Below are 69,434 nucleotides of genomic sequence, written 5' to 3'. Positions count from 1 at the left end.
AGCTTTATTGACCCATCTTTATCTCTTAGTGGTATTTATTTTACAGCTCACTGATTGGCTGTTATTAGATTTTTCTCTTGCAGCAAATATTCATTTTTTAAACTATGCATTCTCCTCTAACTCTCAGAAAAAAGAGTATGTGTGTATTTCCCAAAATGTCAAACTATTGCTTGAACAGAAAATATTGGTAAGAGAGGGAGGTCCTCTGCAAGATTTAAATCAAGAAAGTCACAGCTGAATGCACATGTCAAACAACTCACATACAGTGATTCTATAAGGGTGAATATATTATCTATATATTATTTCTGTTGTTGTTGCTGTATCTCCATCCATCCATGAATGGATAGAGGTCTATTTACCTTGCTAGAATAAAAAAAAAAAAACCTTGATGATCTATTTTCAGCAAATGATAAAAGACATCCACAGTCTGCTGTTCCATAGTTGTTTCTCTGTGTATTTGCTGTTGCATAAATGCTATGTATCAAGCTGGGTAAATTGCCTCCCTTGGCTGGATAGAAATACAAACACATGGTCACACTGAGATGGCACTGGTACTTCATGCAGAGAGGCAACACACACATCTATGCAAACATACAGGAAGTATGTGCACAAAGACATACAGAGGTAAACATACATGCTGTGCAGTATCTAATTTCACACTTCCCTGCTAATTTCTATTGACTGACACAATCCAATGGTCTCTCACTGATCGCAGCTGATGAGATGTGATGCTATAGAACATGCGCCACTAGCAGAGTTTGGGTAAACAAAAGGCCACAGTGTAATACACACCACGTGTGTGTGTGTGTGTGTGTGTGTGTGTGTGTGTGTGTGTGTGTGTGTGTGCGCACTCCTCTGTATTTATACAGTGTGTGGCTGCTTTTGTGAGAATATGTGCCTACTTCTAGACGACATTTCCACATCTGTATTATTTGAGGTGCTGTAAGTCAGTGTAGTAGTCCCTTTGCTGTTTATGTGACTGTGCTCCTCTGTCATCCTACATTACCCATAATTACCCACACGAAAGAGACAGCACATATCCCCTGGGACAGATGCACACACACATACAGCACGCAAACAAAGTAACAAAGAGACGTGTCTATGAACATGCAGACAGTGTATCCTCTTAATTACCTCCTCTTCAGCGGCTTCGTATGTACAGCAGAAAAACACAAATTGATATAGCTGGCGGCCATCCCACTGCAGGCATTACCATTTGGTTTACTGGTTGGTATGCTTATCTCAAATTTGTCATCAAAGAAATGATATATGATGTGGCATGCTGGCTTTTAAATATGCTAGCATAGTCAGCAGACACTGTGTGGGGCAGAATTTTAGAACGCAATTTGCATTAATTTAATCTCAAGCCACTTTCTAGGCTGTCTTCACCATAATGTATACAATTAATGAGATGTAGTTCACAGACAGAGAGACAAAAGGAAACACAAGTGATCCGTTAAAGTGATGGCTTTTTGGCTTTCATGCATTCAGCAGTACAGTAACATTAGGGATAGAGCCACAAAACCTGCATATGTGATACAGAGGATTAAAGACTGTTAGAATAAACTGTAAAACTGAAACGCAAAATGCATCCATTAAAGCGTAACACAAATCCTACCTTTGGGTAACTTGTCTGAGACACGTAGAGTCTCCTGACATTCTCTGACCTCAGTTATTCTTGGCTGTTTGATTTGGTCCCCAGTCTGCATTTTGCAGCAGGGTTGTCGGAAGATGCCTTTGACTAGTTTTTATTTTTCAGGATTTTATTTTCTCCATGCTCACAAAACACCATATATGAGCTGGTTGGATCTCCTGTAAGCTAAACTGGGCTTCCTAAAAATTTTGAAGGCAGACTAACGAACTTAATGTACCAACATTAAAACTGAGAACAACCCACAAAGCAACACTCTCTGTCAGAGCCAGTATTGAGATATTGATGGTGTGAATATACAATTGTCTGGTCTTATTTGGGCCTGTGTGGTAACCTGCATGGAGAGGAAGCAGATTCTGAATTTCAGAAATTACAAAAGTAATGTAGTTTGTCACTCTTCAGAATCCAATCATCCACTTGAAAAGGATATATGTTGATCATGGTACAGCATTTAGCTTCACTTCCTAGTCTCTCATAGTTGGTTTTCATCATATATGCAAAAATGTCAAATGTAAGAATCTTGCCTTTAATGGCAATATTACTGCTTTTTTTTCTTCTTTTTTTTTTAACTCTTGATGAATACCATGGGCTTCTTTAAGAATACTATGCTATAAAATTGGCAGTGCATGATTCTTTCTTTTCCTCTGAGTGTGTTGAAGCAAATGATTGTTTAGCTGCAGCTTGAGAGCACCTCTTCTGTGCTCTGTAAATGTTTGCAATAGATTGCTGTGCAACTAACAAATGCCAGAAAGTCATATCTCTGGCACCTGTTTATTTACCCCACAGTGTTTAGGCACACAATTTCATAGTGGGATCCTAAAATCGTTTTTATCGCATGTGTGTGATAGGTTTAAAACCATAAAAATTAAGATCCAGCAGTTCGTGCAGCAGCTGATAAGTGGGACAGTTGGCATCATGCAAATGTGGTGTTGAGTTTGTGCCAGTTGAGAAAACGTTTACTTTAAATCAGGACAGGTCACTGGCTGTAGAAGAATGTGTGCAGTTTTTGAATGTTGTGTCAGAGAATAGTTTATTTTTCAATGATTTGATCTTCAGTAGTAATGGGTAAACAGGCTTTTCACAAACTTTTTTTGAATTTCAGATCAGTGATAGTAAACGTCTGATGGCAGCAGCTCATTTCAACCAATCAAATTGCCACACAGTGCCCACCATTTTGTCATCCTTTGATGTGAGGTTCAAAGGGTTGCAAAGCTGTCAGCAGTTGTCTTCCGATACATCACCCGCAATAAACTGATCTGAAAGCGAGGCAGACCTCTTGACGCTCTCGCTCGTTCCGCTTCTCTTACGCAAGACCAAACAGCAAGAGATCTCAGCCGCCGCAGACAGCAAGTGGAGTTTTCAGGGCCTGTTGGAGGGGAAACGTGGACTCTTTCAGGCTGCAAAATACAGCGCAACCAGGCAGCTCAAGGTCCAACACACACATACACACACAACAAACGCACACATGCCAATGGAGGGAGATGGCAGAAGATGGATGGTCAGGTCAGGGTGATATGACTGCAGAGTGGTGAGTGAAGATAAGCAAAAGACAGATGAGTTTCCCCTCTACCAGCCGACTGATGAGCGGGGGTCTTGGTGAGGGGAGAGGGTAAAAGGTACGTAGCAAGGAAAAAAAGGAGGCAGTGGTGAAATATCATTAATTAATGGCTGCCTGGGAGGCTAGGATAGGTAGGAGCTCTGGGAGACTTGAAAAGAAATTCATATTAGCTAAGCATTTGTTTGGTAGCTTGAGCATAGCTTACTGTGATGCCACAAATTAGAAGTTGTGAAAATATTTGCAACACTAATTACAGATACTCCATTTATAACTCTAATTCCAGCTTAGTGCAACCATTCATATTGCTTATGGAGTTCTGCACTGTTCGGCATCATATCCTCCCCCATTTACACCATCAAAATCCGTCCAACCGGTGCTGTCACCTGCTGATCTGTGCAACCATCTGCCATGACTGTGCTGCATGTTCCATTACACTGCCTTTGTGAAATACATTCACCTCATATTATTACTCATCTTGTCACTCACTAATAGTCTCCTCATCACTCACAATTTTTCTCTTCATCAACTATGATTCTGGGTTTTTCCCTACACAACTGATGAAGGAAGAAAAGGCACCAGTCTTCTCTTTAAGGTTTTGTATATAATTAATGCATCCAAGCTGTTCTGCAGCAACTGCATCGAACTGTAGTCTTTGAATTCTTCTTTTTTCTTCCATACTCTTAGAGTTCACCGTTCAGTGAAACGATTGTGCACACAGGACACACACGCTCTTTCCCTCACAACTTTGACTGACTGAAACTTCCTTTTCACAGGCAGGTGGCACATCTGTTTTTAACTCAACTCCACTCCTGCAGAATACTGAAAACATATGCAGAGGCAGCAGCTCTTTCCTGAATGTGTTGCTTATGGCCCCACAGCAGTCAGTACATCACCTTCGAGGCTCTATACAGTACATATTTTAGAGGCACTCATCATTGCCGGAGACATGAGCTGCATTTTTTAATCCAACTGTCAAATCATCAGAATTCCATTTCTAATATATTCTTGTTGGTAAAGATGGGTTTTGAGCTAACACAGGCACTGACTTCAGTTGGGGTGTTGTCATTGTGCTGGGAAGCCAACCAAGCACTTTTTTTCTCTGCAAGTTGCTAATGGAAGTTAAATTCCAAAGTCAGCAAAAGAGAAAAAAAATGTTTAGAAAAAGGTCTGTTTACTGTGTACCCTTAACACCCAACACACAAAGAAAAAGTATTTCAAAGTTTGTTAGATACAGAGTTTAACTTTTTTTAACTTCTCTTTGTGTCAACAATCATTTGAAAAGTCAGCAAATGAATATCCAAACTAAAAAGTAGATTAATAAAAAGTATATTACACGTGGTTCTATTACTTAATCTGTCTTGGGAGTGCAACCACAATGTGTCCATTCATGTTTTGAACATTACAAAGGGACACAAGACATGACATGACTGATTAATTATGTTAATTTATTCTAAATTTGTTGCATCACTCCTTTGAAAGGGCACATGCTCAGCATAGATTGAATTACATTTTTACAGATGCAGCACTCTAATCCATCTTTTATGTCCCAGTAATTTGTAGAAGGTACAGAGCACCACCTTAAAAGGAAAACAAATGAACTTTTCACTCACTAGTAACAGTATGGAAGACTAGGTTTTAAAGCAGCAGCAATGAACCTGATGAGTCAGGCCGATTAGAGCCATGAACCAAAATAGTAAAGTTGTGTGATTTAAAACCAAAACACTGATCTTCAAAACACTAATATTATTGTGCAGAGGAACTGCAGAGTTGGGTTTGTAAGTATCAGCCATTCTTTTCACATTAAGCACTCATTTAATTCATTGTTCATTTAAAAATACTGCAGCTTTGAATAAAAGGCAATATTAATACAAGTAAAAGTATTTGTAGCACGTTCTAAAAGGGGCAGTATCTAGATTATTGTGTTGTGTATATCTTCTAAATCGCTTGTTTTCAGACACCTTGTCCAGCAGCCACAATATTGCATGCCAAACTAGTGTAAAGGCAGGGCTTCGAGTGCTCAACATTCCTTGTGGTTACATACCCCTGTGAAGGTTATTACTTTATTGATTACCAGAGTATTTAACCACTACCAGTCTCCTGGAGCCCAAACTCCATTGATTTTCCTGGCCGCTTTTAGACAAAGGTGATGAATTTTATTGAACCTGTTCACGTGGCGGAACTTCAGTTTCCAGATTTTAAGGTAAATGATAGTTTTAATCTTTTGCTTCTCTCTCTAACCCCCTGCAGCCCCCTCCCCTCCCCACCTCTCCCCCTCTCTCCTCTTTTGATCACTTTTTGTTGCCATTTGACCGCTGCTATCACACTGAGCCTTGGGGACAAAGTGCCTCTGCATCGAAAATGTCCTTTATGAGGTGATTGTACTGCAACATCCTGCTCCTCTGAAGACTCCACTGGCAATCCCTGCACTGTGTTTATCCCCTTTATTTCACTTCACTTTTTCTTCTATCTTACAGTAAAGTTAATTTCAAGCTGCTCTGGTTTCTGAAATCTTTTTACGCCATGGAGAAAAGAAAACAAGGTCTTCTTGTGACTCGAGGGTGGGCCCTTCTCTAGCTTTCCCCTCAATAGGGCCTCAGATGGCACACTAAGCAGAGCCTCAAAAAGTGGACACCAACACAAGATAGGAAATAATAATAGCAAAACAACAAACAACAGTGCTTAAAGCATGGCTGGTGAATCAAACTAATTAGCAGCCTAGCGCCTGGGATCTTTAGTTAGTCATCTGAGAAGCCCATTAAAAGCTCCCCTTGTCCTCTCTCTCTTTTCTCTTGCTTTCTTGCTCACACAGTAAATTTATTTCAAAAGAAACCTCTTGCACATTATATTATCCAATCTTAACCCATTTAACCTAATTTTTGGCCTCCCTGTTTTTACAGTGCTATTCAGGTCATTGGGATGTTTAATCACAATTTTACAGTATGTCTTGGCGTTTAATGGTAATGTCTTCTTTAACACTATCACTGACAATGCAAAGAGCATAATCATTGAACAGTGTAATGGGGCTTTATTGACTCCTAATTTGCACTGAGATGTTTCATGGTTATCCAATGGGGCATTGTTCATTTTCCTTGTCATTAGAACTTATTTATTTTATTTTATTGTATTGAATTGACTTTAGTGTGTAAGATGGATAGATAGACAAGAATATGGAAAGATGAGTTAATGGTAGGTCTTAAAGATCGGTAGGTAAATAGGTGGATTGATGGATAAATGATGGATGGATGATACTTGGATGGATATATGCATGGATGCATTGACATATTGATGAACTGATACTGAATTGTTAAATTGAAGGATTAATGAAAAGATACCAGATGGATGGATGGATGGATAACTGAATGAATACTTGGCTAGATGAATGGATGGATGGTTTCCTAGATGAATGAATACGTGGAAGGATAGATGGAGGGCTGCGGATGGATGGGTACATTGATGGGTAGATGCATGGAACCCGTGATGGCTAGATAGATGGGTAGTTGGATGAATGGATATTTAGATGCATGGATGTTACATGGATGGGAGGTCAGGTGGATGGATGGATGGAGGGGTACTTGGATAGACAGATTACATTGAATAAATTGATATTTGGATGAATGGATACTTGAAAAGGTGAATGGATGGATAATTGGATGCGAACATGGAGGGATCAATAATTGGAATGATGAATGGACGGACGATGAATGGATTCCTAGATGGATAGATAGCCATGGATAGATGGATGAATTGATGAATACCTGAATGACGGATAGATTAGGGACAGTAAATGTGAACAGAAGTGACAATTTGTTAGCAAAAAATTCTCAGTGGCTTGGACAAATATATACTGTGTATACTGTATTGGTACATTGTGTCTCCCTCTGTCACTGTTTCATGAGCAGCTCTTGTTGTCTGTCGGGGCACACACTAATTGGGGCATTATGGCTATTTCTGTTGAAGGAATGTTTGTATTTCAAGAAAAGGCCAAGCCAAAAAATTTCAGTTCCACACGTAGACACACCAAGCATGTGCCCGACCCTATGCTAGAGCAACCCTAGCCAAAATCAATGTAACAAAGGACATTTCTATCCCAATCATAGCCAAGCCTGTTCTCTCTGTTTACTGTATGGGCTGATTCTCAAGAAAACACACACACAATAAACACCACCTCTGAGTTGTCGCATCAATGCAATGAAGGCACAGATGTCTTAGGGCTAATGCCATGCACATATTTATTTTTACTTTACTTATTTTGATGCATTAAATAGCAGAACAAGCGTGAGTGCGGGATAATGGTTTGGTATTTATTAAGTGCATCTCTGCAAGTCTGAAAGATCCCTGCTGAGAGTGAGTGCTGCTAAATTGAGACCCAGAATTCAAAGGAGCTTTATCTAGATAAAGGCCCCATCTGATTCACACAATCAGAGTAGCTGCAGTTCTACGGCTGTCAGTCAAGTCCAAACTTAAACCAACTTTTCTCTGCAGTCACTTTTGGTCATGTGTTTGGCTGCCAGTGATGGAGGAGGTGAGAACATCTGTTCTGTTAGCGCCCCCCCCCCCCCCCCCTTTGCCTCTGAACTTGCAATTCTCGAGGACGCAGCAGTAAGCCAGTGGAATCGCTGGGTGTCCACCATCTGTGTGTGTGACCTGCCAAATGCCATGTCATCATCATCACCATCATTCAAACCTGCATCAATCTCTGTGTGAATCTGTGTGTTTTTGCGCGTATGCCTTGGAATAGCACATAGCTTCTTGTGAATGGTTACTTGATGTGCATGATTGAACATCAAGTCTGTTGTGTGTCTGAAGTTAATAATCCTCATGAGGAAATGTGTCCTCTGCTTATTGACCCAGCCAGGGACCAGCTTTTTTTCTGAGGGTAGTGTCAAGAGCAGTGGCAGGAGTATTACCTTATACCAAATATACTGGGAATTGTGTTTGTGTCCTCTGTCTGGTCATTGTCTTACTACTGAAATAAAATTATGGAAATATTGTGATTGTAGTATAATATTGAAAAAGTGGATGCATCCTGTCTAATGTTTCAATATTTAACCAAGAACATTATTGCTCCCTAACCTTATCTAGGTGCTTTAAGTTACATTGTATGGAGGAAACATGAAATTGTTTTGCAATTGAACATTATAGGTGCTTTCAATATACTGTACATATTTGGTTGTGTTGAATTAAAACAAGTTAATCAGGCAGTGTTTGCGGATTAGTTGTATATGAACAGAATGGTTTATATACAACATCATATATGACAGGATTGATGTACATGTATGGGTGTTTGCAAGTCTACATGAGTCCCTGCATGCATCTACGGGGCCTTGTGTGTGAAGACATTTCGCCTGCTTGTGTGTGTCTGTGTGTATGAGGAAGCCTGTGTTTGTGTGTATCACACCTGACCACCATTCATCTGCCCATCTGTTGTGGAGGCTCTAACAGGATCGGGCTGTGTCTTCTGTCAGATGGTAGATCTGATGCAGAGCTGCAGGCTTTTCAGCCCCAGCATTTTACCTCTGAGTGGAGTCAAAAAAACAAAAAATACTGGACACTCAGGTTTCTTCTTCACTGTGTGGATGCATCGCATGTGGGAAGCTGAATAAATCAAGTAGTACATAATGCTGAAGGGTATATCTGTTCTACACTGACTTTTCTATGTTTGGAATAAAATTAAATACCTTACTTTCTAAGAAAAGCCTGAAGTTCATATATATTTATATACAGTATATTAAATAAACATCTTATATAATCTTGCTTGATATTCTTTATTGCTTAATCATTTTCTAAGCCAGTGGCATAATCAGGCTGAGTGCATGTTTAAAACAGCAAATGTCAAGCTTTACTGAACTGTGTGTGGGCTGAATCAATATTGTGTTATATCAGTGGGCAATTAGTCCAAAAACAGATTTTATTTACATAAAGCTATCATTGACAGGAATGTTATGAAGTTGCCTAATCTCAGTATTTTATTGAGATTACCTTCAGCAAATTCCCCAAAATGATATTTAATATTCAGTTGGCAAAGCCATGTATGCACTAGAGGAATTATGACTTTTATCCATCGGGAGCAATGGATGAAGTAGCGTGATGCTAATATTGGGGATTTTTCTCCATTCCAACTCACTTGATGGTCAATTAAATTTAGACTACTCGACAAGTAAGAAAACAATCAGTCAAAATTTAGCACAATCAGTATCACAGGAAAATGATGTCAATGATGTATTGATTTGCCAAGTGTGGCTAATGTGCTAGCAGCAGCCTTCTTACCTCTCAGGTTAACATCCACATGCCTGTGCTGAATGTGGTTTTCTCATTGCTCCGATCAAGTGATTGTTTGCAGGTTACAACCTACATACAACCTTATTTTCATTTTCTAGATCAAAATCAGAAATGTCATATGAACCACTTTCCACCTTGCTTGTTTACAAAATTTGGCCATTAGTGTTGCAACATCTATTGTACATTAACTGACTGGTATTTCTGGTGCCGAAAAGTGAGGGTAGTGATGTTTGCAAATGGGTCAACAAAATGTCGACTATGACACAGTTTTCTTTCTGGCTCCTACACACAGTCAGCGTTAACTTCTTTTAACCACGACCATGACTGAGAATGAATGAAAAATACAGTCTAACCCAAACTGATGAATCCTTAACCTGAACCATTTCTTTGTGCCTAAATCTCAACTCTGGCATTGTCAGAACAATTTTAGTTTTGCAAGTGATTTGTAACAGCACTGACAAATGACATTGTCTTGCTGATAAAGGCATGAGAACAGAAAGCATTTACTATATGTTTCATTCAGGGGAAAGTTATAGATGATGTGTTTTATCATTTAATTTTGAAGATTCGTTTGTTTTATTTGTGCTAGAATTTGAAAGACTCAGATCTTGCCTTAAAACAAAAAAGCAATGCCAAGAAAGTTGCAAGAATCAGTATATTATTGTGACAGGATAAATCCAAATATACCAAATAAATAATACCAAATAAAGATATAAGAGAAACCATTGCTTACAAAATACTGCTACTAACTCTAAAAAAAAAAAAAAAAAGCCAGCTTGAAAGATATATGCTGAGCTTTTTTTTCATTCTAATTTCCATTTTTAATTGACATTGTTATATGTTATTACTAAATTTCAAGTGAGTTACAGTAGAGCACAGTCTGCCAGGCAGCATAGGCAGTATTCAAAATTTATCTTCAAACAACTCGATCACCTCAATCTATGGACTCCCCGGTGATGAGGGACCTGGCCTTCTGGCAGAGTTATTCTATTATAGAGCAGCTCATGAAAAAAACAACTTCCTCTCTGCTCATCCCCAAAATAAGATTTCGATTGATTAAATGCCACTGTTGGAAGGGAACATCATCAGATTTGACCAAAGTCTCTCAGCATGTTGCCACTGCTTCAGATGGGTGGAGTTCTGAGAAAGTCTGCAAGTGGGAAGATAAATGGATGGAGAGGGAGAGACGGAGGGAGAGGAGGAGGAGGATGAATGTATAGTGGAATGGAGAAAGATGGAAAAGAGGAGGCATAGGACAATGGAAGGGAAAGAGCAAAGCAGCAAGGTGATGGATTGTGGGGAGGACGGTGTGGCGATGGAGGGGTGTAGAAAGAAAAAGTGAGACTGAGAGAATTCTGCCTGATCTGCAGCATAATCATCCAATGTGTCTCCATCTGGCTTGGCAAAGACATCATTAAGGAAACCCGAGGTCATCTGGGTTCATAGAGCCACCGAGGCTCAGCCACACTCCCTTCCCTCCTGCCACTCAATTTGTATAATTTACCTCTGTTCGGAGTCTCTTTTGAAAAGAGCCTGTTTGACCCCTAATGTGGAGGAGTCAAAAAGTTGCGTCTAAATGAAATGGATGGCCGAGAGACTGTCTGCGAGTGTGTGGCCAGTCAATAGCCTTGCAGGGAGATGCTGATGATGATTCTAGGGGATGGCTGCACTTTGGAGGCGTTGTTTAGGTATGCAGAAGGAGCAAGAGAGGGAGCCAGAGAAAGAGACGAAAGAGGTGGTGATGGGAAAAAAATGAAAAGCTGAAGTGTGCCCTTCCCTGAGGTGATTTGTACAAGTGACCCCAGATTGAGGGGATGCTCAGTGGCATGCACGCTCCTCCGACTCCTCTGGAAGAAGTTGTACATTCTGTTTATGTTTCATACTCCGTCATGATGAGCCTGCACTCTAAGGGATGGAGAGATGGGGGAACAGAGGGGGTGAGAGTGTATGGTGCAGTGGAGGAGTGATTACCCGGTGTAGAGCTGAGGGATGAGAGCCAGACAGGTATTTTATTTTGTCAATTGGAGTGTGCAAATGGAAATGTCAGAGCGGCCGGAAAACTAATGAATCTGATAGGAGAGATGCCACCTCTCTTGCCGAATGCCTGATCAATTGCCATTGTCTTTTTTGTGCGCTGATGTTTTTTGTTGGTATTTTTTGATTGTTCTCTCTGCCTTGCCTGGCTGTTTGTAGTTAAGAGTTTGGTGGTGAACTTTGAGTCAAGGAAATAAAGGAATCGATCCAAGATGAGAATCAATCCTTTCATCTGTTACTTACAAGTCTGGGCCTGTGAAAAGTGATTTTGGATAAGAGTTCTCTAACTCAGTTAGCAAAGTAAACTTAAACAAAGGAGGCAGTGCCATCCCCTGAACAATTTGTTTGCCTGTGCCACAGTTGAAAACATCAGTTTAGGCTCGCTTATTTCCATTTAGTCACAGATACACACTGAGACTGAAACTCCCTAATGGCAATAACAGAAAACAAGTTTTCTCATTTCAGTTAAGCAAGTAACTTCCATAACCTTGGAGCATTTTTGTGCATCACTGACACAAAGTGACAGATATGTGCAGCTGAAATTTAGACTGACAATGATCCAGTGTGTCAGGGCTTTGTGCTTGTTCAGTCACAATTTCTGGTTACTTGATGAGAGACTGCAAGTGCTGCATTGGATGAAAAGAAAACCTTGCATTTGCACTATTCTATTTTGACAAGCAGGCTAATTTCCGCCCAGGGTCATCAATATTTCTGACACTTCAGTGGTAGCATAAATATAGAATGAATGTCCCTTTGTTGTGCTTGGGGAGCGGCATGTCTCGAAGCATCAACAAAAATCACTTGGATCTGTTTGTTAGCTTGTTCAGTCAGTCGACGAGACTGTCGCCGGTCCCTCCGGAGTCTGCTTTCAATATCATGCATCATAAACAATATCCAATTTGGACTATTGAACTATGAAAATACACTGTGTGAGCGGGGGAGGGAGATGACAAGAAATCAACCAGCTGTATGAGCGATGAGAAAAAGGAGTGGTTTGGGGTAAAACAATTCAGATTTATGTTGCTATATCATTTTTTTCATCAGAAGTAGGAAAGAACAACATGATGGTTTGATCTAAAGAAAATAAAGACCTATCAATAGAATCAGTGTGCCATTATATCTTACCTTTAAAAACAGGGGTATCCATTCCTTTGACTGCCTAACAGAATCCCACACTAATGTGGCTTTGGTTGAGTTATATTAGTGTATCTCTATCTGTTTCCTGACTGCTGTGGGCTTAAGACCTCTTTGTTCTAAGCGCAGTCCCATTCCTTTGATTGAATCCCCCTCATTACCTCAGTTCCCTTTTGATTCTGATCAGGCTCAACAACCCCTCTCACATTTTCTCACCTTGCTAATCCTTTGCCAGAGTCGTGAACGATGGCACTTGCTCAATCTTTGCACCCTCTGTTTGAAGCCAGCAGGGACAACTCAGCAACAAGCGCCTTCCAGCTCTAAATTGAAAGCCAATCTAGACAGAAATAGTATTTTCTTAGAATCGAGACCCAGCGAAGAGCCTTTCCCACTAATGGCCTGCAGGACTAAGAGTGAGGAGCCAGGCCTTCGTTATCACCCATGTTCTTTTAGACGTACTTCAGAGGAATGAGGAAAGCTTTCTCTTTTGACAGAATTGAGACAGGGCTTACAAATGGCAGTAATCTCTACAGCGAGTCACACAGAGAGTACATAAAGGCCTTTTTGTCATGTTCATGTATTTTTGAGTCTTTCTGGCACTTTTTTCTTTACTGATCTCAACATATTCAGTTGTTGGGCCTCAGAAAGCTGTGTGGTAGCTTTTCATACCCCAGTGAGAGAAAAATGTTTTAACATGGCCTCAAGAGAGGAATAATTTGTTATTGGGACAATAATGAATGTGGTGGTATTCCACAGTCTGCTACTAATTCCAGCATTAACATAATACAATTTAATAGGTCACTCAATTTCTTTTATTTCATAGATGAACAGCTTTCAGTCAGTGGTAACATCATTCTGGATGCGTACATTATGGAAGAGAGCAGATTGCCAGACTGTTAACTACCCCGCTCCCTTCATTTCAATTGCAAATAATTTAGATAGATAATTTATGTAAAACACAATTATCATCAATATGAAACGGTCATTCAATTTTGCTGTGATCTAATCTAAACTAGTGGATTTGTCTTATCTAGAGATGAGAGGAAACAGAAGAGGAGAGAAAAACACAAACATCAACACAGAGAAAGGACAGAGAGAGAAGCGGGAATCTATCAAAAAGATAATGAAGATCAAACACAGGGCCTGGTTTATTGTTATTCCAGTTTCCAGGGAAGCGTGTAATGAACTGAAGGAATATGGGTGTTTTTTGTATAACCTTACTGTGAGCCACATGCTGCTCCACAGTCTATAGAATCACACAGAGCTGCCATACACATGTAACCGCGGGGCTGGGAGGATGATTGATAGTAGAGCGCAGCTATTTGTGTGTTCATTTTGGGAGCAAGTTTAAAATATCAGTGTAAACAACCCTGACAGACAGCAGGGAGCCGCATACAAAGAAGTCTTTCCTTTCCATCCAATAATTTGATTAGCATTGAGGCCTGAGTAAGAGACAAAAGTGATGAGTGTTGTGTGTTTGCAATGCAATCACTGTGTTCAGGCATGAACAGTAATTGTGAAACATCGGCGTGTGAGAAGTACAGCACATTGCCAGCATCGCAGGTGTTCCTCCACTGAATGGCCCTCATGAGCCTCGACCCCCATCCAATAAAATCCACCCCTCCCTCCATCCGACTCTGCCATCATTACATCAAAGAATAAGGCCACCCGTTATGATGAAAGAGAAAATCAGAGCCATTTTATTTGGGACAGGCCCCTTTGCTGCTGTATTCCTGTAGTACACAAATTCTCTGGAGCTTAGAGGAAGATTGACACTAAAATGCATTTCAGAAAACTGACCACGTTAGATTAAGAAGAGATAACGAATACAAACACAAATATAATTGTACATGGAGGAGTGAAGAATGTAATGTTAAGATGTTTTCACCTTAGTTATGTCATTATGTTTAACTATCTCATAGCAGGAGCTATCTTTAACTCTAAATTACAAATTACGATTAAACATTTTAAGTCACACACTTAATACACACTTACAATGCACTGAATTTTAAAAGACTTTAAATCTAGTTTTCAGTTTGGTCAGGTTTCATTTCATAGTTAGAATATGTTTAATGTTGTACATCAGCCTAACTATTGCACAGCTGCAATGAAAACAGGCTGTATGTATCCACGTTACCATGGTACCAGCCCAGAGTTGAGTGTTGATTGTTTTAACGGCTTACTCATATTGCCTTCATTTGAAAAGCACACTGTTATCCCAGATAACTTAATCCAGGATTAACAAATCAAACCTTTAACAGCAGCAAGAGGAACCAAACTAGATAAATGAGAATTTACAAGATCATTTTAGGTGACTAATATCATGTTAGCCTGGATTAGTCAAGCCATATTTGAGGAATGATGCCCAAGCCATTCAATCTAATACAGTAGGACGTTATGTGCTTTTTTTCCATTTTTAACTTGATTTTCCTCCTCATTTTTGTATTAATTTCTGCCAGTCTGTGTTGACACTTCACTTACTAGTCAACAAACACTAAATCATTTAGATGTGCCAGCAATCTTAAAGCAACTGTAGATGTTTTGCATCTGAGGATCACTGATGTCTTTTTTCCCATGTCATGTTGTTGTGTACTTTACCTCAACTATTTTGTTGTTTTGTTGTTGTTTTCTCTGTTTCTTTGTCTTGTATCTTTCTGTATCTTTAACCAAACGATCTTGATAAATGACAACTACACTTTCTAACATTTTAAAATAACAATTGCACATCACCTCCTCTTTTTGTTGTTTTGAATTAGACATAAACTCCTTTAGATTATATTCTCTCATCATTTTCCATTTTCTCCTCTCACATGCTCCCCTGGTTATATGAAAAATTGTGACAGTTGGCGCAGATGCTCTATCAATTTGGCCAGTGCATAATTACCAGTGAGTAAATTAGCATTTATGCATGTGTTTGCAAATATTAGTTTTATAGGCATTCATTATTTAAATCAAAAATGTCCAGGAGACAGGTCTACTTTACCTCAAAGCTCCATTGAACAAGTATTACCTAACTCTTCTTGAAACCTTCCATCATCCTAATGAAGAGAAAAGTCTGCAGCTGGTATTTTTACAGATGGATCTGAGTGAAGCATTAGGTGAACGAGGCTGCAGTAAAAAGGTGGTACTTACATAGAGACTGTAACTATAGGTGCCTCTTCCACCATTTCACAACAGGACTTTAATGTTTAGTGATGATTAATGCGGGCTGCCATGAATATCGATGGTCTCATAGCGCTAATGAATCTGATGGGAGCGACAGTGCATGTGTGCCATGAGGCTGGCAATGCTTTGTTAAACCTAAGAAAAGAAGGTTCCTGCATGTCCTTACATGTTTGCCTGTTAGGAACGTGCTTCCCTGTTTTTTCCCAATCCCAATCCATCATTAATGTGAGTACATGCATGTGAATAACTCATCAGTCCCTGCATCGATCCAATCCCAGCACAGGCTGCACCCACACTTCATAGAGGAAACTGCAGTGAGACAAAGGGAGGCAGCAATCAATCAGTAGCGCAGGAAACCAATCATCTGTTTGACAATGGGTCTTCCAATTAGCAGAAAAGCCCTCTGTGGAGTCATATGGTTCCCACATTCAATCCAGGTTGATTTTTCACTGTGACCTACACAAGACTTATGGTTGTGTATTTGTCAATATGTTGGGTTGCTTATGCTGAGAAACCTTTAATTTGCATGGCTCTGAATCAGTGAGCTCCCTCTTTATATGTGGAATTTCAGTAATGTCATGCAAAATAATATAAATATATATATATATATATATATATATATATATATATATATATATATATATATATATATATATATATATATATATATATATATATATATATATATATATAGCAAGCTGTGTTTTGGTAGGGCACTTTGCCTGTATCTAACTGGAGTTGGACACGTGAATGTGTGTGCAACGCTAACTATGTACTGTATAGACTGGAAGAAAATAAATTTTTTAGCTGTGCATGTTGGGAGTGATGGTTATGGAAATGGAGACAGGAAGAGGCCAGACAGAGCAGAAATGCGCACACACAAATGGCTTTTGACTGGTTGCTCTTTGATGAGCCATACCAAATCTGCTGTGACATTCTGTCTCTACTTTTCAGGAAATACACAGCAATGCATGTTCAGAATTGCAGTGCACTGGCTCACTGATGATACATGAAAAATTCACCTGTCATTGGCACTAACATCTGCTCCAAGTGATGACACACAAAACAATTAACACTGCTGCAGCAAAACCGTTGCTTTAATTAATACAGGGTCCAAGGGGCAAATACATTTTTATTCTGTCATGAAAGAAATCAGTGCTTTGTTATTGCAGTCCATAGGTCATCCAGTTGTTTTTCCAATAACTGGCTATAAAGGCCTCTTAAACGCAAGCAGTGGCATTAAACATAGTGCCAGCAGCAGGATTGTAAATGCATGTTGACATTTCACTTTTCATTGGAATGTGGCTGCCTGTAGCTACACTGGCTGACCTACGTGGAAGTTTGTAACTTTAATAGGATGATAATTCATATACATATAAAAGTGCCTATAGCAGCTTCAACATTGTTTGCTTTCTCCAGCGCTTGCAGTACTATAGGAATTTTTTATGTTGTCTCAGATAGAGGGTAAATTAAATATTTAATTGTAGCTTTCAAAAAGAAAAAGAGAAACATTTATTATGAAATCAGGCTGTTGTCTGAATCAAACTGTTATGAATATGAGGTACTTGGAGAACTATTAAATACATTGTGTTTAAATAGTACCTTTGTTCACGCTCTAGGAAATTGTAGTAGTGTTCCCACATGTGCACTGTTATAATAGCAGCTCTGAATCAACTCAGTAATATTATAAACTTTAAACAGGCTCACAGATTCACATCTCCAGCTTTATATTTTTTCACATTTATTCCATCTAATAATGTAAAAAGGAAATCACCTGCCAGCCACCGACTGAATGATTGCCTTGTGTTTAAATAAATAAATAGACTACTGAAGTTGCACCTACCACTGTTGGATTGCAGCATCAAATCTCAAGCCGCCTGACAATGATCCTTACAAAATTAAATGAATATGTAACCAGTAGGAACACCCATCTATAAGCCTCCACTGAGCACGCTTTAATATCTGCCTCACGGCAGATGGCTTTTCTGAACAGAACAAGGTGGTTTTAATATTTGAAGTAGTTAAAATATTTGAAATATTTGACGATTCAGCGAGAAACACTGTGGATTAAATGGTGACAGCTCACTGGCTCTTTTCATATGGGATTTAAGTTAAATCCAGAAAGTTTTTGTCTAATGTAGGTTGCTTTGATTGTTCAAATTTAGACAAAAAAAGGTCATCTGCTTGCAAGTGGAGGGAAAGTGTCAATGGCGACTGGAGAGAGAGAGAATAAGCACGAGAAAAGAGAGATTGTGGAAATGCATGAGATAGGGGCAGACAGCAGGAGAGATGAGTTTCCAGATAACATTCATCTTATTCACTCAACTATGTAATCAAATCATGAGTTGTAAAAAAAAATAATAAGAACAACAATAAGGCTAATATCCATGAGCTGCTTTAATTTCAAAGAACATGTTTGGTCAGTCAACTCATTTAGTGGCTTCTTTGGCTGTCATGTTGTGTTTCTCCAAGCACGCAGACTGAGAGAGACTGAAGCTGCTACACCTCTGGGTATGAAAAGTGTGTGTGTGTGTGTGTAGTGTGCGTGCCCTTGACCATGTTCATATGTTTTTGTCTTCTATTCATAACTCTTTGTGTCAATCAATAACCTTGAATTCATGTTTGCATGTACCTTTGCATGTTTTTCTATAAATGTAAATACATTTTAGCTCTGCCAGTTTGCCTGTTTGTGCATCTGTGCTCATGCCTGTTTTTGCAAAGAGACAGACTCAGTCTGACCTGAGCACTACCTGAGGAGCACACCATGTCATATTTTAACTCCTTTGTCTTTGACAGATGCCTTTGCTCTAAAAGCCTCTGTCCATGGTGCTGAAGGCTGGCCTGATGTATGAGTGTTAGGCTCTGTTTGATAAATCCGCCATGTCACTCCGCCTCTGACAACCATTCATCATGCTTGGCTTTCTCATGTGAAATGTTCTGTGTGCTGGGTAATTCAGTAAGACAAATAAAATGTGAGTCCTAAAGCTTAGACTCAGCTCTATCCAACCCTGCATTGACTTTTCAGTACTGTACTTTATCTCTCTGTCGTGGGGACGTTGTGTCCCTGTCTAAACAAGAGCAGCAGCAGCTGTAGCTGTAGCAAAGTGACTATATTCAGACCAGCCGAAGGACGAACATGTTCTTAATGAGGCGGCTAATGAGTTCTGTTCTTTTGTTGCTGTTTTTTTTTTTTTTTTTTTTCTGGGTTAGGACGACCATCTAACCATTCAGCTAAAGTCTGACTTTTCCCCTATGGACTGACTCCAAAGACAGTTTTTGGTTCTGTACTACTTGGTCATTATCAATATTTAGTTTTACAACTGTCACAGATAAGTCAATAGAAACTTCACATTAACCCATGGCGGAATGATGAAGAAAACAAATATGAACCAGATGTATTATGACTAATATGAGAAGAAAGCAAAAGAGAGAAAGTAGGCAAATGTTTGTAAAAGAAACAATGACATTTATTTTTTTTTCTTAGCACTTTTCTTAATTAGTCTGTTGTGCCCATTGATCACATATAATACAGTTAATATAAAAATGGCTTTTTAACTTTACACCCAAAGCAACAACGAAATGTTTTCTTAAAATATGTATGCTAAAAATACTGAGAAAGTATTTCCACTAAAATTACTGGAGAATAGCTTGTGATTTTGCAATGATGACATGGCCATGTTTTGCTGTGGCTGACGTGTTTCTTCTGTTTCTTCTCTGTTTACCTCATGTAGTTCTTGTTGTAGGCACTTACCAGGGCATAACAGACTGGTTCTAGAGGCAATAACACATCAGTCACCTCAGTTTTTTTTTATCAACCTGTTATATCTCCTTTAGTCCAACATAGTCACATTTTTCCCAGTCACCATTGCAATGAGAACTACACAGCATAAACAGCCATTTGGAAAATGTCCTCTCTAGATGCCCATTTTGTAGCTGAATTTCATTAAGCTTAATGTGACATTGTAATCAAAAGTAGTCTGCTCCTTGCCTTAATTTAAAACCCATTTAAACCGTTCAGATACAGAGGATTTGTCATTACATCAACATAATAGAATATCTAACAGTATTTCCATGAAAAATCAAGAGTCAATTTTTAATAGAAAAGGGGGAGGGGTATATTTCATCAAAAGGCTTACACCATAGTCACCGTTATTTGTCTACTCTACTAAATCTCCCTTCCCATAATAGACAGGTGTTATTACTGTATCTCTAACTCGTCTATGGATGTTTGACAAAGCACAGACGGTATTGCTTGGGACCACACAGACAGTTCCACAACTCTTAACACATTTAACAGTCAATTACAAGAGAGTTGACCATCATCATCATCATTATCATCATCATCATCATCATCATCTTCACTTCCTTTTCACTGCCTGCATTTCTGTATGAATGGTACTGAAATATATCTTTTTGCAGTAAATGCCCCTTCCTGTTGATGTTAGCTTGGTTTGATGTAACGGTTACAAAGCCACCACTTCAGCTAGGGTTGAAACTGGGAGAGCATGTAGTCTATTTTTAACAGTTTCATCCCAGTCCAATAATAGTTTTGCCAGTATATCTGAGTCAGAGACCAGCAATGGGTATGCCTTTGAAACAGTATTACAGATTCCTCCACCACTGCCCATGGCCTTGTCCATTCAGTGTAGTTGGTGTGTGGTGTTCCACAAAGCTGCGCTTCTTAAAAGGCATTGTCAGATACATTTATGACTGTGGCTTTCACTTCCACTCCACTTGGCAGTCCCTTACCCGAAACCCACAGCTTTGTAAAGAAAGGAGAGTGCATACCGGTAGCTTCCACTGGTGTCAGCGAAGCTTTGGAGTCGCATTTCCTTATATCCCCATAAAGGTGGTGGTTCCTCAGAGACACATAAATAAGCAGGCAGGCCACTGAAATCACAGCCAAGAGCACACCAAAGACGGTGATTACTGCTGCGTCCCATTTTTCTGTGTCCTCGGCTGCTAGGTCTAATCCCTTAGTGGTGACATTGACACATTTGGTGTCATGGTTGTAGTGGATGTTGCGGACATCCACACATACTTTGTAGTGAGTGGCGGGGCTGAGATGGGTAAGGTTGTAGACCTGGATGTCAGAAGGAACCCTGGTGGTAAATGCTGTGGTGGGATGATTGGCATCTGACAGAGTGTACCATTTAATGTTGGGAGCCAGGGTACCAGGGCCAGCCTTCCAGGAAACCAGAATGGAGTTTGTCTCCACTAATTTGACTGCTACATTCAGAGACCCATTTGCAGGTTGGGGAAAATATCCATTCACCTCTACTGCAACAGATTTAAGATCAGCTCCAACCAGGTTATGGGCAACACAAGTGTAAAGACCAGCTTCATTTTCTGTTATGTCATAGATGTCAAAGGTTCCCTCTGGGTGCATGTAGAACTTGTCAGAAACTGTGTTGGGCAGGACTCTGGTACCAGATGGGGTGATCCAATAGATGTCCGGCTCTGGTTCAGCAAAGGCCCGACAATGGAGTGACACTGAGCTCCCATTCTGTGCTTTAATATGCCCAGGCATGCTTTCGGGAGAGATGAGTGGCAGACAAATCTCCATCATCTCCCTGAAGTGCACCTGCCGAACATGCTGCCCCTCATACTCTGGAGGCTCCACACAGTAGAGTGAATCGGGCTCCATGAAGCGAATGTTGGTCTTGTTCATGTTCATCCAGCGGACTACGCAGTCACAGCGGATAGGGTTGCTGTGCATACTAACTTCTCTAAGATTTGGGAGGGACTCAACAGTAATCCTGTGGAGGGCACTGAGTGCGTTGCCATTCAGCATTAGGGTTTCTAGCCGTGGTAGTTTGTAGAAAGCATTCGGATGGATGTAGGAGAGTTTAGGATTGTTGGTGGCTTCTATTTTGGTCAGCTCAGGGAGGTTATTGAGAGCAAAGCTGTCAATTGAAACTAGCTCTGGCATGCTATTAATCCCCAGTTCTTTCAGATGGAGCATATCCACAAAGTCCCCTCTCTGTATCCTCGCAATTGGGTTTTTATTGAGATCCAAAAACTTAAGATTTTTTACATTTCTCAGGGCAGAATGAGGCACCTCAGGGAAAATATTATCATAGAAAGAGATGCTCTCTAAGTTATCAAGACCAGCCAATGCATCGTCAGGAAGCTGAGACAAGTTCATTCTGGTAAGTACAAGACTGTGGAGGTTACTGAGAGGTTTGAAGTTCATATCATCAATAGAAAGAACTGGATTCTCACCAATCATCAAGATTTCCAGATTTGGCATGGGTTCGAACCACTCTCTTTTAATAGCCTTCAGCTTGTTAGAATTGAGGTGGAGCCGCACAAGGTTGCTGAGACCCTGGAAAGCCATTGGGGAAATCGAGGAAATGAGGTTGTGATTCATGTAGAGCTCCTGAAGGTTAGCAACCTCTGCCAGACATCGTTCAGGCAACTCTCTTATCCAATTCTCCTCCATATGAAGAGACAGCAGCTGAGGAAGGTTCCCTAGATGGATGTCACTGATGGAGGATAAGTTGTTTTGTGATAAATCAATCTCTGTGATGTTGGCCAGGTAATCCAAAGGTTTCTCAATCTTGGCAACATTGTTTGTTTGCAGTAATAGTACTTGTGTGCCCAGTGGTAATTTTTCCGGCAGGTTGAAGAGTCCCAAGTCATTACAGTCAACTGTCTGCGCCTCCATGTACACGGAACTGGGAGAAAACCAGGGTCTAATCTCACATACACAGAGCTTTGGGCAATCAGGCCTCTCCTCAGTGGCCACAACAAAAGAGGCCATGGCCAAGCCGACGAAGAGACGATCCACGAATGACAAGTCCTTCATATTGGACGATTCCCTCCAGCAAGAAATTGGTCCTTGTAGATTAAGCGGGCTGAGCTGTTAACTTCACAAAATAATGAATCATTTGCTGCAGCTGCTGAGGCGATTGACTCACCACCTCTGCCACCACTACCACCACCAGCTGCAGTGGGGCTCCCAAGTGATTTTTTTGTCTTGCAGTGTAGACAGCCTTGGATGTAATGACCAATCACTCAATGTTGCCTGCTGGTGTCAGGGTTCAGGGCCAAAGCTTCAGCCAGGCAGACCCGAGGAGGTGGGCGGTGGAAAAAAGAAAAAAGGACTGACTGATATTATATCTCAAAGGACTTATATTGAGCACATTTACAGGTATCCATGAAGACTCTGCTCTTTCTTTAAAGATGGATGTCCTCATTGATTGTCGTTACTAGCTTCCAGAGTCCGCAGCCCAGCCCAGCCCAGTCCATTCCTATCTGTGTAAGACAAACAGGACAGAGAGAAGTGGTGTGAGTATTACATGATAATAGAGGTGGTCAGGAAATGTATTAAAAGGAGGATTTGGGCATATTGACATTTGTTATAGGCACGCTGATGCATGTTGACATTTATACAGACTCCCTTCAAAACACAGAACCATGGATTTATATCTGCTTGACCTTCTAGACTTCATTCTGGGGACATACTGCATGTGCCCCTACAATATGGCATTCAATCCTGATGTTAGCAGTGTGAGTCTATTATTGGTTAAAGAGAAAGCTTTATTAAGATTCTTAAATGGCAGACATTCTAGGGCTTAAACATTAGCCTTTAGGACAAGCTGCTTTAAGACACCGGAATATGTCAGTCACTATGGCAGAAAGTAAACAGGCAGCCAATAAAATACACCACAGTGAGACAGTTAGGCTTTACATATAAACTAAGCAATCAACCAAGATGGAGTTTGCACCTGTTTGTTACAAGATGCAGCAACCATAAAAATGCATTAATGTGTTGACATAATTAATCTTTCTGCAATCAACAAATCTGCATGCTAATAGGATTTTAAATCTTTTGGAAAATGCAGGTCATGCAGCTTGTCAGTGGCCACACATCACTAACAGCTATGTAAAGGTGTATACACACATGTGAGCACACGCATAGGCCTCAAGGGAAAAAATGCATGATTATGATTCTATGGTCTTGGACAGAAGAATGAGCTTACTACAAACTGAATCTGTTTTTTTTCTTTTGCTAAATGACAATCATCATCCACATGACACCTTAGCTGTGCCTGAAATGTCTCAACAAAACTAGGAACTGTTCTCAGAAAGTAGTGAACATGCCACTGACTTTTTCATTCCACTGTGAGAATTTTTGAGGGCACTTTATACAGTAGTGTATACATTTTAGACAATCAGACAATCATACAAAATATTATGGTAACTTAAGTTGGAACAAATTTTACATATTTTGCTGTTTTTAGTAAAAAAAAACAAAAACTGAATACTGTATATAAAGAGGTACAGGTAATATTTGTAAGTAGTTTATTTAGGATGATATAAATGTGTTTTATTTCTCTGACACTTTGTAAATTTTAGGCGCATTTTCTCAGTTATTAGCCCTGTTATGAAATGAGGCACATTTAACAGTTAATGCTTAAACATTAAAAGCGAAACAAATCCACCAAGTGATCAGATTTGACCGTTTATTTACCATTTATAGTGTGGCAGATGGTGATACAGTTCTTTCAGTTCTTGCAATAACAAATATTGATTGAGAAATCTTGTTTTTTATGTAGTGTCTGTTTGCATCATGTTATTAGTCTCCTCACATTTCCTGCCATGGCAGAAGCTCCACAGTTGAAGTGTGTAATATATGTAACTGCCTAGTTCTGAACAGATAGGGTTGATGGTGCTTGAGATATTTTGGGCGTATAAGAGCACGCACCACATTGTATGAAAAGTCAAGAGAGACAGGGAATGAAATGGAAAGAATCAAAAGGAGATGTGTGATGGCGCCTGGAAAGTGAGAACAGGAAGAAAGAAATGGTTTAATTTCATCACCCTCACTGTTTCCACCTCAGTGGCCACAGGGGACATGTGGGGGGAAAAATATAATGAAATAAATAAAAAGGTAAAACTTCTGAAGGCAGCAGAAACGCTGCAGTTTGCCCCACTGGCGAAGCCAAGGCAAGGGTTAATTCTTCAACCTCTGCTCCAGCACTGGCTGGACTCTGGTTTCGAGGGGGGTGGGTGGAGGGGAGGCAGACATGGAGCCAGTAGGAGACTGAGAGAGAAAGAGAGAGGGGGTATTATTTTTCAAAAGCACCTGGCACTTTAATAAGCTGCAACACCCAGAGCATTCTGATAAACAGGGTTTAGCTTCTCTCCCTCAGCACTGGCTCTTCATTGAGGGCTATGTAGTTGATCCGTGCCCTGGAAACACAGGCCAGATTCTGTTATTTAACCCACAGCATTTGAGTCTCGTCTCTCCTCGCTATGGCTTTCCTCTTTTCTAATCACAATTACCAGCGGTGTAATGTGGTCAGGTTAACTGTTATTGCATAGCTTTATTGTGCAATCACTGCTGGAGGCTCTAACAAGGTGTGCTACTATTCGCTTTAACCGTGATGTTAATTGTGTCAGTGGGGATATATTTGGACTTCCATTTTCTTGATCAATATTTTCTGTTTGAGACTTCGCAGCACTCAAAAGCAAAGTGTCTGAATTGGCAGTGTTGGTGTGGAATAAGAAATAGTGTTGCAACACATTAAGTCAGGTATTACTTTATCGATTTTGGCAAGACTTGATGATGGATATGGGAAGACCATCACGGATCCTAAGAATGGGTAGATGAGACAGATTGAGAAAAATTATTTTGGTTTAATGTGTCCCACATTTATGAAAATCTAGGATAGGATTAGTAAGGCATTACCAGAGAATTGGCAAAGTGGTGTGGCCAGCAAATACAACATATTTCCCTGCTAATTAATGAGGATTAAATTCTGTTAATAATCCAACACTTGGTTCTTAAAAATCTAGATTTTAGATCTGGTTATGGGAAGTGCTTGCATTATTTCCAAAACATCACACTAGGCTTTGGCAGCAAAATTACAGTTCCTGGAAATGTTTGGAATGTATGTTGCTAACGATTAGTTCCCTTATTTATTAATCTGCTGATTATTTTCTTGATTATCGATTAATGATAGATCTACATGACCTGGATTATGAAATGTATGTAAAAGAAAAATATTGAAAAATGCCAACCATAATTACCTAGACCTCAAGTTGACTAAATAAAATTGTCTGTTTTGTCTGACCACCAGTCCAAAATTCTTCTTCTTCTTCATCTTCTTCTTCTTATTATTATTATTAATGCTGTTTTGAAATTTATGTTGCCACTTATCACTGTATATATTTGAGTCTGAGAGTAAGACCAGATGAAATATTATATTATATTAAATATTATATATTTTAAATTTAACGTATTAACATTGCAGTAAGATCTATGTAAATATGGTCGTAATTCAGTCTCCAGAATTTCCGCTCAGGTCCCACTGGAGGGCTGTTGAAGGAAAATATTAAGAGTCACTTGTAAGAAGAAGCAGACTGAATCAGAGGTGACATCTTGTGTGGCAATGTGTCTGATGTGGTAAATGTACCAAGTCTTCAGGCATGCTTGCTGCCTGGGCGGAATAGTGTTGAGTCAATGACTTGGTTACATAATAAAACAGTTTAGAGTAAATACAATTGAGGAAGAGAGCTGTGTAGTACACCAAAAACATTTTTTATACAATGCATTCTTTCAGATTAGGCAAATGCAAGTGACAAGAGGAACATCCACGTAGCCCAATATACCTAATCAAGGTGTGTTAACACATCAGCAAGACTGAAAAGCTCTCAACAACACAGGCACCATTTAGAAAGCTAGTTTGGCTGGAGAAATTGGGCTTGTTAGGCATACTGCTTACTACTGCATTTCATTACACTTAAGGTTGAAATACTGCAGTATATTTCAGCACCAAACTACATAATTTTAAGTGAACTATACTAATCAGCTACAGGCAGTTGAACAGGTAAATTGGTATTGTACATTTGCATTATGTGAAGCCCAGTGAAGAGGCAGTCTATATTGCACCGTGACTGCTGTGACTATGGAGTCCACACACCACTTGTACTAACCTATTAGTAAGAGGTCCAGTCGAGCTACCCAGGACCCCAACACACACACACGCAGAAAGAGAGAGAGAGAGAGGGAGAGAGCACTTCTATGTAGAGCTACAATCCCACAATCCATTGCTCAGTTGCTGGTAATTGAGGTGGAGAGAGAGTGGAGGGAGAAGGGAAAGAAGAGATCCGGAGGACAAAATGACTTGCCAGAGGAGGAACTTGTTATAGTATCAGTAGTAGTGTATTAACCTCTGGTGACCCTGAGAAGCTGTCATTGCAGGAAATATTAACCATAGAAAGACCATGAAGGAGAAGAATTAGCCAAAAGCTCGGCAAAGACTGGTAGAAAACAAGGACGTCCAAGCAAGAAAAGATGTGTATTTGGCATTAAGTAGCTATGTAACTGTTGGACAAAGAGGAATGTGGTTTAATATGGCTGGGGCAAATACAATTCAAAGATGGATGCTTGCAATCTGTGCCTGGAAAAATGTGTGGATATCTAGACTTGGGCAATACATAATCAACAGCTGGTAATGTGACCTGTAGGGCTTGAAATGGGATCTCTTGTAACCTAATGTCTACTTGCAATAACACATTAAGCCTAAGCTTTGACATTTGCTCAGGGAGCCAGTGGAAGCATTTTATAGGTCAGTCTAAGGTGTTCACTCACGGAGCTAACACGAGTTCCCAGGTGTCCGGGAAGGTGTGTGTGTGGGGGAGGGGGGGGGGGGGGGGGTCATTCAAGCAACAATCTCCAAAGCACCTCCATTTCAGTAGCAGGCTGACAGTCTAGCCCATGGGCTTTTCACTTTCGCCAGTGTTAATCCAGGACATGAACATTACTGCAAACAAACTCCTGGTATCTGGCTTTTTGAAGGCTGCCTTAACTCTGGTTAAACCTGCTGTATTCAGGTTTTTTTGTTGGCCACATGGGGGCCACAGACACAAGCTGTAAACACAACACTGACATTTTATGTTCATAAAAAGAGCTTACTAAAATGCAACAGCCTATTAAACTAATTCAGCAGATGCATTAGAATTTATCTGGAGGCTTGTCTCTGTCCATCTGAGGAATGCAAGTCCAGTATAAACTCTTTTTGCTCTATTTTGGCCTCCACCAACTACTGATGGAAATCTATGGCTCTTTAGCTGCTAAATGCTCCACTCTGTTCACCAGCTATCTTTGTCTCTCTGCTCTGTGATGCCGGGCAGACTGTATGGTGGGTTTCTCGAGCATTTATTCCAAAAACATCTGCCTTCTAAGGCTGAAGATGACACTATGAGCTAAAAGACACTGTAAAGCTCCATGGAGCTGAGGACACATACAGATTCAGGTGATTATTGGTAGAGTCTGACTGATGTGGATTTGTGAGGTCTGGTCAGTTAATTATATCTGATTATTATCTGTGGGCTCTGCATCACCATTAACAGTTGGGAGCAACTATATCTGTGTATTTATAGACTTACTCAAACTAAGAGGCTGTCGGGAATGATAGTGTCATTGCATCACCATTACAAACTGGTATGTCTTCAGTCCTTGTTAGTCACAGATTTCATTCTTAATTAGTCTGACATTTGACTGCACCAGATGCCTTGGAATCTCTCCTCATTATCATCCTCACAATTATGCTGTTTTACTGTGAGGTGAAAACCTGCATAACTTAACCTATCTTAGTTTTATATAGGCACATACTTCATGCGTTGAGTGGATCACATGAGTTGTGTTCCCAAAAAATACTATTTGGAGATCATTTGGTCTCTGGAAGTGGTGCCACACTAATCAGATATACCTGAATTGGGAAGCAACTACATGACTACATTTAAGAGTTTCACCTACTGTCAAGGTGAAAAGCTTTTCCATTCAGCATCTTGGCAACTCCTTCCACTTATTTCCCACCGGGCCACCTCCATTATACTAACACCATGGCTGTTGCAGACAGTAATGGCACAAATACAGTTTGATTAGAGACCAGTGAGATATGACCACTTTAAATTAATGAGTGTGCACAGTAGAGGCACAAAGCGTTGCTCCTCGTGGCTCTGCACTGCTAATTCAAGCAACCCTGACTCAAATCGGCTGGGCAGCCAAACAGCCAGGCAGAACTGTTTATTTTATGCTGTTTATTGAAATGAGTTATAAATCCTCCCCCTCGCTTCACAGGGCTAGGATGGGGTTTTGCAGAGCGGGGACTTGGAGATGATTACTTTGTTAAAGGTTGGGTGCTCATCAATGCCCTGTGTGGCTACAGATTGACCTGCAGTTCATGTAAAACTAAAACTATTTGTTATACAAAACACATGTTCTGTAAGGGTTGTGGCGGAAATAAAAGGGGAAATTTGTGAGATATGTACTGTGGAATAAGTCTAGATGTAGGTTTTTGCAGGGAGCATATTGGCCCTTGGGGAGATGATTATGAGGCCTGCACGGTTTAAGTGGTAACAAGGCAGTATTGCATTTGCTGAGAGGTAGACATTAAACTCGCTGTGGTAAAACTGGGTGGAAGATATAAAGGTCAGACGTAAGTGGAAAGTAGGGCGCAGCCAGATTGCCTCCTCTTTCAGGAGAATAGCCTGTGTATTGTAGAAATGGTTCAGTGGGAATTTTGATCCACTGGTAATAAGCCTCACAAGGCTTTCTTCTTCAAGTCACCCCCTCTCTCTCGTGCTTTCTTTTTCCTCAGTGTTCGTTCCCTCATTCGTTTTTTCTCATGATATTGCAACCTCCACATCTCTTTTTATAAACCTTGTCCTTTTCATCCTGCTTTCTCACACTTCTCTGTGCTCTTCAAACCCTTATGGCGAACATTTCTCCTTATGTTCTCTATTAGCTTCGCGATCCACCCAAGCGATGGGCTAGAGAGAGAGCAGGCATTTAATTTTGTCTCCCTGCATATCCAGGTTCCTGTCTTTCTTTCTGTGCATCGCTTGTTTTCTGTCGGCCTAATTGCCTCAATACGTGTCATCACTACTGTGCCACATCTGCCTATATATCCTGTCTGACTGGCCGTCTAAATAGCTCCTATTTTCTTATTACCAACCCCCAAGCTTTTGGTAATGCATTACGCCCACTGGATGTGGTTTTGCTGTGTCCTAGTTGCAACACAGCGACCAGTGCTGATCACTTTCCACCCAGTGCGTCAATGTCCATCAGACATGAGCATTGAGCCTCACTTCTAGTTCAGGTGCTGCTCTTCTTACTACTTCACCATCTTCATGGGCCTGGTCTATTCTCTGCCAGACCAGTTTACATATCACTTGTGAATGTAAATACAATAAATCCTTGTTCATTTACATTAGAAAAAAAAAAAAATATATAATATTCATACATTTCACATTAAGATAATAAGTATAACTAATGAAATTTAGGACTGCACATAACATAGTTGTTTTATTTTGATTTCACCATATTACAGGCAGATAGATGACAAACATGTATCTGCAGTTTTGCTGATTTAGACTTAGAGTCCAGAAAATCATTATTTTTTTAAATATAAATAAACCATTCAAAACCCATTGGATTACATAAAAATTGAATTGTCACAAAGCAAAAACTAGTTTTTGTGTTGCTAAGCTTTTGTAGAAGCTATTTTTCTTTACAGAGTGAATTATTGCTCAAAGTGTGAAAGCAAGGGACAATGCTTGTAGACATGGCACCTCCGAAACATTTCCGGTGGACACCAGAACTGTGGTGGACGTGCTGCAAGGCCGTGACACAACCAAGCAACTTCCGTCAGACATTCTGGGTAAGCCCTTTAGAGGGTGGGTGCTTCTGGAAGGCTTTACTGTCCCTCCCTTTGCCCTTCACCTCATTGATTTGCTATTATACTTTCTCCAAGGTAAGGGAGAGTCCATTAAAGGGAACCTTTTATGCAGAGCGTATGCATAATGAAGCTTCCAGTATGTATGTGCATCTGAGTGTGTGCATGTGCGCGTGGGAGCGGAAGGAAACCTTTCCCCTTACATCTGCACTTGTATGGCCATGAATCATTGGCAAGTCAACTGTTAATGTAAAATCAATGTTCCAAATTAACCACAGGACCCTCAACTCTTGTTTTTCAGCTCTTTTCTGGACAAGACTTACCCTTTGGCTGAGTGAGGGAGAACACACATGCTGCATTATCGAACGCTACAGCACGCCCACCTGCACTGCCACATGCACACACACAGCAGACAGGAGCACATGCAAACACACAGAAAGATCCATGCATTTGCAGACACAAGCCTGCACACATAATTTAGCCAACAGTCTCCTCACAGAGAACATAAAGACAAACATGAACCCGCTCATACGCATAATGCATGCAAACGCACCACACAGTGAAAGAGCACAGCTAGGTCCCCTTGTCTAATTCGCATAGTGCTGCATCTATTAAAATTAAGCCAAGGTATCCAGCTTAAGGCTGCCGCTGATAAGGTCAAAGGCGTAGCGAACATTCCAACACTCATTTCTCCCCCAACATAATCGCACTCACTCCTGACAAAAATCTGCATAATGTTCCATGTATAGCTGCTAGCCAGAATGAAAGCGGGAGGTGTGAGGAGTGAGGGGGGACAGGCAGGGGGAATGGAGCCAGCGGCATATCCCTCAAAGTCAGAGCCAAATTGAATCTGCAGGTGCAAATGTGGCATGTGTGCTGCCTCTAAGATGCGCAGCTATCTATATTTATATGAATAATATATGGCTGGTCAAGGGGCCACAAGCCTGCAGGGAATAAGCTCCTACGGCAGACGGAATCAATCATTATATGCCATTGAAATGCATTTATCGCTGGCTTGGACCTCTTTATTATGATTTCATGGGGTTTGATATGGGCTTTCTCTTTCTCTTTTCATTCTCTGCTACTCTTCCTCAGCTGAAGCAGATGAAAGATATGGTGTTTTCAAATGGCACAATGGCTTTGTATCTTTCCAGAGGCTTAGCAGAACAATGACTGGCTGATTCAGGGGCAGTAATTGCTTTGCAAGTTAAGTAAGTTGAGTGCATATTTCTATACATATGTATAAGCATGAATCCATCTAAAGTATGTATACAAGTAGGCTATGTGCCTGTACATGTGTGCATATTTGCATGCATCAGTCACTGCAGCCACATCAGTGCATGAAGACTTGGTTTTGTCTCATGATACAGCATCACTCATTCACCCAGCTTTTCATTAGTGCACTGAGGGCCTATATGCATCAGCCTGAATGTAGAACAGATGGGCGGCACAGCAGTAGCCCTCAGATGTCCTCTCCTCCTTCTCTGCTCATGTTTGAAATTGCAATATGGACATATGTCCCTATCATGTCCATCTCTGATATGAATCTGCAGAATAGCAAACTAATTAGCAATTAATAGCTTTGTTCTTTTTTCTGTGAGCATCAGCATCAGTTTTACTTTTTCAAATACCTGACATTTATATATAATTATACATGATCAGTTTTAATAAACCTTAGTGTTCAAGTAGTTTTCTGGCACAAAACACTTTACCCACCCACTTTACAAGCGTGTGCTAGCTAAACACCTAAAGCGCAAATGTAAAAGAAAATGTCACTGGATACTAAAGAAGTGTCATGTCCCATTTTGACATTTGATAGGGGCTGGAAACATCAAAATGTCATTGATGCTGCCATCAAACCACAATTTGATTCCAAGTATTTTTGTTTCCTTCCTCTCTTTCTCTGTCTCTTTTCATACAATTTGGGTCTGCTACAGTCCTTCCACTAGATCCAAAAAACAAACATGCACACCACTTTCTTCCCCCCTGCTCCTTTTGCCCTCTGTCTGTGCTTATTCCATTTTAATGGGTGCCTGTGTTTGTTTGGGAGCAGGATGCTATCAGAGAGCCTATGCTTGGCTGCACAGGCTGATCCCCTGCAGCCGTCTTGTGAATATGTTTACATGCATTTCACTCAGGAGCCCTGATAGATCCTTGGGCATCTTGTTACCAACATTATGGAAAAAAATCTTGAGATTAATTTGATCTTGATGGTGCCATTTTGGGCTTCCTGAACAGCACTTTGAACCAGTTGTAGCATTTGGCACCCATATATCCTCTCACCTCAAAGGAACCTGGCATCCTCTGCCTATAGAGAAATTAATATGGAACACCCACACTGTGCTGCCTATCATTCTCCCCAAGCCTCCACAAGGCCACTGCAGGCACAGTACCACTTCCCTCCCCCTCACACCTGCTTCTTACTGTTTCACACACAGATCAATAGGCAATTCGCAAAGCCACTCACTTTAAGCATATGACTTGTTGTGGACATGTAATATTGATTTGTTTTGAACAAATGTGCCCAAATTAATGAAGAAACCCATTACTCCTTTGCTTTATTGTTCATATCACCATGGGGGAGAAACTGCAATGTGGCTGTAATGTTATGATACAAGTACATACTTGGGTTTGAGTTTCACAGACTGTATTTTGCACAACATGGAATCTCAGTTGCAGGCTCACTTTTGAAAAGCTAGTTGCTGAATATAACAAGACATAAACGGCCTTAGTTCAGCCTAAGCAGGAACAATACATAGAGTTTAGGCTGAGGTTTTCTCAGAGTGGCATGGTGTCTGATGTGAGGGCATGATGACTCTCATGTGACATTTGACTGTGTTTCATATTGAACAGCTGCCTTGGGTGAGTCATTTGCACCGTGGAGGCCAAAATCTATTGTATCCATCACCGGAAACAAGCAAGCGGACACACACACACACACACACACACACACACTCATGCATACACAGAACATGTCTGCACTGAAGATTACAACAGTCAGATTCAATAGCCCCCTTGGTGAAAATCACATTTGTCATTATCAGCCATTATCTGTTTATCTGCCTTTGAAATATTCATGAGTAATACATCTTCTGGATGACATACATTTTGGACAGAGAAGAGAGAGTGTGAGAGATAAAATGGGAGGGGGTGAGGGAGAGAAAGAGAGGGTAGAGAGACGCCCCATTGCAGTTATGGGATTAGTGAATACCCCCCCCCCCCCCCTCTCTCCATAGCCGGATCCCTGGATGAGTGGGTGTACAGGCACAGGCAGGTGAAGTGATGATGGCGAATGCGCTCGATGATGCCTCTCTGTGGTTTTGTTAATTACGCAAAAGCCCTGGATGCAATGTGCCGATATGGCGTTGAAAGCAAAGACTCCCCTCTGTTTACCGCCGGAGAGTGTGTGATGATGTTACGTGTTTTTTTGTTGTTTTGTTATTTGTTCTTTTTTTAAAAAAGCCCGATGATGCGTAACATACTTTGGTGCCATGTGTAGGTAACGACTTCTCTGTTGCAACAGGAACGTTTGACTGAGAGGGGGAGGAGGGGGGGCACCATTCTGTGGATTTTTTTCGAGACGTGTCTGGTGTGCGCTCACTAAGCAGGACCGGGGGACATGAAACTGCCAGTCCATCGCTTCACGCGTCCGTTTAGTAATCTGCCTTTGTGCCCTGAACAGAGTCCACTGTGAATCCCGTCTCTCTGAGGCGCATCCTGCATAGTTGCGCAAAAGCGCGTCTTCACGTCAAGTGAGGGATAGCATAATTAGCTATCCTACAATATTTCCCCTAATTTCTGCAATCACGCACGGGTCGTTGGCGTTTGAGGAGCGAAATGAGGAGTCAATTCATCGACAAGTCGGTGAGTCTGGTACAACATCCCCGACTCACTGAATCCAGACGGTTTTCATTAACTTGGAAAATGCGTTGCGCAGGCTCAACCGCGCGATATGTATCAAATGACAGGAACATATTTGAGGAGTAAACAGAGTAAACTTACCTGATTTAACCACCATAGTCCTCGGATCAGTGTGTGTGTTGTCTATATTCCCATCAAGTGCGCCGCTTCAGTGACGAGAGAGCCCCAGCGCGCAACATAAAGCCAGTCAACAATGTGTGGTCTTCTTATTTTCACGCAGAGAAATCAGTTCTAGACTCTCTTCCACTGCAAAACGCACGGCTTCTGCATGAGGGGAGGGCAAAGCAAAACGGCGAAGTCCAAAAGCAGGCTGGCCAGAGTGTGGAGAGAGACTCATGTGTTCCCCGTGCCCTTCCCTTCCCGTCTTCACAGCGACTGTTAAGGGCGCATCTCTCCCCTCGATCAAGTGTCAGGCGGACCACATAGATGCGCCGCCGTCTCCTCAGCAGTCATTAATATCAGAACAACCCTGACTCTCCAGAGAACAGCCAATAGCGTCAGAGAAGCAGGCGAGGTGCTCGCAGCATCCCTGCTCTGGTTGGCTGAGAGGAGCCGTCAGTCATCTCCCAGAAGCCTGTTCTCATCTATGTCTTCTTCTGTTGGTGGTGAGGCACGCTGCAAAAAATATCCATATTAACAAGTCAGTCAGTCTAGTCATGAGTCTTAAAGTAAGAAACACAGATGTAAAAGTTGATGACATAGGCAGAATTAACATATTAAACTCTTAATTTTATAGAAATAAATAAATAAAGGCACTCCACTGACGTCAAAATGATGTCAAGTCAAGGAAATAGTTGGAACAAGTCTATCTGCACTGTAAGCTCTTTCACTTCCTAAGGGCTGGTGCCCACTAGACAGTACCTGCCATAATGTCTGTCCTGACACTGGCCAGCTGCACAGTTTGACTGGCCTGGCCATTCATACGCCATAATAACCACTGCAATAGGGACACTCATCTCTGATCAGTTGACCCCTGTTACCTAGTGGACTCCAGAGCTGGGAGAAAATCAGGTTGCACCAACTTTTTGTAACATCACAACTACAATCTTACTACATATGATAATACTACATTTTGGTAACTACTACTTAATGCTGCAACTCTTTATCTTGGGGTATGAGCTATTAGAGCCTGTGGTAATGCAACATGTAATCCAGCCAGACAGAATTCATTAATGAATGTAAACACAGAGGGCACTGCAGCCTGACTCATGACAGTCAATGACACAAAATATTCAAAAGAGACTGTTGCAAGTGTTAAAGGACTAGTGTTGGGAGAAGTATCTTTTACTGAAATGAAAGTAGCAATACTACACTGTAAAAAGCAGAATACTACAGTATAAGTCCTGCATTTAAATTAGCAAAATGTGGACCTACTTAAAGTATCAAAAGTGATTTGCAGAAAGGTAGGCCCTGTGACTGTTATATTCTATTATATAAAGCCTAATATATATCAAATTACTATTTATTTTTATTATAGGTGCATTGTTGTGTTAGAAGAATTTTACTGCTGTTAGTCAAGGTGGTGCCAATTTGAACTATTTTATATCTTGTTGGATATATTTGTAATAACTCATCATGATTATTTGAAATCTTATTTTGAATTGTAAGTAGTTATTATAAAATAAATGTAATGGAGTTGAAAGTACAACCTGACTCTGATATGTATTGAAGTACAAGTATAAAGTAACATGAAATGGAAATGGTGAAGTAAAGCCTAAAACCCAAAATTTGTGTACTTAAATAGACTTGGTTACATTTCAGTTCTGCCAAGGATTAAAATTATCAGTCATTTGTAAGGACATTTTCTTGTGTGTGTGTGTGTGTGTGTGTGTGTGTATGTGGAAAAATGCAACATTTAGAATGATTTACATATTCATGCTGTTGAGCATAACTTATTTGATTATGCTGCTTAACTGACAATATCGTCTGATGCAATCTTTTATGTGTACGATTTGGAAATGCGTACCTGGTGGTTGATTCCTTAGCTAAATCTGTTGATCCGAGTTCTATAAAGAAAGGAAATGACTATGGTGAAATGAGTCCAGAATTAAAGACTTGCTTGCTCCAAATTAGATCTCACAAAATCCTGCTCGTACATAGACGTGTGAGCCAAGATTTAAGGTGAGGGCAGGAAAACTTTCCTCCTTCAGCAGATGAAGGTGAAGGGCCAAACTCTGCACATACATCATTCTGCAGAGTGAAGGTCAAACATTAAAGCAACATAACAATAAGCAAGACATTGGTGAGTGGATGATTTCACACTCATAAACACACATGATGCTGACGTCATCATGTGAGTAGCCTGCATGTGTGGTCCAAGTTGACTTATTTTTATTTTACCACAAATTTTATGTAAATTCACTGAATTGAATATTATATTTTGATTTGCCGCCACTTCTTGGCAGAATTACTAATCGCGTCAGCACAAGTGCACTGCTGCTGTGGTTCTTTCTGCAGTGGTTGGAGTTGAAAATCACCGCAAACTGTGGCAGCCTGGCCAGCAGCTGCCACTTTCAGTGTGCAAAGTACATTTGAGATGGACATTTTTTGCAGTGCAGGGGTGTGAGGAAGAAGGCGGCAGGCAGGGAAGAAAATGGATATCTGTACCTATTAGCTCCCGAGCTCCCGACTCAGATCCCAGGAGGATTTCTAACACAATGTTCTACAAACTGATGGTCCTGGAGGTCGAGCAGGGATATACGCAGCTGCAGAGAAAGAGACATACCTCATCTGTCAGTCCAAAGGGTTCTGATCCAAAGACTGTAATACAGCAGGATGTTTGAACACCACCTGTGTCTGATTTCAGCAGGGCTAACTTTTAATATATACAACCTTACTGTACTGTAATGGTGTTCTTATATCTACTGTATCTGGTGTCACTCACAGTTCTGTAAAGCCTCAGGGACGTATGGAAGTTTTGCTGGGTCATTATCACCATAAGTTCTCTTTTGAATCTCCAGTAGAAATTATTCAAATTTCATGTAAATTGGCCAAATAATTTATTTTGGAAGTTTACTCATAGATGGATGACCTTTATGAATAAATATAATGCCATAAGAATATTTAGACAGTTTTCTTTAATTGGATGCAGATGATCCTGCCATGCCCCAGGTGCTGCTCACTCAAACTACAGTCATTTTTGATAGACTGGCTGTAGCCCTCCCACTTATTTTCTGAGGTTAACTAGCTAATGGGTGGATGGATGCTGGTCCCCATCCCTGTCCCATCAGTTGACTCTTGGACTCATTACTAGGTAAGAATATTACAAAGCTGTTGTAGAGTTAGCTTCTTTCCTACTTCTGTTTTTTAATGATTATTCCTGTCCTGAGCCCGAGTCTCTATTCTCATTACCAAGCAGGAAATTTAATAGTTTTATGATGTAGCCTAATATAATGCATTTATGCATGCAGTTACAGGGTCAAGACACAGTTATGTGAACCCTTTAAAGATCTGGTTTTCTGCATTGATTGGTCATAAAATGTTCCTTCCACTTTGTAGCTTTGGGGTCTTTTTCTCTGTCAAGAAGGTGAATATGCAGATGTGTAATGTTGGTGCAAGTTATACACACCTAGAAATTGCTCCAAGTGTGTATTCAAGTGGGGAATACAGGTAGTGGCAGAGACATGGAAAAACACTTTAGCATGTGGGCTGTCTGTGTATTTAACCTTCTACACAGTCAATCCTGTCTTACACAAGATTCTGCAATGCTTGAAAAACACGCTGTGAATATTTAAAGTATCCATGTCTTGATTTATTGTTCCTGAAAACCAGAGTTTGGCCTTGTATGTGCTGTTCATTATGACAAAATGTAGCTGAAATAATATAATTTTATTGACAGATTATGATTATTTTCAAGAATAGCCACTCATTTTAAGAAAAGAAAAATTCAGTGTCTTCTACTTTTCCATACTTGAAAAGAACAAAACCTCCAAAACAGGTTATACTCTCTTGGATTTTCAGGATGAATGGCACTGATGTCTCTATACCCAGACCTGATTCTGCATTTTTGCCTCCTAGACCTCTCTGCCCCAGACCTTCACTGTACAAGTTGACCGTGGTGACTTCACACCTCATGAAGCCAGTGAAGGGCTGTACTCAGAGCATCGTAAAACCCCAGCTTGGCAGTGTCAAGGCAGAGCTAGGATTTTTCAGACAAAGAACTAGATATCACCCTGCCATGAAAAATATGCATCAAATTTAATACTATAAAATATTATTTTGGGGAGGGGAGCTTCCTGTGAAGAGGCCTGAGGTGTTTACAGTGTGAGTTATGTTCTCGCTCATTCTTGTTTATTGTGAAGTTTGGGGAATATTCTGAGGGCGTTTCATGGTGACATTTTGTGATGTGTTCCGCAGAGGGAGAAAAGGCCGTGGAGGGCAGTAGAATTTATTGACTGAATTTCACAGTTATAAATGGGCCTTTTACAAGTGACATAAAGAAAATGATCTGTTCACTGCTGCGGCGGTGGAGATCTGTAAACTTGTTATGTGTACTGCCAGCAGTCATGGCACTTGTATTGAATAAAGTTTTATTCAATAGACTATTTGCTTTTGATAAATATTGTGCAAAGAATCAAAGATGAAGGCAAAGTATTTAAGGCACCTGAATAGTTTCTTGCTCTGAAAACCTTAGGCACCACATATGTCTCCAAGCAATATGTTCATTCTGCTCAGTCACTGCATAAACAACCTGCATTTGCATTTCCGTATATAGTTCGAGCTGTGTTCACTATCTGTCTTACATGTTTTGTAAAAACCTTAGACTTCCATTCTCCACTGAAGGCAGTCTATGGGGAGATCTCCAGAAGAATAACCGTCTCTAGAGAAAAGCCATAAACAAAGAGACCACTGTCTATGCGGTGCAGTGTTACTCAAACAATACATATCCCTCACAAAACCAAGGCTTTAATGTCTTTTCTCAGACTGCTGCGTTATGAAAAATACAGCTGTATTGCACACCACAAAAATCAACTATTTAGAAATCAAGCAATTTCATGGGGAATGAAGACTGAACTTTTTACTTTTCTGCAAACTTGGAAACTTATTTTAGCAAATAAACAATTTACCAGTGAGATGGGATGGTCTGAAGTGACAATGTATGTGAATCAGTCAGATCACACATTTTCTTTTCTTCAAAGTCAGTGATTGAAGAGAATTTATGGAGCAGATTGCCTTTCACAGGAGGCTTTGTCTCACTGGAATGACAAGTAGAATATCTCAACTTGGATCCTTTAATTATTTGAAAACCATATATACCACTTTGTAAAATACTTCACTAGAAGTAGATCTTTAGCAAAGTGGCCCTTGTGACTCATATAATCACTGTTAATAATATATTTTTGATATACTGTTAGGTTGTGTTTTTTAGTCCAGTGGCTCCCAACCTAAAGGTCGGGCCCCTCTTAAGACTCACAAAGTAAATCTGAGTGGATGTGAGATGATATTTGGGCAGAAAATAGGAAAAACAAAGTTCTGCTTAACTTTCTCTAATCTTCATTTTTATTGTGAAATATTGAAGAGTTTTCTTTGGGCTCCAAACAATTATTTAAATGTAACCATCTGAGAAGTATAGAGGGGAAATTAGTTCAGGTAGAACTAAAATGTGACATGGGGTCCCAAGTAAACACTTTTTTATTTTTTATTGATTTAATTTTCACAAGCAAGGAAGGTTGAGAACCATTCTTTTAATCCCTAATTGTTATTTAACTTTTCATGGGCTTTTCTTTTCAAGAGACATGACAACAAAAAATGGATACAAATCACAAGAATTACCTGCACAGACTAAACAGAATGACAACATCATCTTAACAATGCAGGTAAAGTCCATCACCATAGTACCAGTCCATGACTGAGTCACCAAGTGACAAACAAAAATAAAATCAAGAAGAATGCATTTCAGCAGTACAGCCAAAGATACAACAGCTGCTCAATCCATTTGTATGTTGATTTGTTTCAATCAAGATCGTGAGAAACCTGGGTGTCACGTTTGATGACCAGCTATCCTTCTCTGACCGTGTTGCATCTGCCTCCAAGTTGTGCCATTTTGCACTATTGAACATTAAAAAATCAGGCCTTACCTGGCGTCCATGCCACCCAACTCTTGGACCAGGCCATGGTTATCTCTCACCTCTACTACTGCATTGCCCTTCTGGCAGGTCTCCCTGCACACAGTGACACATAGTAAAACCTTTACAGATGATCCAGGATGCAGCAGCCTGTATAATCTTTGGTCAGCCTAAAAGGGCACGTCACTCCCCTTCTCATTGACCTCCACAGCCTACCCATAGTGGCCTAAATCAAATTCAAGTCACTATTGCTTGCCTTCAGAGTGACTTAAGGGTCTGTACCATTTACTTGAACTCATACAGGCTTATGCTCCTTCTCTACCACTGTTGTCTGACAAGACAATTGCAATCTGGACTGTTCTCGTCTGTGGTTCCCTGATGGTGGAACAAGCTACCAAATGCTATCAGAGCAGGGGCGTCCCTCTCTCTCTTCACAACTCTCTTGAAGACTCATGTCTCCCGAAAGCACCTCCTCTCCTAGCACTTCTAGCACCATGCACTGCAACATGCCGCACTAGCAATTACTATACACTATGTACTATCTGTGCACTTCGTTACCTGGTCTTCTTGTATTTATTGAATAGATATATTATTCAATACTTACACCAAGGTCTCCTACTGCACTGAAGCTTTAGTGTTGTCCCTCACTTGTAAGTCACCTTAGATAAATAAAAAAAGTAAATGAAAAGCAATTAATTTATGACAGGAATCTCATGTTTAACTTCTAAAACACATTTTCCCCTTTTACGAAAGACAAAGTGATTCCAGACTAGCAAATATGATTCTTTACAGCTACGCAAGTTGGCTTCATCAGCTCTAATGATACGTTCTCTGTCATTAGCTTAACCCAGTCTCTATATTCAAGGTTAACTTGGCTTTTCCAATCACAAAGGTTAACCCTAGCAGCCTAAATACAGCCTGTTAGGGCAAATACTGGTGATCTGTTGCCTAAGAGACAAAGTTGAATGGATTCAGGCTGAGGTATACCTAGCCATTCTTTTCATTACCACTCTCCCACAAAGCAGAACTACAGGACAAGCCCACATTGCATGAATAAAAGTACCTTCATTTCTTTAACATTTTCAGCACATATTCTTTCTGGTAAACCCACTTTATGCAGACAGTTGGGTGTAAAATAGGATCGATGAAGTATCTTATAGTGTATAAATTCTCCCCAAGCCTCTGTTGTAAACCAACCAGCACTGGATATTATTTTTACCCAAGATGCCTTATCAATGTTCAAATTCAAATCCTCCCACCAGATAAGTCTTGGCTTCTCACAGTTATCATATATTGCATTAGCTCTTATCTTATAGACGGTGGAAGCTGAATGATTATTTTTAGGTAATTTAAAATGGAGCTCTACCATATTGTCCTCCCTTTGCAGTTCCCAAGCTACTTTGTATTTGCAAATATTTGCTTAAGTCTGATTTATCTTTTTGGCCAAACTGTGCACTAAATTCCTGAGTGATTTAAATGTTTTCACTGGTTTAAACTTTAACAATACATTGTTCTTTATAAGCTCATGATATTTTTTTCCATGCTGAAATACCTCAACAACTATTGGATGGATGGTCTTTAATGTAAAGGAGTAAAAAGTACAATATTTCCCTCTGACATGTAATTGAGTAGAAGTATAAAGTAGCTTAAAATGGGAACGCTTAAGTAAAGTACAAATACCTCATAACTCTACTTAAGTATAGTACTTGGGTAGGTGTACTTGCCACCACTGTGGAGAAATGAAAACTATGCTTTATGAATGATCGATCTATTCTGTAACCTTGAGCTTAATTTTCTAGACTTCTGTTTCACATTTGATAAAAACTTTGGTGCAGTAAGCAGTCAGCGTTTCGCCACACTTGTTCTGAACCTGACAGATCACCTGTGTGGTCAGAACTGTGACAGCTTGTATTTTCTCTAATGAGGTTTGAGTTCTTGCCAGTGGCACTCATTCCTTTCCTAGGCTCCCTGCCTAGGTTTTCTTTTTAAAGCAAACCATTTCCTATGCAGAGATCTTCCTCTCACAAAATATTGTCAGTCACTGATTATTTAGATGAGCAATTGTGAAAGCTTGATATACATTGAGTCACCTCTGTCTATTGTTATTTCAATCAGCAGTTGAAGGTAGGATAATGAAAATCTGAATAAAAATATTTGAACACTCAGTCGTAATTTATCACTATTCTTCAGTGCTGGAGGCGTTTTAGTCACATTCCCTTGAAGATGCCATTGTTAGCTCTGATTTCAGTCTATTTCTAGATAGTCACACCCACCACAATAGCAATGACGTCAAACATTAGGCCTCATGGGTGCTTCCTTAAATAATAGTTAAGACTCACAGTACAGGTTTGGATTCAAAGCAAGTATCTGTGTACGACAGATCAGTCAGCCTGTGTATTAGTTGAAGCCCTGCAGAAAGGACGTTAGCAGACTCCAAAACACAGGTCTCAGAATGCTCATTTTGTTTTTTAGTCTCTTGCTATTTGTTTTGCGGGTGCCAAGAATAAAAGGTAAAAACAATATGAATGCATCCTGGGCCTGTTCTGTTGTTCTTTTTCTCCTTTTCAGTATCATGCTGTGTGTGATTAAATTTATCCTAGTTCCCTTTACAAGCATGTGGGAGGAAATTGTGTTTTCTTCCTGATAATTATACTTGTGTGATAGATGATAGAAGAATATCCCCACAAATAGCAACCTTAAATGTTGACAATTAAAAAAATATCTTATGGTTAGAAAAATAGGCTAATTTACTTCTCCGGTAGCAATGAACCAGAAAAACATCACACTTTACCAGTTTGCATCATGTCCATATGCAAATACACATCTCTAATGATAAAACGGACAAATGCTCGGAGTCAGCACGCAGGATCCTGAGTGAGTCATTATGCCACAGTATATGATGACCTACTTCACATTAAAAGACTATCTGGCTGTGGTGTAGCAAGCCAATTTACTTCAAAATGATGACAGAAGACGAGAGAGTGACAGGGAGCAAAAGAATGTGTGTGTGTGTGTGTGTGTGTGTGTGTCTGTGTGTGTGTGTGTGTGTGTGTGAGAGAGAGAGAGAGAGAGAGAGAGAGAGCTGTCATGTTATCTCTACAGACCTTGTTCTTCTAAAGCAGTCAAAATGCCTCAGTTGCGCCCACACACCTCTCTGAACCTCCTACACACATACACACACACACACACACACACACCTCACAGCCTGAAGCACAATCTCCAACTGTGGTCAAAAAAGCCTGAAGAGTACCTTAAGTGGTGATCAATATGCAGGAGAACTAAAAACTGAAGTGAGGCAGCTTCTTGAGAAACTCATTTACGATGTCCATTTCCCTGCTAATTGATCAAAGCCCCACCCCCTTAGTGACTGTTGCTGTGCATGTGGAGCTTTTCGTTCTCCCATGGTACATTTTGATGATAAGGGTATAAACCACTCTAAATTCTTTATAATTTTTGAAACAATAGGTCCTTTCTTGCAGACAGAGGTAGACAGAGGCTGGCTTCATATTTCTAGTTGGCAACTGTTGGAAAAAAGCAGCTGTCGCTGGTGGATTTAATCAGAGTTAGCTAGCTGGCTAATGAAGCTAATTTTAGCTCCATGATTGCTGAAAACTGATGATTACTGGTCGACTTTTCAGTGTTTCCAGCTGAATTGTTGTGGGTCTTAATTGGTCTTAAATATGCACTTTAATGGCTACATAAATAATATTATGCTGTGTCTCAAATGGGATACTTCAGTCAGTACAATCACATGTAATGCACTCTGTATACAGTATTCTCACTGGTGCAGTACATTAATTTTGACAGGGTAGTGTTGTCCAAATCAAACACTGCCATTCTGCACTCACCAGAAATGACGATTGCAACATGTGACCCTGATTGTTGCCCGTCTGACAGCTGTTTTGCTCACTTGACTTGAAAACTAATGTTTTACTTTCCTATGTGTGCCACCTGTGTCATGTCACGTGGAAATTAAGCTGTTGACAATGTGTCCTCCGTCCTTAGTCGCTGTTTTTACAGGTTTGAAACTATGTTGGTGGTCCCTCCTCTGCTGCTATGTAGCCAAGATAACAACCATTGAGGGTGAGAAGTGTACGTTGTTTTACATTCAACTTTTTTTTCTTTTGTGAACAATTATTTTATTAAACCCTGTTGACAAAATGAACAACAATAGTGAAAAAAAAGGCATGTGTATATCAACATATGAAATGAAATAAATAAGCATACATTTTTTTCATTGTATATTGTATCTATCTAGATAATTAACTACGATGCAAATGAAAACAATATACAGTTTATATAAACATGACTGTTTATGACTGTTTTGAGTCTGGGTACTTACTGAAAACAGCAAGTGTGAGGATGGAAATATGCAAATTGAGACACAGCATGAGACTGAACCTACATGTCCCAGGCAAAGTCAGTATTCTCACCAGATGATGATTTATGTAGCTAGAGGACAAGGAAATCAAGAAACAGGAATGTTCTTGTTTTGTAGAGTACAGCGAGTTAGTCCTAGTACAAGTATGACGAGGAAAAATTCATGATTAGACTGTTATTTCCTTCTAACATAACCCTTTTTGGCTGCTTAGATTATATATTTATTAGTATTTCCAAATAGTATGTTTTACTGTCCACATTACATGATAAAAACCTTTCAGGATGAAGGCTAGCTGGTGTGTTTGGCAAGCATAGCACTAAAGCTATCACAGGTAACACTGGCTGGGGTTGCCGGAGTGTAAACTTCCAAACAATCCAATGAAGCCGCTCATGCCAAAATCTGATATAACAGCATCCAGGACCGGCTTCCACACAGTGGGGAAATACTACACAGTGGGTGTGCTACTTGTGAATGGGGCTTTTTTTTATGTAACCTTGTAACTCCATGGACTAATGCAGCATTAGTTAGTTGATGACAACTGTGCTAACTCCTCTGCTATTATTGAACAGTCACTTTCCAGGGGAGAAAATTAGCTCTTAATTAATCTCACCTATTAAAACACAACTGTCCTTCATTTTACATGTCAAAAGTTAAAATCAACAGCTGTATTACCAGGGGTTGTTGTACTGTAATGAAGGATGGAGTCTGTGTCAGCAGGTCAGTTTGGTCACGAGTTTATTCCACCATCTCTGGCAGCCCACGGTGGTTGCAGCGATGCCCTTGTCAAAAAGATCACACCTCACATGTAACAACTTAATGCCCTACCATAATCCTCATGTTTTGCAGTCAAAGGGAGAGTTAACATTTGTATTCCTCATCATCCCTACCGTGCTGCACTTACTCCTAAGCCCTGTCTACAATGCAACAAAGTTTACAGAATAAAAGCTAAGTTTTTGTCTTTTCACCGTGAGAGAGCTGAGGCTGAGGAATATTGCCTGAGGATGTTTCATATCCCCACAGCCCTGTCTGCACAGTCTCTGCTCTCTGCTTCCTTCTTTATCTCTCTTTCTTAATCACGAGCCTTTTCACTCTATCTTACTATATCTCCCCATTTTCTCTATTGCTTTGACTCTTTGATTTAAACCTGACTTTTTTCTCCCTCTGCAGTTTTCTTCCCTCTCTACCACTAATTCTTTTCAACTTCCCTGCCCTTCCTACTTTCTGTCTCCATACATGTCTCTCCTTCTCCTTCACTGCTCGTTTTTTTTTTTTCAAGTTTTCTCCAGCCTCTTGCCTATCTTGGCGAGTGCAAGCAGGTATCTCTGTGCTTTCTGGGCCTCCCCTCTCCCTGTCAGCCCAGCAGCATCTAGAGGAAGAGGCAGCACTGTCACTATGGACAGGCTCCAGGGAAGACAAGGCAGAGCAAGTGAAAGTTACAGAGAGTGGGGAGGGAGCGGGAAGAGGAAGGGGAAGGAAAAACATGACACAGAGGAGGTGTACAGATGACAAGTCGCTTCATTGGGGAGTTTTGTGAAGTGAAGGAGCTGCAGAAAGAGAGAGAGATGGGGAAGAAGGGGACACCAGCAGCCATGCAGGATGTTTTCTGAGGAGAAATGACTAAGGGATGGAACTCCTGTACTTCTCCCCACAGGTTGGCTGTTCTGCAAGCGCTCCTCAAATAAGCTAGCCGACTTGCACAGCACAGTAGGCAGATGTTGCTCACATCCAGCTCGGTGGCTGAATGCATAATTTGCTTGTTGTTTACATAAACCAAATCTTACCCGTCAGTTGAAGGGCACGCAGCTTTCTGCAACATGAATTTATTGAGTCAGGGAGACAAAGGCAGCTCTTACAGAGCCGTGTGCATTCGCTTCACAACTCGCGTTTCATTCTGCTTTGTTCATGGCTGAGTTTGTTTGTGGTATATGAATGTAAAGCTTATGTTTTCATACAGCAAACTCAGCAAGCATACATGATCTTCTTTACCTGAATTATTGATTCACAGTTCTCTGTTGTTAGTTTAACATTAATGTTTAAGGCAGCTGTATGTAGACGTGATAAGTCTTTATTGGATTGGATGGTAGAACATTTGCCGTCCTTGATCTTTCTTACCCTTTTTTTTTTTTTTTTTTTTTCAATTTTTCAGTTCCCTGTCCCAACACCAATAAATAAAGCACTTTCACTTCAAAGTAGAGTTGCATTCATTTTGAACAATTCCTGGTGGAGGGCTGAAAGGCCTGTTGATCAGTGCTCATGCCATTCTCTTTGATGAGAACACATACATTTTCTAGTTGAGTAATCCCAGGCTGTGAGAAAAGTTCCATAGAAGGTTTGTTTGTCCCTCAGACACTGCATAGAAGGATCAATGATTTCTTTTCCCCCCACTGAGACCAACAAACATACTTTTACCACCACTCTTTTGATGAGACAGTTTCCCCTGAAGATTTGGGGAGTTGCAACATTAGTGCTTCTCTGAGTGGAGTTACATGGACCCATGAGCCCAAAAAAAAATTGTAAAAGGGGTCGTGTGTCCATTGCAGAAAACCTGAGAACAAGGTCAAGCAGGAAATACACGTCACCCTGTTAAATCGGGATCAGAACAACATAGACTGGACCAGGAACAAAAATGAGCAGCAGCAGTTGCTTCTTTTTTCGAATCATTACAGCACTGGAAACCACACAAAGATTCAGCAAACACACTAGCACGTCAGAATTTGTTTTCGCCTTTTCTCTGATATATTTACATCAACTATGAGGTATTCATGATATTGACCATAGGGGCTCCTATGGAGGGAAAGGGGAATGATGTTCTTGGTCAGCCCAGTATCTCTAAGAATTACAAATCTGCACCTCATCATTTATGCGCAATGTCAATGTTCATTGCCAAGGACTAAACTAAGGAAAGTGACTTTTGTTGCAGGAGACAGGATTTCAAATTTTCGTTGCTAGCTGTTTAACCCTAACAATACTTTAACCACATTTTATTTGCCACAGTGAATATGGATGGGACTGCGTCATGAATATGGACTGCTAATTTTATCCATTATAGACTGTCATAGGCAAGAAAAACATTGCAGCATAACCTCACCATGTCCTGACTAAAGGATTTACATGCTAGAATTTGATTTGTCCTTTTTCACCTGAAGCAAAAGAGGGATGATGTGATTGCTGCTGTCAGGCAAAGAGTGGCCTCACCCCCAGCATCCTTTTTCCAATCACATATGTCTCTTAAATAGTTCTAAAAAAAAAAAAAAAAAGTCCAGGATTTAGGCTCTGTTAGACATACGGAGCATGTTTTTCCGACACCAAATTTTCATCATTGTTCATGTTGTTCTTGCACGTGTTGCAGAACCTTCCGCCTTTGTTATCATTAAATTGAGTGGATATAAAGCTGTACTGTTGAACCTCTCGTGAAAAGGCTGTATAAGATCCAATGGCCTCGAGAGAGGTCAGAACACACCTGAGCCCCTGCACACAGCTGTTGAAGGTGGAAAAACATCTTTAACAAAATGGTCACATCTCTCCTAAGACCTGGAATTGGCTCAGTTACTGTATTTCATTATTTTAGTGGTTTACCTCTTAAACGTAATTTCTTGGGCATAAGAAAAGAAAATTATTGTCATGTTTGTTAAACATAAAACATATAGATAATATCATGCAGACGCTAAACTACAGTACATTTTGCAGTAAAAGAAAGCTTACCTGATCTCAGCTGTTTTCCACAACATGTCATGCTTTAGCGCGTGGAACAAAGTTTGGAGATATAACTGTGGATTTAAAGGCAGGTATGTCTGACAGCTCCTGCTGCTTCCTCCTACTGTGAGTGTTGCAACAGCAAGTTTGTTAAGGATAAGAGGATTTTTTTTTTTTCACTTCCCACACTCTGGCTCACCTCTCCGCCAACTCTCCACAAATACAGCTTCACAGCAACGTAAGTACCTGAAGTTATTCAACATGAATACTTGGGGACACATTGGCCAAAGCATTTGGCGATTTTCTTTTCCCCTAAACATATGATCGCTACATCTCTTTCTTCCTCTTTGGTGGCATTCTATGTGCAGAATCAGGCGACAATGACTGCCCTCTCAGTGCGAGTCTTCAGTGGCTCCCTGAAATGCTTCTTGTTTCTCTGTTGCCTCATTATAATCCTTTGTGTGTCCTCTATGAATGGCTGATGATGATTATGCAAATGCACCATCGGAGAGCAGCATGGGTAATTATCACAGCAGAGAATGAGGCTTTTTGAAATTCTCTGACTGCTGAAGAGAAAACCATGGGTCCTGGGTGCGTGTGTGAGAGTGTGAGAGTGTATATTTATCAGTTTGGGCAAGCTCGGGGCTTTGCGATAGTGGCCATGGTGATGCTTACCAAACCTGTAGAGGGTTTTGTGAGGTTTATGTATCGTGAGTTGTTTATCCTCCACAGAATTACTCCATCTGCACAGGAAGTTGAATTGTGAATTTGGTAAATTTTAAGGGTTTGCTATTGTATTGCAAAGGAGTTTATTTTATCCTGTAAAACCCATTTTCATCCAGCTGTTTCATCTCTTGGTTGTGTTCAAGCCTGTTGAAGGGCCAGCCCATCATTTATCTACTAACAGGTTGAGTCCAATTTTTATTATCTGTATGCAGCTGTAATTGACACCTGGTGTACCCTGCTTGTGATCAACATGGAGACGGACACATGCAGGGCATCAGTATTCACTCGGGACTAATGAGGGCAGCTAGGAAGTGCCTGGCTCCCTAGTGAACAGGTGGGATCCTGGCAGCAGACCTCAGCACATCTCTCGGATGTGTGAAATGTCTCATAATGCGTTGAGAGGAATACACAGATAAACTGTGAGAAGTAAAGACTCAGACTGAGACAAATAGAGTTAGAGAGTGAAAAAGCAAAAAAAAAAAAAAAAAAAAAAAGGACAACTCAGTTTAAAGCTTGTGGCTCAGGAGGAAATGGGAAAGGCACAGACTCCCACACAGAGGCCAGCTTTGAGAGCTTTAGTACCCAGAATGAGTGGTCCCCTGACAGGGGTGAAGGGAAGTAGACTGCCTGGGGTCAATTAACCTCTATAGCAGGCCGATCAGGGCTCTAAGGAACACTGGTTTTTATAGATACTGACGAGGCACTGTTTGTCTCCTCCAGCTGCGAGGGTGCTTGCATAAAGCGAGTAATGGAGCAATGAGGCGTAGAAGGCATAGCAACGAAAAGTGGTCCTCACTTTGGCCTGACATGCCACTTCCTATCAGCAACGCTTCCTTTAGCGGGGTCAGGTGTTGCGAGAACTTTAGCAGGAACTTCACCAGCAGCAAAAAACTTGGAGTTTACCACAGAGATTGCATTTTCAACTGATCTATTTTCATTGCTTTAGAGAACAAAGGCATGTCATCACCAGGCGATCCGAACAATAGGTTGAATCTAAAATCCAAGGGACTCTGGGTGGGTAGTCATCAAGGACAGAAACACAACATAAATCATCACCCAGAAAAGTTGCCTCCACCTTTCAAGAAATAAAAGTCCATTTGTCAGTGAAGTCAGCAAACTTCCCACACTTCTTGTGGCTGCTTGGCCGGTCGCCAAATAAAGCAACTGAGCAGAAAGGCCGAAGCTGTGATGTGTGTATCTGCAAGGATATGACATACTCCATTCTCTTCTCTCACATTCCTAATGTGATTAAGTCAGCCCAGTTAATGTAATAACCTGCAACAATGCACAGTATAATGCTCAAATCAATGCCAATAAAACAGCACCCCCTCCACCTATTGGCCACACCTAAAACACACAAGTCATCAAGTCTGTATTTGCTCCTCTTCACCTCACTCCATCTCATCTCAAACCATCCCAACAAATAAACAGCAGAAGGAAGAGGAGAGGAAAGTGACTCCATGATTCACGTGAAACATAAAACAAGAACATTTCTTGATCGTCTTTGCTTTTGAATCTCTTTCATGTAAAGACAGGCAGTAAGTCTTCTGTCTGTCTCTCGTGTCCGTATCTTTTTCGTCTTCCTTTCCTCCCATCGCTCTGTGGGAAGCTGTCAGAAAGGCAGCGAGCATGCATGAAAGGAAAATGGCAGCAGTGCATGTAGAGGCCTGTGTAGATCGCAGCAGGTGTAAGGGCCATTAAAACGCATCATTATAGGGCTGTCTCAGCTGCGCTTCTTATGGGAGGAAATGGTTGAAGGAGGAGGATGATGATGGTGAGGAGGAGGAGCTGACTGGAAGGAAGTGAAGAGTCAGACATTTGGTATTCATTTGGTCCGTCTCACCCGGGCTTCACACAATAGGAAACCTTTTAAACAGTGAAGAGGAAATGAAGGGTTGTACTTTCTCTTCCTTGGTCAGCCTTCCTCCGTTTCTTTGTTTATCTTTGACTTGTTTTTCTTCTTCTCTCCCTGCATCAAATTCCCTGACATTTTACTGCAAAAATAAATCAACACTCACCTTTTCTGAGCACATTTTGTTCAGTGGTGATTTTTTTTTTTTAATCTGAGGTGGAAATTTGGTTCACTTCTCTGATTTATTTCTCTGATTTATGTCGTGCCATTCAGTAGAAATTTTTATTTTTCCTCTTTTTGTTAAGCTCATGCCACCTTTTTCGTACACTGTAAACATAAAAGCAGCTTTTCGTACCTCATATTCATTTTGCATCCTTGTGTGTTCCTCTGTATCCTGCTTCGAACTATATTTATTAGATTGTAAGCTTGCCATGGAAGAAATCCTGATGATGGAATATAGAAAACCATGGATCTTATCACCAGCTTTTAACCACAAAAGCTTTTACTTTTTCAAGTTAACTGAAGTAGTGATTCTAGCTTTTTAACTTGTATTTTGGATGGTTATTTATGGATATTATTAAGAGCAGAATAGCAGAGAACTTTCTAAAGTTCCAGTTTGTCAGCTATTGAAGCTGTTGGTGGAAAATAACACATCAGTGAATTTAAGAGAGCTGCCATCAATGAACACAGCCCAATGTTAGGACTATAGGGTCTTACGGGGTAGATGATCAGCCACTGTAAGGCCACTATGCAGGAGGCTGATGCTGGAAGCCTGAACTTCATGACCACTATAGAAAAATCTCATCTAAGCACACGAGTCTAGGAGCTGTCTAAGGATAAGCACACAATGGCACCTGAGTGAAAAAGGGGAACATGGCTTCATGTTTCTGCTCTGTTCTGGAGTTCTGGAGTGGAAAGCAGCAACAGTGGACCTGCCGCCTGCTAGCCTCGTGGCAGCAAAACCTTTGAAGAGGTTGTTCATCTGATGCACAATACGGCTACAGTACTGCAGGAACCCTCTGGCACATTGTATCACGGTGAACACTCACAGGAGGGGGGCAGAAGAAGAAGTATGATGGTGTTTGTTTTACAGAGAAGTGGAGAGACAGATGGGGTACCTGCTGTACTCTCCGAGGCTCACAATGGACTTATCCTGAGACCAAACGTGCAAATTGACTTATGTGGCTCCAGAGCCATGTGAAGCAGAGTTAAATTCAAGACATAGCGTTGTGTTGTGGATGATGTCACTTCTCAGTCACAGAGATTGTTTGCAAGCAGATCATTGACTGAGGTCTGTTCCATTTACCGCACCACTGGAGGAATCAATGGGACGTTTAGTTAATGAGGAATAACTGGAACTAATGGTTGTCTGCTCCAGTGAACACACATGGGCCAGTGCCTGAGTGTAACATCCCATTCACGCTTATCATCCTGCATTAAGCTGTTCGTGTTATCAATTAGCAACAGTGTACTTTTATTATATTTACAGTTTATGCTGCTTTTTAGAGATAGCAAGACTATAATAAATTGAACATTATAATGTGGTGTATAATATTTATATTGTCATATTGTAAGCTAAATGTGAAACTTAAAATATACTGTGTTATTTGACACTAATGGAGGAAAATATTCCAGTATCATAAATTTAAAAAGAATGCATCATCCCTCATTGAATTTTAACAATTCATGTCCCATTCACCAGTGCTTTCAGCTTTATATAAACAGTAATCCTGATTTTATGCTGTCTGTGATATATGATTAGTTTTTTGGTATTTTCTGTGCATGTATTATGAAGAAAAAACACAAACTATGTGTCAATCATCCAGAGAATAAATTGCATAAATATGTGAAAATAGAAAGTGAAAACATGGAATAAAACATCAACAGTCCAGCTGGCTTCCATGCTAATTAATGGGGCCAAAACACTTTTTCACAACTTTTCTTTCTCTTAAATAAGCTTTTATTTTTCTCTGGCCGACAATGGGAAACAGGGAGATGGTGGCTGAAACGGCAGCTGGCTAAATATGGGCCTTTCATCCGGCTTAACTCTACAAATGGACCTCATTGTCTTGAGGAATTCGATTTTCTGCCATTCTGCGGGCACACTGTGTCCCTCTCTGGGGCCCAACTGCAGCGAGCGGGGCCCTTATCACTAGCACTCAGGGTGTGGAATTGAGGAATTGAGTTCTGCCTCAAATCAAGCCATGAGAAAGAACGACAGGGTGAACAGGGGTGAGAAGAAGAAGAAGAAGAGAGATGCAGAGAGGAAGGGGTGGAGGGGAGGGGACTTCAGGATAATTCTCCAGATGCTTTTACTCTCCCACTTAGAAACAAGCCACACACACTCGCACATCATGTGTGCACCTGTTCAAGCACACACAAGTGCATACTGTATGTACAGCGCATGCATACTGTATAATCACGCGTGGACACACATGAGCACACACACACACTGTGTAAAATCTGCCAGTAAACACATTGATGGCGCTCCCAGTGGGAAAGCTTTTATACGCTCTAATTTCCAATGTTATCTTCTAGTGCTCTCAGCCAATGCCCAAATAGAGCTGTTTTTATCTACCAGATAAAGGCTGCGCTCTTTTGTATGTGTGTGCATGTGCTCTGGGGTTTGTGTGATCATTTGTTCGACATGCCTACATCTGCAACATCTCAATTTGTGTTTATTTATTGCTTACCTCATACTCTCCTTGCAAAAGAAAAAAATGTTGTAAGCCCAGATAACACAAATGATTTCACCTGATTGCACAAACAGAGGCATGCAACACGATATCTTACTTCTACAAAGAAACACCAAAAGCAGGGGAGGTAAAAAAAAAAAAATGATAAAAAGATGATGAGAGAGTATGAAACCTGATAAGTCTCCATCAAAACAGTCAAAATGCAGAGGGTTTTCAAGGATACTCCTGTTGTGTTTTCCTGACTTTTTTGCGCTATGTTGTGCAGCCAAAATTAATTTAATATGCATTTACCTCATATATCATGTCATATATCGAAGAACAAGTAAAGTAGTAGTAAATACTTCTCAATACACCTCGTGTATATAAGACAATATTAAGGCCCTTTACATTGAGCCTGTAATTTAAAAAAACAGCATAAAAAAAATGTTTTAAATATTTGCGTCTGCCACAACAGAAATTTAAGACATTCTCCTGTATTTCAGTAACTTTTGCTTCACAAAAAAAGAACAAGATGATGGCCGGACTATGTTTTGGGGAATTTAGGAAGAGAAACTTGGATATTAACCATGTCTGTTTTGGCAGTTAGTGATAACTTGTGCCAGTGGACAGGGGAAAGACTAGCCCAGACCCACAATGAAGATAATGATAAAATCCACAGAGACTGAGGCTGTTCCCGGGGTGGGAACCAACAGCTGTTCAGTTTTTCATCGTGTTAATAGTTAAGCTACCTGCTGCCACAGCCTATAGGCTGCATGCACACCTTTTGTGGAGTGTATTTTTTATTAGAACAAGTGTTCTCATTTCACTGCTAAGTGGGTCTAGAGTGCCAATATGTGAGTGCATTTTTATTGGCTTTGTCAAAGGTGATCTGCCACTGTTGTGAGTGGCACAACCTATTATGTCACAGGCAAAGAATGAGAAAATGTACCTGGATGGGAATGAAATTTCATTCAGCCAGCTCACATACAATGAGACAGATGAATAGATGTACAGCATTAGTGTTTGGCGTCTAGGTCCTAAACTTGTCACTCACAACAAGGAAACACCAAGCTTGGCACGGCACAGAGTTGGGGGTGATGATAATAACTTCTCGCCCTGGAGGAACATAGTCGACAGGTGAGCAGAGTGGAGGTAGAGAAAGAGTGAGTGGTGCACCGTCATCTAAATAAACGACCATTAAGAAAAGGGTGTGTTACGCTGAGATCCAGGGGCGGACTGAAACAATAATTTAGACCAGCTCAAGCCCCCCTCACAACCTACTGCTAATTTAGCAGACTAACCCTATTTGTTGATACAACAGGTACCAGAATAGTTATGAATTAGGTCACTAGTTCATCTGGGAGGAAAATGATTTTTTATATTATTTTTAAATATTTATGATATATTTAAAATAGTATTATTATTATTATTATTACTAGTTTTTATTTATTCTATTTTATTTATTTTTTTACATTTTTGCAATTATTACAGGAGAAATTGGAGGCTACATGTGCAATAAACAGTCATTGCAGAAATATTCATATTAATGTATATGTATATTATGTCAAGTTAACAGAATATAAGCTAAAGGGCTGTAATTTTCCAGTGTGTTCTCTCCGTCTCTCTCGCTCTAAACAAGGGAAACAAAAATCACATGACTGCTTTCTGTACTCTTCACTTTTCCAACTGCTCAGCAACAATGAATAATTGTTATTACTGATTCTCAAAGACAAACCCAAGCCGCATCAGTTTTGCGAGGTAGCTTTCATACACAGGTGACATGACAGAAGAGTCCATCAACTCATTCTTATGACTGGTTACGTTGACTGTACACAGTGCAGGCTAAAACGACCCTCAGGCCTCAGGGAACTGTCCCGGTTCTCCTGGCAAGCTGTCGGCAGGCTGCAGGTGTCTGCCTCAACCAGCTCCCATAAATGCTGCATTTCAGCCAAGTGAAATTTCACCTTGTATTTGCAGTTGAGTTTCTGTCAGTGAAATGTTTTCTAAATGGCATACAAATGAAACATGACATGCTAATTGGCTTAACTGCTCTTCCCTTTTGTGCATCACACAAATCAAGATAGCACCTTTGTGTACTTGAGAAAGCAGTGTTTACTCTCTTTGTCTCATGTGATCGACCACATTGAAACCCTCATTGCTGTGACAAGCCACGAATTCAGTGCAGTACAGTTATTTTTGTCACTGCCCTCTTCCTCAGGCTGATGTCATGCATCCCATTAACCAACTAACCAGAGAGAGAGAGACGGAGAGAGAGAGAGAGCCTGTTGCAGGTAAGGACAGGAGCAGACGCACACACTCATACAGAAACCACTGCTATCAATCTGATGTGAAGTAGTGCCATTTACAGCAGGGCAAGCACTGAGTCACCTTGCTTGTGAGTGTCATTCACCAGGACACGGTAACTAGGCCCAGTGGTGTTCTTAAACCACCGCAGGGCATCAAGCCAGTGTGCGAGGTGTCAAGGCTAAGCTACACATCGAGGTGTGACATTACTGGTGATCGTTGGGACAATAAACCAAGGTTGCCAGGTGTTCTAAGGGAGCTTTCACCCACTGAGCTCGAGTCATCGGAAATGTCAAGAGGCAGTGCTGTAATTTAAAAGGTAATAAAAACAGAGGTAGAAAATTATTCCGTTTGAGCTTTGAGTCAATATTTAGCAACTTTGGTCATTTTAATCAAAATGGTGAATTATAAATAAGTCTTTTTTTGTTCAGCATAATCAGTGATGTGAAGGTGAGTAAATGTTTTGTAGGTCAAAGACGCAGTTAGTTGTAAAAGGCACAATAATACAGCAGTAGGTTATACAAAGAGTAAGCGTTTATATCATGTGCAAAAATAAGTGATTTTCATACCAAACCTTATTGCTTATGCTTATTAAACCATAATGTCTGCTATCAAACCCTTTTGCAACCCAGTCTTGTTGCTTTGCCGACAGTACCATGCTGCAACAACTGATATTTTCTTTGATGTGTACATGTAATACAACAGCCACTAGTCTTACAAATGCCCGTGGCAGCCATGCATCTTTGTCCCTCCCACTGGGCAGTAACACACACATACAGACTTGTAATGATTTTTAGCTATGGGAGGCCGAGCTTCACATGCACCACTAGCAGTTGCACCAGAACAAATGATGTTGCTCATTGAGTGTTTACTGCATGAGACAGAACAATTTTACAGAATGTGCTACACAGAGCTTGAATTATTCTGGTAAAGGGCATGTGTAAGTGCTGCCTGACTGTTGTACATGTGTGCTTGTGGAGGTATATGTAAGTGTATAATGGGATCTCAATGATATTGACTAGTGAACAGAGCAGCCCAGCACTTCCATTCATGTGTGTGAGGCAGAGAAGTCGCCCGGCTGACCTTGACCAGTTTCTCACCCCCATTATTGCTCCTATCTTTTTATATATGTGAGCATGAATGAGTACAATGTGTAGTGTATGTTCGTACGTGTGTGACGGCGAGTGAATGTGGTGCATGTAAGATGAAACTGCTTCCAGCATAGCATAAAGTTTTCCTCCCTTGGAGACCTACCACACATACTGGCACCTTTACAGCTATGTTTACATCCTAATTTTTATCATAATGATTCAAGATGGACTGTTAAATGAGCAGTCACAGTTTAGTGTTGCATTTTGATAAAGCTGGGGGACAGTTTTGAAAAAGAACAATCAAACTGAAGCTACAGAGGCTGAGATATTCTGGCTTTTTGTCCCTAACAAAGGCCAAACTCCAAAAAATGTCAGGCTTTCTGTCAAAAGCCTGTAATCTCTCATGACACCATCAGAGTTATTTTAAATTGAAAATGTATACAGCACAGGGCAAGTGTTAGGCACTAAACCACAGTCAGGATACTTTCACACACTGTACAATGCCATGAATAAATGTTTTTATAAATTAACTAATCACCAAAAAACCTAAATCAAGTTAATATTTGCTGTGACCAACCTTTGCTTTAAAAACAGCATCAACTCTCCTCCATACATTTGTTCACAGTTCTTTAAGGTAGGTAGGTTGTTCCAGCATCTTGGAGCCCTCGTCACAGCTCCTCTGTGGACTTAGGCTGCCTCAGTGTCTTCTGTCTCTTAATCTTAATCTTTATCTGATTCCATGATGTTGAGATCAGGGACTCTGTGGCCATATGCCATCTGTTGATAGTTCTTTATGATTCTGGCTGTATGTCTGGGGTCATTGTGATGCTGCAGAATAAATTCTGGGACTGATCTCATGCCTCCCTGATAACATTATGTGATGGATAAGAACCTAAACATCTCAAGTGCCAGAAACATTTGAACAGTAGTATGCTGTATATTTACAAACAACAACTTTGCAGATGTTTCAAGTGAAAGAAAATGCACTCACCATATTTGTTAGATCTTAATGATGCACATTGAGCATTTTGGTGAGAAATAAATAACAGTTAATAGACCTTAAGACCTTATAAGGAAACTTTAAATCATCATATAATGAGCAACAAAACATAAAAAGAAAATTATATAACAGAATTATTTCTCCTCATCAAACAGTCTAATTCAAGATATAACAAAGGAAATAAAAATAAAAAAGCTAACTCACAGAGACAAAAGGTTCATGAAGCTGCTCTGATATTCTGCAAATGTGTGCATGTGCACAAACATGCAAGTTCATATCTGCAGGTGCGGCGCAAACTCAAGCAGCGCGCTCACGTGCTCACATGAAGACAGAACATTTGCCTTGTTCTCCGGTCAAGTCTCACCATTTTTTCTCTTGTCATTCCAGCAAAATGTCCATCATTAAAGCCACCCAACAATGACCACCATAATCCAGCTCCATTAAGGTTTTGATTCCCCTTGTCCTCTGAGGACAAGATGTTATAGCTCAAAAATATCTATTTAGGCAGATGGGAGAGCATTTATTAAAGGGGCGTATTTCATGAATATTACCTCATCTTATCATCTGCCGAAGCACTTTTGATTACAGGTTTTAATAATGGTCGTGAGAAGGGTGAGTGCCCTGCAGCCGACCTGGACCTATTGATAAACCAGAGGAGTTGTCCACTGGAATGTCTTCATTTCACCTGCCATTAGCAGACCTTAAATTAAAAACTGGTATGAAAAGGGCACACGCCTGCATTTTTACACCTGCGTGCACACCCACAGAGTGGAGGGGATATGAAAGGTGATGCAAGCATTAATTTCTGGTATGATCAATGCAGCCTTTGTGTTTGCTTCTTACAGTATTCAGAGGAAAGAGATGCGTGTGTATGCAGTGTGCTCCAGGGGGTTAAGAGTGAGTGCAGGACAGTCCTAAATGCATTTAGATTTATTCCTGTAGTCGTGCAATATTTTTCCTCAACATTAAATGCTGACTTGGAGGCTAACCTTATTTAAGGGTCAGACACTGTGCTCATAAAATGCTCTGGTAATGCCCAGAGTTGTTGTTGACTGCATTGGGAAGAAGCAGTTGAGTTTTCTTGGGGGTTTACAGCTTTAAAAGTCTTCAAAGAAAGAAAAAAGAAAAAAGACCCCTACACACAATATGAAGACATGTTGATTTCACCACTTTTCCAATAAAATAAAGATCTCTCTTCTAAGTAAAAAAAAATGTACATTGCAGCTTACTAAGATAACAAGGTGTCCTACAAAATCTGCAAGCCACCCCTGTCATTCGGTCAAACAGGGTTCATTTCTCCATGGCGGAGCTTTAATTCATTTGTCTTGTACAGGGCAAATCCTTGACCTTGTGGATGGAGATTAATGAAGAGCTTTAGTGGTGATGAAGGCTATCAGGCACCATGCTCCCCTCCTCTAATAGAGCAGGAGTTTTACATAGCCAATTATGTCGCTTGCATTCCGCTTGTAAGCACAGTTCAGTAAGGGGCAGCCCAGTTGGCTGTGGTATATTTGCGGTAGTGCAATATCAGGGTCATTTGGATGGAGAAGGCCAGAGTGAATAATGATTTCTGTGTTGCTTTTGCTTTTGTTTCATTTCAAATTTTTGTGATGAGGGAGATTAGAGAGAATTAAGCTATTTCATCAGAAGTAGGTTTGGAAACGCTATCTGAACAGCTTGTGGAAACAAAAGACATTGACTTGCAACCTCATGCATTTCTGCAACCTTGAAAAAGCTACAAAAAGCTTGTGTGTTTGTGTGAGCCATTACCACTCTTTGTTGCAATTAATGTCAGCCAGGCTCTTTTGGTTCTACACTTTCCTGTTCTGGTCCATACACAAAGTGTTTTTTCTAACTCTCCAAAAACAGGACATGAAATTTTGATCTGTTAGTCAGTTCAGTCTCACTATCTTGTCATCTGAGGGAGGCTAAAGAACGATATAGATCAGTATAGGAGAGGTGAGGGAGTGGTAGAGAAACCTACTGTAATCAATAGGTGTGTAATTGGAAGCTGTCAGTTAAATGTTTTAGTATCCTCCTTGGTAATAGCAGCTCCATCGTTTTCTATACCAGATAAGGCATTTAGGTTCAGGCTACAGGAAGCTAAAAGTGTGTTCAGCGGGGGCTTGTGTGATGCGAGGGAGCTGCTCTTTCTTTAACCATTCAGAGTGGATGCATCTTTGATAGTGTTCAAATGACAGCGCACTGTTCAGTCATCAGAAAGTGTCAGGCTCACTTTTACTGATGGGAGATCTTTTCAACCCCAGGATCCCAGACAGCATGGAGAGAGATGAAGAATGATTTGCACATCAGGTTGTGTAAAAGCGCTTCTGTATTCAGTTTCACTCCATATGACTCCTTCTTCTTGCATTTTAAAGTATTTTCTTCTAAGTTGAATCTAAGTGAGTAAATGTAACAGTTCTGCATCATTGTCCTTGGTTATATCTGTGGGGTTAAGTGCCTGGTACTCTCAGTTTGCATGCAGAGAGTGTCAAGTGAGAACAACACTTTTTTGGATGGCAGGGACTCAAGTTTTAGTGGCAAAGACCCATAAGCTTTAACTGTTCTGTGGCATTTTAAAAATGTGCTCTTTCGCAATTAGCCTAATGGGTAATGTTCTCAGATCAGGCAGCAGGAGGAACATGTTTCATTAAGCTCTCCAAAATGTATTTATATCAGCTTGTTGTGGCACCTGTCCATGGTGTTAATAGTGTGTGATAGGCACTGTATATATTGATATTGATATATTTAGTTCGGATTACCACTCATAAAGATAGTACTAAAAATAATAACTAAACTAAAAAACAATATTCCTAAAACAACAGTATTACTTTAATGTGCCTAATTCTCAGGATACAGGGAAATGTTCATTAAAAAAAATGTGTGACATCATACATGGAGTCTAGAGGGAATATGTTGAAATTTTTGAGTAAATACACTCAATGTCCAAGTTCAATAAGAGGATGGATACCAATCTTACCTCTGTGTGCTAATTATTGAAGTGGAGCCAGTAGACATTTAGCTTATCTTAGCATTAAGACAGTCATGTGACATAGATACTTATTACAGAGGCCAGGCCTGCAGTTTATGCTATTTGCTGCCTCACAGTGTCATTTAGACTCCAGAAAAATCACCGCACCCAGCCACATGATAAATGTTACAGCATGTAATTTCCTCTAAAACCAAAAACTTATCAAACTGTGGAGGCGTTAGTAGGTGTATTTTTAAACTATGAAAAGTGATCCAGGTTAGGTTTGTCAGCCTGCATTCAGTCTTCATGTTAAACTAGGCAAATTGTCTGCAGGCTCTAGCTTCAGCTTTAACAGACAGACAGGGGTGGTATCAGTCTAATCATCTAACTCTTGGCAAGAAAGTAATGACGCGTATTTGCCGAAATGTCAGCCTGTTCCTTTAACTGTTTCTACAAGGTGGTAAAGGAAAAACCATTTCAATAATGTACAATTTAATCATTCACTACTGTAGGGGGGACATTTTTTACAGTGTAGGTTATGTGGCACAGCTTAGCAAATTCAGATGGGGACAGATGTCAGTGAGATCATCAGAAACCTGGTCATTTCCTGCCGGTGCCAGCCGCACAGCAGCGCCGGCTGCCTGTCTCAGTCCCCACGGGTCGGCTGACGCTCCTGAGCAGGCTCTTAAGAGGGATCTGTGATGTTGCCATCAACCCCTCTGCACTGACAACACACTCTGTGGTTGTGACGGCTGCGAGCTCAGTCCCGTCCCCGAGCATCTGTTCTGTCCTCTCACTTGCTGGCTGGTTTCTGCCTGTCACACCAGAGCTATCTACATGCATCTGTGTACCTGTCTTTGTACCTGTCTACATATGTAACTGTTCCTGTCCTTAGTGCTCTCTGTTGGTGTCTCTCTCACTCACTCTCTTGCTGTCTGTATCTGTGTCTGATTTGCACCACCCCACCCATCCACCCCTTCTCTCTCCACAACTGAGGATTCCTGTTATGTCATCAGTTAGTTTGCCTGTCTGAAAGGGTCACCCACAATTTTTTGATTACCAACGTTATTGGCTTCCACAATGTCAACCCTTGTCCACACACTCTGTGCTTCTCTTTGTCATCAGCTACAGTACATTACTGATACCTTTAACAAATACTTGGCCCATTTTCAATCTTTCCTGTAAATCTGTCTATGCTTTACATGTCTATATTCAACTTTTTTCTTAATACTACAGTATGTGAATGTTGTAAAAGGCTCACCCAGCTCACCTCCAGCCCCTCTCCCCCAATCCTTAAAATCCTGATGATGCAATCATGGGACGAACAGCAGCAAGAAAGAGTCAGTTTCATCTCAAAGATCTGTAATTATCCTTTTCACCAGATACAACAGAGAGGCTGCAAAAAGCCTGAAAAAGGGGCAGTTTTTCTTGCTCAGCCTGTGACAGAGCCAAGTTTTGGGGTGGTGAAAAGAGTCTGCCTATGTTACACAGGGAGTATTGATAGGTGTAATGGAGTATATAAACAAGAACATTAAGAGAAGAGATTGAAATTCAGTCAAGTAGTCATCCAAGAAAGCAGCGAAATCTCCCTAATTGTAGGTTTGTAGCAGATAGTAAATCATTGATTTTGTGATTTCTTTCATGTGAAATCAAGGAGTCATGATCACCTTGAAAAGGCCAAACTTTGTAATACCTGGCCTCTTTTTCATTATTCTTCTTAGTACTACTTATAAGATATTAATTATTTGATAAGAAATGTTGTTTCAAGTAATTTACTAATTTCTACCTTAATTACTTCTTGGCAGTGCTGCAACCACAGAAGCATCTAAAAATCAATCAGAGGTTTGAGTAATTACATTATCCACCTGAGGGAAAATTTTATTTCTGTCAAAAATAGTATTACAGAATAATGAGCAATATTTAGTATGCTAGAAAACCTTTGACAGCAGCAGGGACAGATCATAATCACGGTCAGTATGTCTGTGTTATGTGAAATTGCCTTAATCGACCTGCTGCACCTTCACAGAGGCTGAAGTCTGAAACTAGAGTCAACCGTTCTGACTCGGAGTTAAACCATTGCATCAAACCTGAAAATCAAGAAGGTGGGAGGCGTCATGGCTGAGGTTCACCCTGGATGTCACATACCGTTTGCACAGAAAATGCACAGTATCTGCACTAATTTGCCCGGGACTCAGCATCCAATGAGATGCTGGGGTGGGGTGGTAAGGGGCAGGGCGGCTGAGCTATACAACCTCCAAATAATGAGGAAGGGATGAATTCAGTTGGGATTTCTAATTCTGCCAGACTGTGATTAATCCCATCAGTAAACAAAGCAGAGGTCATCGTGTTTTGGAGAACTCCAATTAGAGAGTAATCAGTGCTAATCAGACAAGCTGCTCACCGGCATCTTGGTGATTTCGGCAGTAAAGGGCTCTCTAGTGAATAGTCTGCCCTCCACAGTGAGAACGACCGACCCACACTCTGTGATCCTGTGTTAAGGGAGTGGGAGGCTGAAGAAAGAAAGGAGGCTAATTAGCGCTGCCATTCATTAGCGACTGTGTGTGATGTGTGCTTGGGTGGGCTGGCGAGATGTGAGTGTTTTTCTGATGTGGCGACTGTGTGTTTGAGTGTGACAGTGTGTGTTTGAGGTCTCAGTGTCTAAGGACAGGTACAGTTATGTCTGTGTTACTGATCTGTAAGAGTCAAGACTTAGGGCTGGTCACTTACTTGCTGATAACCAGAGGGCATGCTGCTATGGATGTAAATGAATGGTGACTCACTGTTTTCTTCTTCTCTCCGGCCTTGAATCATAAAACTTGCCTTTGCATTTGATGCCAGCTTTCAAGGTTAAAGGCTTGGCAACATGAGATTGTTTGCCAATTGATTGGACACTTTGCATTTGTAGCAAGAAAGGAAAAAATATACCAAGTTCTTTAGAACATAGTGGGCTTTGTTGTGAAACAACTGTCGGATGCATCTCTTATACATCTGACAATGAACCATAAGAAAATGTGGGACTTACTGTTGTAAATTAAAGAAAGGCTGTGACATATTAGGAAATGCTTTCTGAGAATCAGATGAGAATATCAGTGCCTCTCTCATCTCTGTACACTGAATAGGAAACTACTGCCCACAGCTGTTAGCTTAGACAAGAACTAATCCAGCACACAATACCTTATAAAACTGCAAATTGTCATTTTACATTTCAGCTTTTAATGGATTAAACAAATATAAACACACACACACACACACACACACACACACACACATATATATATATATATATAGAATGCAAAAAAAACATTTTTTCAAAGAAACTTTCAGCAAGAAATTGAATAAGAGTATTTCCCAAAATGTGGGACTAATCCTTTGGTAAATATGATTTGTTTTTGGTAGTTTATGCACATAAACAGTACACCTCTCTCTTTCTCTTCTCTGTAGCAGCCTGATTGTTCCGCAGGGAGCCCTTATCAAATAACTTGCAGGCCATTGCAGCTGCCATTTCAGCCATTTCGGTGGAATACACACAGATGCTGGGTGTGTTCCCTTCTGGCCTATCAGACCAAATAGTGATGTAAGGTTTTACTCATCACTATTACCTGTCTCAGCACTGGAGACATTTACAGGCCAAGGAGTGCACTGCAATAATGAGTTTGTGTTTATTGCTAACGTGTTGCCCGTAGAAATGGCAGATCCTAAGTGATTTGTGAGTTTAATTCCTCCACCTGGCCCTCTGATGGCCTATTGTCCCCTCCCCCGTCCTCCAATATACATAAATGACATGTTAATGACTTATACACTGATAATGGCTTCTCTGGGTGCTGATTTGTTGGGTCCATTCGTACCTCAAGGTTATCTGTGAATCATACCTCTGACTGCAAGCTGCTCCAACAAAAATCAAGAAGTACTTTGAAGTCATTTTAGATTTTTCCTCTGTCAGACAAAATAGCAGGATTTAGTTTTGTCTTTAGACTTTGAGATAGTTTATGATCAATATTCATAATGTCATTCATGTATCTATTGCTTTCAGGAGCTCTTTGTGCTGAGAAAAGTGTAGTTGTGGTTAGGCAGTTTCATGTACCCTACATTTCATTAACATTGCACAGCAAATTAAATTAATTTTTATAGTTGTTATTCCATTGAAGGTTCTGAGAGAGGAATCAAAGGGCAAAGCCAAAAACAATTTGCTGACACTGTACTCTATACCTTTCTTGTTCTGTCATGTTTGCAAAATCTCTTGCCTAAAAAGTAGTGCTGTTTTGGGGCAGTAGACTTGGCTCATTTAAAAGAAAAAAGCACTACTGAAGCCCCTTAGCCTAAAAGATTTATTAAAAAAGAATGTGGCCTCCTCTTGGCTAGCACAGCCTCCAATTAGCATCTAGTTAAGCTATTTGGAAGAACGTTACTGTAGAATTTGAAGGCAGTCCGCTGGGAAAGCTTTCTCGCTGAGGGAAGAAAGGAATCCTTATATCCTTCTTAATTAAAACATGATTTACGCTTAGTCCCAGCTATGAAGTTGCCTTTGATGGTTCTTTTGTCAATTAAAACTAAGTCCTACAGAAGATTACATAGCACTCATTACAAGCAGGTTATTCTCAAGGACATGCAAGTTCTGGTTTTCAAGTAAGGGGCTGCTGGGTGGGTTAATGCAAGGACACAACAGGGGGACTCACAGAAATGAATAAGAAGTATTTCTTACTTCTGTGTTACATAACTCTTCTATCGAGGGCTGGTCTCTGAAGAGTCAGACCACCTCGTTTCTCTCCTATCTCCTCTCTCTCCTCCTTCGCCTCCCTCTCTCTGTCTCTCATGCTCTCCTCCACACAAACAAAAGTAGACATCTCATAGCTGTTGCCAGATGCATGCCTCGGTGTTCTTCCTTCATGTAACGGACACGGCTGTTATCAGCTGAATCCTGGGCTGCACATCTGCCAGAGTGCTCACGCTCCATTTACGCCCCACCATCGGAACACCAATACAGCACTTATGCACTTCAAAAAAATCTTAGCCTGCCTGAAAGAGAAGGGCAGCATGAATATTTAACATGGAAACAGCTTTTAGATTCTCGCAGGCAAAAGAAAGGGGGCATGGCTGGTCGAAATGTCTTTACCTGATGAGACTGAGGCAGAACAAGCATCCAGCTCCTCTCGAGTTGCCCCGAAGCTGTATTGAGGACATTCATTGGCCCTGACAGAATACATAGTATGTCAGGGAATTTAGCGGAGCACTAGAGATTCTCCCCTTTGAAATTCAGCAACAGAAGCACATGAAATGGTGTCATGCTACCAAGGTTTATCTGGTTTAGAGAACTTTATGCACTTTCCTGCAATAAATCCTCCATACACTCCCCATACACCTAATGGAGAGAGTGAAACCAGTTCAGTTTTTCCTCTCTCCACACTTTTTTGTTCTGAATTAATTGCTGTTCCAAAGTTGCCGTGAGGTCAGACAACAGAAACTCTATGAGCTGTTCAATATTTGACTGCAGATTCAATATTGCTAATTCCCCTTTTGGCCCAGGGAAACAGTGCACCATGATTTAGGCTGACAGCCCAACAGCAGAGTGTATATTTGAATGAGACAGTAAGATATAAGACCCCCTTCTTCTGACATTAGTCACCTTGCACCCTTACAGTCTATCTAATACAGCTTCATTGCTTCCTGAGATTTCCCATCACAACTGCTCCTCCCCGCCTCCACCTGAAGGTTGTAGGTGTAGATTGAAATGGAAATTGACAGGATCAAATGGGATCAATTATTAAATCAGCTGTTTGACAGAGGATGGAGTAGAGGTGGGTGGGCAAAGGAAGAAAGGGGGAGGAGAGAAGCTTTTCCTGTGTGGGGTAATATCTTTCATGGCTGGAGAAAGCAGAAGATTTGTGTGCTCGGGTGGGTAAAAAACACAAGCCTGGCGGTGGCACGATTGACAGTTTATTTAAGAGGCCATTACCTTAACATACGCTGCTCTGAAAAGGCATACACATGCGTTGCAATTTAAGGCCCTAAGGCTCTGGCTTTCCTGGCATCCATGCCGCTGAAAAGATATCAGGCAAACACTTCTCTAATAAAAACATTCATTGGCAGATTAGTTCAAGAATGGGAGCTTGGTGTTGCTGGTTATATCTCATGTTGCTCTGCTAATAGAACCAGAAGAAATACTGAGAACCTGACAGCTTGACCTTTTTGAATTTGAGGTTGGTCTTATGGAGGCACTTCTTACTGTGAATCAATAAGAAACTGTTCATTAATCTACATTAATACATGTACATTAATAATTCTGTGTATTGTTTTGTGCCATGAAAATAACTGTGCCCCCCCCCCACACACACACACATTTTTGTTGTCGTTACCCCCCCCCAAAAAAAACAATATGTACACTTATAATACCAAAAACACATACAATCATAAATACAAAAAGAATACAAGAATAGAAATTAACTCGTATAATAAAATAGAATACAAATCAAATTGAGAATGACATTTCTAAATTGCACAAATCCTTCATCTCACAAATAACACACTTAACACACTCTTAACACACTTAAGAGAATCTAATTATTACAATATTGCACTTCATCAACACACTGTCAACCAAGAGTCAAGACTAAACCTTTGGTGTGCAGATTCGTTTAGTATCATTTTTAATTATTTCACACAACCCAGGAAAATAACATGTATGTGAAACTTTAGGCCTTATTTCACAATATTAGGAATGAAATGTGTTTTATTTGGAAGCAATTTGTGATTGACTTTAGCCTACTAATTACATTACTTGTGTGCTATTAGATGGTTCCCCCTCAGTAGGGAGACCTGAGGTCCATAGGTGAACCTACAATGATTTGGCTATTTTAAAAGATTCATGTGATACAGTATGTGTAATTATGTTATATGAACAACACATTTGTAGAGACTAACAACCTTTACAAGCTTGTACACATTTTTGCAGTGGCTCATCAGTGTGTTTTTAAAAGTTTTTGGACAATCTATAAAGTCTTAGATACAGAAGCAGAATTAGGAACAATTCCATGTTGACTATAAAATATAGGATATCATCAGCCTTTTCCTTCAATTTTGAGAAATACAAATTGTTCCATGTTACACAAGGTCCTATAAGTAATAAATCACATGCTAATATTGTAGGGACCTGTGCATTATCAGAACTAGTACTGGAATTTAAGAGCAACAACTTACAATGTGAGTTAAAGACCTATCTGAAAAAACTGCACACAGGAAAAAAGCAAAAAAAAGTTTGGACCTGAAATCAATCAGACATCATATTTCACCTGGCACATCAAGTACTTTACCCTTTCTGGGCAGCAGGATGGTAGAGTCAGTGCTCAGACTGTCCATCAACTGGAAGGCTGAAGTTGAAACCTCCATGACAAAAAAAACTTCACACTGCTCAAGCATCATTCATTTCCACCAGCCCCATGAAGGGCTGTCCTGTAGCTGACCAGACCTCTGACCTCCCTGTTAGTCGGAGACCTCCTTCAGAACTTGAGTAATATCACAAACTACCTGATTCCTCCTCCTCCTCTCATGTTTGAAACGGTTTGGGAATGCCAACAGTTTCCCGCTCTTTTGTTCTGTGGCATCAGGCTGGGTTGGACAGAGGACGAGCCACTGAGTCAGCAGAGCATGGCGGCTGCTGCGAGAGCTGATTTAAACCACTGCCGAACCAGGGCTCAACTTTCATTAGCCGTTGCCATTATTCCCCGGCCGCTGCCTGACAGATGGCATTGTGGGATATCGGATTTTATGGCAGGTCATCTTTCATATCCAATTTCTTTTCCCATTTGATGAGAAGTTCTCGCTCCAGTCAAATTCATTTTGCAGTTTGAATATTGATCGAACTCTGCACTCTGTCTTTCGCCACCCCCCCACCCCCACCCCCCCACCCCCTCTCTCTCTCTCTCTCTTCATCCCTTTTCTTTACCAACATCTACTGCGCGTCTCGTAAGACTTAATGGTCTCTTGCTCTTGGCGCTCAGTCTCTATCACTGGTGCTCGTCTCTCTGATGTACAGTGAACCACCATGAACAAAACATGAATAAATATGAGCTGAATTTGGAATTCACTTAATAAGCCTGCATTTATCAATTCTCAATTTTCAAGTTTGCATTAATACAATTATTCCCTATAATTACTGTAGGGCCTAATTACCAGAGCACATTTAAATAAGATTCAGTAATGCAGTACAAACAAGTGTAATGGCATATAGGAGCACGGTGGGGCTATAAT

The 69,434-nt window shown here is 40.5% G+C and overlaps 1 protein-coding gene across 1 annotated transcript; it reads right to left on the bottom strand.

The window, feature by feature from the left end:
* Positions 1-19,266: 19,266 nt before the first annotated feature.
* Positions 19,267-34,879, bottom strand: LOC139635320 (leucine-rich repeat neuronal protein 3). Its single transcript, XM_071502514.1, has 2 exons — positions 34,517-34,879; positions 19,267-23,081 (listed from the first exon to the last, which is right to left on the bottom strand). Exon 2 carries the CDS (start codon positions 22,630-22,632, stop codon positions 20,503-20,505), a length of 2,130 nt encoding a protein of 709 aa, XP_071358615.1. The 5' UTR covers positions 22,633-23,081; positions 34,517-34,879; the 3' UTR covers positions 19,267-20,502.
* Between the last annotated feature and the right edge of the window lie 34,555 nt (positions 34,880-69,434).

This window comes from Trachinotus anak, unplaced genomic scaffold (genome assembly GCF_046630095.1).
Source record: "Trachinotus anak isolate AG129_WGS33_773 ecotype Australia unplaced genomic scaffold, CSIRO_AGI_Tana_v1 ptg000018l, whole genome shotgun sequence".
NCBI classification, from domain to species: Eukaryota; Metazoa; Chordata; class Actinopteri; order Carangiformes; family Carangidae; genus Trachinotus; species Trachinotus anak.
Note: the sequence above shows the minus strand (reverse complement) of the source record. Positions and strands in the feature narration are given on the sequence as shown.

What these genes read in the sequence shown, in the direction of transcription:
- LOC139635320 (XM_071502514.1), bottom strand. Translation starts at nt 22,632, where the DNA reads ATGAAGGACTTGTCATTCGTGGATCGTCTCTTCGTCGGCTTGGCCATG.